Source organism: Poecilia mexicana, unplaced genomic scaffold (assembly GCF_051168715.1).
Source record: "Poecilia mexicana isolate PSO_F unplaced genomic scaffold, ASM5116871v1 scaffold_22, whole genome shotgun sequence".
In the NCBI taxonomy this organism is placed as follows: domain Eukaryota; kingdom Metazoa; phylum Chordata; class Actinopteri; order Cyprinodontiformes; family Poeciliidae; genus Poecilia; species Poecilia mexicana.
This window is the reverse complement of record NW_028263391.1, coordinates 9469650-9541738: the sequence shown is the minus strand read 5'-3', so window position 1 is coordinate 9541738 and position 72089 is coordinate 9469650. Positions and strand designations below refer to the sequence as shown.

General features: G+C 38.3%; 2 protein-coding genes across 2 annotated transcripts; both read left to right on the top strand.

The window, feature by feature from the left end:
• Positions 1–42733: 42733 nt before the first annotated feature.
• Positions 42734–47943, top strand: LOC106922805 (beta-1,4-galactosyltransferase galt-1-like). The gene is made up of 4 exons (XM_014995509.2): positions 42734–43631; positions 45174–45504; positions 45587–45762; positions 47211–47943. The coding sequence occupies exons 1-4, from the start codon at positions 43042–43044 to the stop codon at positions 47425–47427; spliced, it is 1314 nt and encodes a 437-aa protein (XP_014850995.2). The 5' UTR covers positions 42734–43041; the 3' UTR covers positions 47428–47943.
• Positions 47944–48956: 1013 nt separating this feature from the next.
• Positions 48957–71624, top strand: LOC106922806 (beta-1,4-galactosyltransferase galt-1-like). Its single transcript, XM_014995511.2, has 5 exons — positions 48957–49451; positions 66313–66924; positions 69299–69629; positions 69712–69887; positions 70346–71624. The coding sequence occupies exons 2-5, from the start codon at positions 66344–66346 to the stop codon at positions 70557–70559; spliced, it is 1302 nt and encodes a 433-aa protein (XP_014850997.2). The 5' UTR covers positions 48957–49451; positions 66313–66343; the 3' UTR covers positions 70560–71624.
• The last annotated feature ends 465 nt before the right edge of the window (positions 71625–72089 follow it).

The following is a 72089-nucleotide window of genomic DNA, read 5'->3' as shown; positions in this document are numbered from 1 at the left end:
GCCTCCTAAAAGCCTCTGTCCCATTTCCCATCTCTGTCCATATCTGTGCTTCTCTCTCCTCTTTTTAACGCTGGCAAGGATGCGGACAATGGCTTCAATAAAGATGAATTGAAATTGGCTGTGGCTGGATTTGGCTTCCAGAGATGCACAATGGAAGAAGCCGAGCTGTAATTATTGCTCCGGATTCCAGCACGCTGCATTGCAAACTCATTTACCCTGTGTTCTCTCCCCGTTCCTTCCTCCCTTTCTTCGTCCTCGTCTTCACTCCGTCTGTCCCCGTCTCCTTGTAAAATCCCTCCTTCTTTTCCCTCGCCCTTTCACTCCTTCAAATCTCACCCTGTTCAGCTAAGTACAGTTCATTATTGTTGTTTGCTAAAGTAGAACTATAATTTCACAGCTGAGGAGCCAGATCAGGTCTGGAGTAGTGATTAATAATCTGACGGGGAATAATGATTTCATCCTTCGTTTTCAGCTGTGGGTAATTATTCGCTGTGTAATTGCGGAATAGATTTGCTCATGAAAAACAGACTTATTCAAATGTGAGATGGAAACTGCAGCGCCTTGGGTGTGTCAAAGCATCAGCGGAGCTAAATTTGTACGGTTGTGTTCCAAATATAGGAGCGAGGATGTGACAAGAACAGATGAGTGGGCAAGTCTTTACCTGTTCCGAGTCTGCTAACGTGACGAGTGTCGCCTGCTTCTTCTTCCTGAAACAACTCTTATGGACGCCTCTCAAGAAGGGATGCAACTACTTCTAGTCTGTGTGCCTTGCCAAAGTATTCACACCCATAGCACATGACAGACCAGTTGGTTTTTGACCACGAGAACGGGGAATATTGGACTACAAGTTGTTAGAGACTAAGAAAAACTAGAGCTTCAGCTTTCTGGAGGACAGCAACGCTGAACGTAGAGCCAGAGCCACATGGGAGCAAGCCATTTTAAATGTGTTGGAATGGCCTATTCAAAGTCCCGACCTAGAGAATCAATGGCGAAACTTGAAAATTGCTTCCTATGATGGCATAACTTTGGCTTATTCACCGGGCAAACAGAAGCGGATAACAGACGACTTGTGAGAAGTTTTGTTTCTGAGCTGACTGAACCGCTTCTGTGCAGGGTCACAGCTCGGTGCATGTGAAAAGTGAAAAGTCTGTGTTTTCTCTGCCATAAGCTGATGGGAAGTCCCATGCTGCGTCACTGGTGGATATTAAAGATGATCTGATTCTTCCTTTACTCTTGGATTTTCAGAGTCTCAACGATCCTTCATTTCTTTCACCCTTGAATAAAATAATGACAGAATGCATTCTGGGTGTTATTCTTGATTCGTTGTCAGTTGGAACAGCGTCTCATATCAAAATAAGATTAATTCATTTATCTCCTTATCATTTCCAACAAAGATTCAGTTTGATTTAATTAAAAAAAAACAAATCAATAAAACTTTGTCCATTAAAGAAAAAATGATTTAAAACTGATAATTCCCCTATTTATAGTAAAACACAATTCTACAAAGCACTGATCCCCAAATAAATGTTTTATTTTTTAAATCAAGTTTGTAGTTGAAAAAAACTGAATGAAATTTAATGGGCTTGAATACTTTTTGTAAGGCACTGTAACTTTTTTGACTTTTTTTTTTAAAAGTAGTTATGCAGCACACTGGAGGGATTAATCCACTTACAGTGATTCATGCACACAGGCTGCTGTGTGTGACCACACAGATTTAGCTCCACAAAAAGCCAGTAATTATCCATTCTTCGCATCCTGAATGCTTAATGAAACTATCTCAATTTTCCTTTTCTTTTTTTTTTAGTTTACGAATTCGTGCGCTCGCATTTGCATTTGCACAGCTTTGATTGTTTTGGATTTTGTTGAGAACGCACAAGCACAAACGTACAGATGACCAAACTGGAAGTTGCAGGGCCGATAAATCCCACGGCGCAGCTTTGATCAGCCTCCTGATGCGGGGATGGGGCGTGTTTGCTCAGGTTCTTTCTTTTTTTTTCTCTTTTTTTTTGGATGTCATCAGAGAGAAAAAGAAATCATTTTTACTGTAGGTACAAGTTTCTCAGTGTGGTTGCCAGGCAACCAAAAGCCTTGAGTTTGGTCCACAAAAGGCATCTGTGTGTAGACTTCACGCGCACACACACGCGCACACACACACATATTATGCCTGTTTTTCTTATCTTCACAAGGACTTTGCATCGACTTCCATTCATTTTTCATTCATTAACCTGATCTAAACTCAACAAAACCCCTAACCCTAAAACACAACTTCTCCTTATGGGGCCCAGCCTTAGCCTTCATAGTGTTGTATTTAAAAATGAGGTCTTAAAAAGTGAGAAATGCTAAAGCACAAACACACACACATACACACACACACACACCAATACCTGTGTGAGAAACAACCAGTACTATCAGTTAAACAGGAGCTATCGCCCCATTTCCTGCGTCCACTTTGGGATTTGCCCTTATGGATCTCATGCCAGATTACAAATGATGTTAAGGAGAGGCTCTGTGTGTGTGCGTGTGTGTGTGTGCGTGTGTGTGTGTGCGTGTGTGTGTGTGTGTGTGTTGAGTGTGTGTGTGTGAAAAGGTGTTGTGCGTGCACAACGCAGCAGGGGATTTTTTTAAGTGGCATTGTTCTGCCTGCCTTTGCGAGCTCACGCAAAAACACACTAAGACACGCTCCACATGTGCATACATAAACACATAAACAACCGTGACGTGACGATCCTTTCTGTTCAGCTGTTAAAGACTTGCACCTAGTCATCTTTTCTTTTTCTTCTTCTTCTTTTTCTCTTTTTGTGCTCCGTACTTTCTCATGATGACAGGTGGGGTAATGGGCCATTAGATTAACACCAAGCCGAGAAGGTGGCTTCAAATGAAATGTGATGCTCTGAGATGGCAACAAGATGCTGCTCTCTTTCTGACTTAGGATTTTCTGCAGTATATGCCTGTGAGCGCTTTGCTCAAAATAGGGTCAATGATGATAGAATGAGGCAATCTCTGCTCTTTAGGGGTGTGTGTGTGTGTGTGTGTGTGTGTGTGTGTGTGTGTGTGTGTGTGTGTATGTCAGAGGAGAAAGAAAGGCACAAACATAGGGAAAGGAATCAAGACAGGGAGTGTGTGAAAGTGAGGGTGTGCTCATTAAAAGTGAAAAAATAAATAAATAACAGTGAGAAAGAGGGGGGAAGAGAGTCCTCTGTGCCCGTCAGCGAGGATGAAGAAGTAAAGAGTCTCTTATCTCTCCTTAAGACATCACTCCTTTCTCCTCTTGCCTTTCTTTTTTTTTTAATTGCCATTGTTGAGTTTGCTAAATTCCCCTTGTCAGCACAAATTCTGTGAAGATGGATCAGGTTGAAATTTGGACCAAATTCAAAGAGCAACTTTGTTTGGTTTTTTTTTCCCCCCCAACAGACGTTGGAAACTGCAAAAGAGGAAGAAGAAGCCTTTAACCCAGAGTCTTCTCAAGCTGAGACAGATGGTGAGACAGCAGTGGTCTCTGCAACAGGTCAGGCTGTACGACTACAAAGCTAAGCTAAGTGATAACGACTTAAAACAGCATGACGCAAAAACAACACCTTGGCTGGGAATTGCTTTTTATAAAAAATAAAAAAACAAAACAAAACAAAAAAAAAACCTACAAGCTGTCAGGAGAGGAAAACAGAAAAATTTTATACATTAATTAAGACGATAGTAATGTGTGGGGGGAAAGAAAAAGGCGTGAAAGCTTGTTCTTTTTCCACATTTTGTCACAGATTTCTGTTTATTTCCTGGTCAGGACAGCTGGATGCCTCCTTCAGGGCTTTCTCTTAATTCATGCCTTCGTCTGTTACAATAGTTTGTCCAGATACCGAAAAGACAGAGCAGCTTGTTCTTTTTCCGAAATACCGCGCTAGTTTTAGGATGCACGCCTTCCAGAAAGCTTCACTGTGTTCTTGGGGAGCCATTTTGACTTGGTCTCTTTATTGTTGTGGTCATTAACACTGAAGACAAGAGAGGCATGCGGTGCTTCAGAGGAAGAAGTTTTATTTATATAGCACTTTCTTTTAGCAACATGTCAGTTCAAAAACGACGCAAGCACAGCAAAAGAAAAACTACATTTTAAGATGTTCTTCAGGAGTTTATTTCTGACAACACTGATTAATTTTGGTAGGCTGGCAACTTATGGAAAACTCAACGCAGTTTCATTTGTTTCTAATTTATGGAAAAATCCTTAGGAATTACTAATTTGTGTGCAACTTTTTTTCGTTTAGATATTTTATCCTATTCTACAATGTCAGAAAGTTTCTGTTTATATGATTTTCTTTATCCTAAAGGTGGTTATAGATGGGTGGGTGTGGCAAATGAAATTTAACAAAATACTGTGTTATTACAGTAAATTTAACAAGAGGGTAATCGTATCTTATATTTGTCTTAGTTTAAAATTCAGTTGACAATCTGAAACATGAGTGCGATAAAAAAAAAGAGGCTGCAGGAATCTGTGATGAGCCAAATACTAAATGTATTAAAAACCCAGTCCAATCGATTCCCTTCAGATACAGTGACCGATACAGTGACCATGAAAACCCAGATCTGACCTTTCAAACACTCCAAGAAAATGTCCTTGAAGAAAATGTTTTCAGTTGTCAGTATACCATGCCCAACGTGTCGCTGAAGCTCAAATTTGCATCAATGTTGCATCAATGCTCAAAAAGCTTTTCTGAATGCGTCTGGTTACAAGTGAAGGTATTTAATAAATCAACTTATTATACAGATTTAGGAAGGCTTTTTAAATTACCAGTGACACAATGACAGTGACTAATGTGTTCATCTTTGAATCTGAGCCCGTCTTTTATTCAGTACAGTTATTACATCTTCAGAGACCTTGAATGAGAAGGCAGCTGCAGCAACGTGTGTTTAATCTATAACGATAGCTGCTTACTTTTTTGGTTCTGTTTAAGTAATGTGGTTCAACAGTAATGATGCTGCAATGACTTGATACGGCTCTCAAAAAGTTCTGATTAGTTGGTGAGGTTCTGGCGTCTTCGTACCTGGAATGTGTTGAAACAGACTCAAACTCCAGACGGAGAGGACTGGAGTCAAAACCAAGTCTGATTTTACTGGCAAATGCCTCATTGACTTTCTTAAGTGTGTGTTTTGTTTGTTTTTTCTTCATGTTTAATTTCATTTGGAAGTGACCCACTGAAAGAACCAACAACCTTCAGAGTAGGTCAGATTTGCTACTTTTTTGTCTCGTGTTTCTTCTGCGAAAGTGAATTTCTGGTCTTGGCAGTTCAATAAATTTCTCCTTAGTCTCCGTTTTCTATCGCTTGCTTTCAAAACACGGTTAGATATACATAGGCTCCAAACAATTTCTTTAAACTCTTCAGAGAGACACAGTGAAGCTCTGAGCTTAGATCATACGTCTTATTTATAAAATAAACTCTCAGTTTTTTCAGCGGTAAGTGGAATTATTGTTACATTTCTGTATTATTCTATTGGTGCTTCCTTTTAGTTAAATAAGTAATCAGGAAATAGACCTTGATGTAATTAATGACAAGTATGTAATTAAACTGATTGAAAGTAAAAGAACCTTTGTTTGGATAAATATCTCCAACATCCTTACTGTTGATATTTGTCATAGAGATTACTCAGACGGGAGAAAAAAAAGGTTATTCTTTTAAGATAAGATCTTTTTTTTTTTTTTTGCAGAGAATTGTTGAAACTGATTCCATTCATGCAAATTAAATGGTTTAACATAACGTTTCAAATCCTATTATGTATTTGCTTGAATAGAGCCAACGTGGCATGCAGCATGTGCAATCTAATCTTGGTATAAAATAGTTGTTTGGTGGAGGCGTCAGAGGTTATGTTAGGCAACATCCTGAAGAAACACACAGACCAGGGTTCAGGTCAAACGTGACCAAAGTTTAACTTTGTGTGTGTGTGTGTGTGTGTGTGTGTGTGTGTGCATGCGTATGTATGCTGCAAGTCACCCTGAAGTCGCCACTAAAAGTAAAAGATGGCGGCGGCATCAGCATGTTGTGGGTGTGTTTTTCTTCTGCAGGTACATGAAACCTGCTGTTATGATGTGATGATGGTTTAAACTAAATACGGGAGAATCTTTGGTAAATTAGAGGCTTCAAATATTTGAACCCGGGACAGAGGTTTGCTTAATGAAATTTAAGAAAATGTAGTGTTATTTTGTTTCAGTCGTGGGACCGAAACGTGACGGCAGCGTGGAAACGGACGGGTTTCCATCAGCGATTCCCAGAGTTGACATCTGGACACGACTCGAGGTAACCGGTTTGGGAACTTGAGATCTTATCCAGGAAATCAAAATAAGCATAACCACAAATAGTACAATGAGAGAACATACCCCATTTAAAATCATTAAAGCAGTATATTGTCTGTTGATGGCGCTTGTGTTGCGATACAAACTAAACCGTCTCTCCCAGTGTAAGTAACTGTGTGGTGGATTTTAATCGCAGTAAGCGTCAAAAACTTTTTCCACTTCACAATTTTGCTCTGAATTATTTATTTCTGTCACATAAAAACCTGCTTCAAATCCACTAATGGGTGTGGTTGAAGCTTGACAAAATGTAAAAAAAAAATAAAATAAAAAAAATAAAATAATAATAAAATAATAATAATACAATTAATAATTCAACACACCTTTTAAGGACACATCCCTTTTTCCCCCCCAACTAGTTTTAGTCAACACCAACACAATACAAGCAGCTAATAGGGTTGTTTGTAATCCCGTTACTTCCTTACATTATATGTGTGAACTTGCTTTTATTTCAATAAAAAGTGTCTCTCTACTTTTTGTTTTGCTCTGCCATGTTTCCCGTTTTTTGTTGTTGTTTTTTTTTGTTCAAATAGCTGACTGCACTGTTGGACTGTTGAGCATGTTTTTCCTGCCTTTTGTCTCATGAGGAATCGAACTCTACGTGTTGGCACAGCAGCATGCACCATGTGTGCTTTTCACCACGACCGCAGCTATTACAGGTCCAGGTCCTGCGATGCCGGGTGTGTCGCAGGAAAAAAAAAAAAAAAAAAACACAGCCGAAATAGTTAAGCAGAGCAGAAACACGGCGCAGCAGGTAGAGTCGCCCACACAGTCAGTAGGGAGACGCATATAGAGAGAACAGAAAAAAAAGGGACATACAGCAAAAAAAGATCTGTATACGCCAAGCGTGGAGCGAAGAAAGAGGCAAAACAGAACAACTCGCGGCACGTTCAGACGCTAGCTGAAATTATAAAGTGCATACAAACATTTGAGCTGCACAAAGCGACAAGGTAGAGCTAGGATGAGAGAAAGAGAGAGAGAGATATAAAGCACTGGAGAAAGGGGGGAAGGGGCACTTATTTATTTATTCACAAATACTAAATGAGGCAAAGGATTTGCATCAGTGTTGAGACATGAAGGGATTCTTCTCACGGCATCAAATTAGAAAATAAAAAAAAAGAGCTAAACTTAAAAACTCAAGCTTGTATGATTTCACTTTAATGACTATTGATTTCAGGTTTTTTATTCAAAGCCCTTTGATGGACCTTTAAATATTAAACAGCACCAACTATCAAAAATCTATTTGAACTTGCTGGTTCACCAAGGCTGCCATCCCATCCCAGGCGAATCTTTTCATATTTTCCTCACTCTGTTTTTTATTTTATTAATCTTTCCAATAAAGTATCTTCCACCACAAAATGATTGGTGCGCGCCACTGTCAGTCCTTCCCACGATTTATATCCCTTGCTGGCTACACGGGAAGCCGGTGTTGCTCTCAACAGCATAGTCAGCAGATGAAAGCTAATGAGCACTCACATTAGCTGATTATAATTTAGAATAACCTCATCAGTCTGGTGTCTTTAGAGACAGACACTAAACTCTGCAATGAATAAGAATACTGGCCAGATGCTTGGCTGCAGAGCGTTGCTCCTGGTTGGTGGGCCTTGCAGAGATGGGTGGCCTCTGCTCGTCACTCTGCCGCCGTTAATCTGCTACTAGTTTTCAGGGAAAACTTTATGGTGAAAGGCTATTCTGAATAGCAAAAAGATGAAGCAGTATTGTCGTTTTAAATAAGAACAGTTGGAGTAAAGTTCTGATAAAAGGTTGTGAGGAGTTAATATCTTATGCGCTGTGCTTTCTGTGTGTATTTATTTGGCATAAACCCAGATTACTTGGGACTGGAGGGTAGGCCTGTCACGATAACAACGTGTGCTGGACGATAAATCGCCCCAGAACTTATTGCAATAAACGATGACATTGTTGTTTTGAGAACATTTTCAAGTAATATAAGAGCTACAATGTGGTAAAAATGCAAGAGCACATTCTCAAAGATCGATAAACTTTAAATTCTAATGAACATTTAAACACTGGAACTACAAGACATTTGGAATATCCAAAATAGATAAAGAAAACAACAGAAGCAATGAATCGGGCTGCCCGATACATCGGGTTTGTATCGGGCAGGTACACTTCTTCAGTATTCTGTACTTGATTCATACAGGAAGCTCGTTAGTGCAAGGTTGCTAACTTCTCAGTAAAACTCAGAGTGAAATGGAGAAAGAATTCATTTATGAGCTGCATAGCGGTTAGTTTTAGTAAAAAAAAAAAAAAAAAGTCTAACAGTAAATGAATCGGCTCAATTCACGCAACAAAATGAGAGTCCATAAGTTTCATGCTTTTAATCCACAGTGGTCCTCAAACAGAACGTCTAAAATGGAGTCAGTGTGCAACAAAATCTTCTTTAGTGGACTATTCGGCCCATTTTTTCCACCTGTACACGCTCCATACATGGTTAAGTTTATAACTTAAAGACTTTTGTTGACAAAAGATCCAAAACGTTGTGTGTGAATATATTTTTAGCCGTTCTCTGTTTTCATTTCCCCGTTAAAAGAGCCGTCGTTCGGTTGCCATTTTTCAGGGTTCCTGATGATCCAACTTTTAAAACTTAATTGTGAACAGATGGATGTCGTCGTCTTGCAGAACACAAAATCCTATTGTCTCGAAAAGCTTTTCATCTTCTGCTAAACGACATTAGCTGCTGTTGAAACTAGAAAAAAGAAATCAAGTTAAAGCTTCGAGGAAATGCTAACAACTTTTCAATCATATGGCAACCTTTTATTTCCTGAATATGATTCATCATCTGTTGTTTTTCTGTTGTATATTTGATTGAACCAGATATATATTACCAAGCATTTGGTTAGCAGTCAAGCGAAGTCATTGGCCCAAATGATAAAAGTATATACATTTGTACTGATCAGTAAAAAAAAATATATCAATTGATACAGGTATTTAAAAGGATGCATCTCACAACATTTCAGTAGGATCACACTAAAACTAGTAAATAACTAGAATCTCTAATAAAAGACAAACCTTCTAAATCCTGCTAAAAATCAATGTGCTGCAATATTTCTACCACAGCTGCACAATAACAAGCCATTAATGTAAATTTTTTTTAAAGGTGAATCAAACCTTTGCATAACCGACCGATGGAGGAGCAAGCTGGGGGCCGACTATTTGTGTTTGCCACTCGCTCGGCATCGGCAGCAGATCAAAATGACTGAGTGTAAGCGAGAGGTAGTCAAGGCCGACAGAAAGAATCCATACCAGGAGAGAATCGGAGTAGTGAAAGGCAGATCAATGTGCAAACAGCCAAGCCTCGCAAAATGAAAAGAAAGTCAGCTCCGTCTGAAAGAATTCTTTGTGCACTCTTAACTCGGCGCCAAAAAAAAAAGAAGAAAAAAACGCTTCCAAAACGTGTCGTCTCTGCACCTTGAGAGATTAAAGCGGTAGTATGTAAAAACGTATATTTCCGTCCACTACTGTAGCTGCGCCTGATTGAGTCTTTTTAGACTTTATGCTGACGTTTCTGGGATGCCACAAATGAAGCATTTCGAGCTGGCATTCACAGTCAAAAAGCTCCGAAATATCAATAGCGTGATCGATACGTCACGTGGGTATTGTCTTAAAAATAAACACACAATCATTAAAAAAAATAAAAATAAAAAGATCCCGCTAACGCATCAAGCCCCTATCAATTTCACAGTTTAATCTGGGGATGTAAACAAAGTGGAGGAGCCCAGTTAAGGAAATTGCAACTCTTGTAGACAACTGTGAAGTTCAAAAGGGAAAGGAACTCAATATTCATGTAATTGCTTTGTTGCTTTCATTTATCTTCCTTCTAGTCATTTATTCCTGCTTTTTGTACTATCAGCTTCCGAGGCATTTCTTTTCCATCCATCTCTCGTGGCAACAATGGGGAACGATGCACTGTACGGCAGGCGGACGGAAAGCGAGATACTTAGACGGCTTATCAGACAGACAGATCAGGATGTGCTTGAATTATCTATGCAGCGAATCACAGCAGTTACAACTTGTGATCACAGGGGGAATGAGAGGCAGGGAGACCGGCGGGAAATGACAGACGTAGGGAGCAAAGGAAGAGGCAGAAGGAAAAAGAAGACTCACACAAAAAAAAGAAAACAGGTGAGGAAATGGGAAAAGAGGGAGGTGTAGCTGAAGGTATAGGGGAAAGCGCGGTGGAGGGAATTGATGTTCCCCACGCGATCTATACAACTCTCAATTATCCTACTGCAGTCTGACGACAGCAGCTCTTCAAGAGATGAAGAGGGGAGGAAGAGGCAGTGCAGGAAACGTCAGAGAGGAGGCTGAGGGGGGGTAATGGCTGGGAAGGCGCCTCCTGTTTCAACAGTATCTACTTGCAACTGCAGACTGCGATGCGATGCAAATGCACTGTCCTGTTTGGCTCCAGAGGACAAAAAGGAAAAAAACAAAAAGAACAAGACTCTTAGGGAAGCAGAGGTAAGAAGGGGAGAGACGTGAAAAAAGAGAGAACAAAACAACAAAGGACAGCAGTGAAGGAGGAGATGAAGAAAGAGTGAAAAAGAAAACACCTGCTTTAATAAAAAACGAAATAAAAACCCAAGAGATGTGAGGGGGGGAAAAAGAAAAGCAAAATATGAAAAAAAAAAAAAAAATCCAATAGAAACCTTTCTATTTACAGAAGCTGACTTCCTCTAAGAAAATCAATGTAGACTGTAGCCAAAATCCCCGCCGGCCTTTAAATAAAGATCCACTCTACATGAGTATGTTCACACTTACAGCACCCCACATGTTGGTTAATCTACCTGCGAGGATACGGGAGTGACTCACAGCTCATTTACTGGAAGATTACCAAACCTTTAAACCTCAGAGCCTCATTGTTTAAACCTAACCTTTATTCCAACTTTGTTTCACATCTTGCAGCCACACTAAAATAGAGGCCCGGTTGCTGAGGGGAATGAAAAGAAAGGGCAGGGAAATGTATCCATTTCTACTCACTTGAAACAGAAAAAAAAAATGCAAAATGCAAAGTGTTTCTCTCATATTCTGTCACGTTAGAATCACAACTTGTGATGCATTTTTACCGAGATTTTATGTAATAGACCATCGCAAAGCAGCATGGCGTCCAGGGAAAAGGTTCGTGTTTGTTTCTAAAGGCCTTTTGAGGTTTCTTAGGCATCATTAGTGAGCAGCATCATGAAGAACAAGGAACAAAGCAGACAGGTCAGGGAAAAAGTTAATGAGAAATTTTACATACAAAGCCCTAGCAGCCCACCTAAACCGACTGACCAGGCAAGGACAGCATTAATCAAAGGAGCAGCCAAGAGGCTCGTGGTTCCACCGGAGCAGCTGTGGAGGGTGGGAGGGTCTGTTGACTACAAGTCTGGCCTTTAAGAGAAAGTGGCGAGAAGAAAGCCGTAACGAAAAGAAAGACCTAAGAAGTCCCGTTTGTAGTGTGCTGAAGGCCATGTGGGAGACACGGCAAAACCCGTGGAGAAAGGGGCTTTGGTCAGACGAGAACGCCGCTGAACCTTTTGTGTATTTATACCTGCTTTGATTCAGTTGTGCAAAAGCTGCAGGGCTCTGGCTCTCAAGTACTGGAGTTTGAGACCCGCGGTTTAGATCAAAGCAAGTTCGCGTGTTAACAAGGCCGGGTGGATATCCACAATCTGTGGCGACGAACGACGATTTTAACAAAGGCTCTCCATCTAATCTACCTGTACATGAGATATTTTGCAAAGAAAAACGTGTTGAATGCTACGATATTCCTTCTTTTGTGTTGGTTTCACATGCAAGTCCAAATGCAACACGCTGAAGTAAAAAGTTTCAGTGGTGTGAATTAAATAATTGATGTGGGGGGGGGATTACCTTTGTTTAAATCAAAGCACATGGAGTGAGGCTACTTTTGTTCAAAGTTCAGGTCAAAAATGTTACATTTAAGTTCGCTCCAACACATGAACTGAATGCACAGTTCTGGTAAAGAAACTCGAAATGCCCCATGTGTGGAAACCTGTGTTTAATTTGTCTTTCTTTCAGGTAAAGCATGGGTCATATTTTAATTGAGAATGACTTTAATTTATTTAAGAGAATTCAGATGCATCATTCATTAGAAATTATGAGCATTAGGCCAGCTGTCAGGACGAGAATAAAAAAAATGATGGCTAGACTAGACACTGAAATGAGTACTACTAATTAAATTGAACTTAACATGAGACGTTTTGGAAAGTGTCTTCTGATCCATAAATCCCAAAGCATGAATATTGGGATAAAATGCATTTAAATAAATAAGAATTAGACTTGAACCCAGGACCTTATGGCGCCACTGTGCAACCCCATACCTAGACATCTTGGATAATTTCATACTTCCAAATTTTTGGGATGTTTCCCTTCGTGTTCCAACATGTTGGAGCAGCAGAAAACCAGGTGCATAAAAACATGGATGAGTTTTTTGCAGAATTACATGACTGGCCTGCAAAGACTCCCATCCTCAACCCAACTCAACACTTTTAGGATGAATTAGAGTCAAATCCGTGGTTGAGAACCTCTCCACTGTCTTTTTGATTTATTTTGAACATGATAGAAGTACAAAAATCACACACATGAACAAGGAACGCAAAAGACACATATTTCTGCACCACAATAATCTTAATATGCTCGAAAAGGAGTAGGAAGAAGTAAGAAACTTATGAACTCCCACCCCATAAACGCCTACAATATTTTCAGATATACCCTCATTATTAAATAAAGAAATAAATGAAATATATTAAAAATGTCCATTTTACACTGATTTACATATGTCTAAATATATGCATCCATACATCTATGCGTTAGCCTTAATTTACATACGTATGTAAACTTTCTTTGCGGTTAGAAAGTCACCGTTTGTACAATTGAACTCAGCTAAAATGGGCAACATTAACGACATTTAAAACTTTACACAAAACATAGCAAATTTACCCATGAAACACTGAACACTATCAAATTTGTCCAAAACATATTTCAAAATGTAATATTTGTAAAGAAGGCGAAATCTTATTTAAAGTGGATTAACAACACTTGAGTTCATATAGGCGTACAGGAAGGCATTGTGTCTGTCAACCCAAGAGAGCCGCAGGTGGGAAGAGCCGAGCTTTTTCCATGAGTGTTAAACAGCCCACATGATCCTGGTTTTATATGCTTATTTTTATCTTGCTCTCCAAAGTCGGTATTGGAACTACCTTTCTTTGGTCTTCTGAAAGGCTTTTGTAGACACATTCTCTTGGACACGGGTCAGATTGCTGGTTTCATAACCCTGCTTTTATAAAGCAAAGCAGGGCGTGATTTTGTATTGTTTTACTGAAAAATGCATGAACATCCTTCAAATGGATGTGATTTTTGAGGCAGTATATCTAGTTTTAAAATTTTAATGTGCCTTGAATTAAAGCTGTCATCACAGGGGAGTGAGTTATGTACATGAGACGCACCAGTAATACCCCACACCATTACAGAACCAGGCTTTTGGGCTTGTAGATAACAGTCTGAATGGTAAATGGCCTGCACTTAAAGTGCCAGCCACATTTATAGGCACCCCTGGTAAAGACATGGAAAGCCTTAAAATAATTTTTTTTTTTTTTTAATGCAGCAGCATGTACCGAAAATGTTAATCAAAATTTGGAGAGAAAAAAAGAAATCTTTTGTTACAAAATAAAGTAGTTGTGCGTAACTAAATTAATGGTGGCACAGTTGCTGGCAGAACTTTAGTCTGTCACGATAAGTTTTGCTGCACAAAAAATTGCAATAAATGACACCATTGTTGTTTTGTGAACATTTTCAAGTAATATAATAGTAATAATGGTATAATAATGCAAGAAGACATTCTCAATGATCAATAAAACTTTAGATTCTGATGAACATTCAAACACTGGAACTGGAAGACATTTGGAGCCATTATCTCCTCCCCAAATAAAAACGGTCCTTCTCCATCATTACTGAACTAAATGGACTTTATTGCTAAGAAACCAAAACACACTATGTATTTCTCTTGCATCTCCAAATACCAGGAGAAGCTGATGCAACCTGTTTACAGGAGGCTACTGTGTTATACATAAATGTTTTTGGAGTTTTTTTTATATATTATAAAATAATCTTTGCTTGACGAGTGTTTACTCGCCCGGGTGACTAATTCCTCGACTGGTGAATGCATGTCAAGGTTACAGCTGAAATCTTACACTTTGCACCTGAACTTGAACCAGTGAGGGACTGAAGACAGACATTTGCATATCTTATTTTTTAGAAACATTTTATACAGTTTAAGGATTTTTTTTTTCTAGCACATGTTGACAAAATGGAGACATTTTTCATTTCTTCGGTCCTTGAAGACAGCCTTTTGAGGGAACATCATTGCATTTTGCCTCATTACAGATATTCTGCTGAATGCACTGTTTTACTAAGTATACAAGCATTAACTGTCACACTTAGTGCTGTACTCTCCCAGAAAGCATCATGTATTATTGAGTGTACTTTTGCTGTATAGAGTGCAACTATCTTGTTGGACACGAAGCTTTATGGGGAAGAAATGAGTTGCATCAGATATCTCAGTACATCCTCTAAAATCTGCAACCAAGAAGACGACTCTGAAGACAGCAGCAGGCATACATTAGAAAACAGTTTTAAATAAGGTGGAGGAATTGCAAAAGAAAAAAGACTATTGCATTTTCTGATTGTTCCAGTTTTCATGTATCGTGTGGAAGTGTGAAGTAGCACCTGTAAAAACATATGAATGTAATTTTTCTTTTATAGAAAAGAACAATAAAAACAATAAAATATGAAAAGCACAAAAAAGTTCCACCAAACAAATAATATTAAAAAAGAAGTCTGCACAAAGAGAAAGCAATTACAAGTCAAAGGGAACTGAGATTTAAAAACAAACAACAACAACAAAAAAGATTCAGAACAGAACTTATTCTGGCATTTAGCAAGTAGAAATAATTTTAGAAATCCTTATTGATCTAAGATAATGAAGATCTGGTCTGATTTAATGTGCTGTAGTCAAAAACTGTCAAGGATTTTACAAATTTACTTAAAAGTTTTAATAAAAAATGCAAAAAGAAAAAAAAGAGAGACTCGATCATGCTCTAACTTTATCTTTTACATGTGTGTATCGCCATGTGTGTGTTTATGGGCGATAATCAAACGGGGACAGCAGTGAGACGGTAATTAGAATTATGCCATTTCCCATCTCCTCAAAGCGGCATTGTCTTTAAAGGTGCCCGTGATTATGATTGATGTGCCTTTTTGTAGCGCGTGCGCTCCTATGTGTGTGTGTCAGATTGAGATAAAGGGTTATTGTGCTTGGACTCTAGCTGTGCTGCTTTGAAAGGAGGCTGTACTGAGTCATTATGGTCAGTAAGACGTCCATTGATCAAGCTGTCAAGTATCTCTGCCTGTGGATGTTTGTGTGGGTGCCACGTCTCCACAGTGCGCGTGTGCTCGCCCGATAAGCTAATTGCCCCTCGGCCAATGGATACATATGGACTAATGGCTTAGAAACATTAAGTCAATTAGTGCATATAACAAGAGGAAACGATATTGTCATTCACTCTCTCATTTCCCCTCATAAAGCACTTTATTCAGCCTCCCTCTGTTTGTTGTGTTTCGAAGTGCGGCTGGAAGGAGCATATTTTGCATCTCAACACTTTTGCATGTACACTGAGGCGTCGACACACGCGTACCGCGCGCACTTGTCGATGCACATCAGCTAAAAATGAGGCCTAACCACCTGTGAAATGACAGTAGACAAAAAGATATCTCTCAATGGACACAGAGAGGAGAGGCGAAAAAGACGCAGATGTTTGCAGCCCGGTTTTCATAAACCGTATAACAAGTCTTGGGGACGTAAGCACATTTGCTCATTATTCATAAGCAAACACAAAGGTATTTGCGGCAGAAACGGATCAACTGTACTTGTCAGATTTTTTTTATTTCCCTCCCTCTCCCCTCCCAGCATTCTCATTAGGGTTCTGCTGTTGAAACCTAAATCTGTCAGAGCACCACTGTACCTCAGCATTATCGTACGGAGAGCCTCGTGAGGCGCTGTGTCAGTGTCACTGTCTGATCTCAGCATCCCCCTCCAGAGGAGCCTGCTCTCTTACATTCCCCCTGCCCCCACACCCCTCCACCTCCAAAACTGTAACAAATTCCCAAAACATTTTCACCACTTGAGTAGCCTCAAGGTAAAACGCAGGAAGCTAAACTGTTCTGGTTCAGCTCCCAAGGTCAGCTTGTGAAGGGTGTGCAGTGGAAAATAAAAAACGAGGGCCGCTGTTGGAACTCGCAGAGCGGCAGCCGAGCTGTTGAGCAGCGTTCAGTAACAAACCAGGGGGTTGTTTATGAAGGAAATTAGCCACTATGAAGCTGCACTGCAATGAAAACAGCAGTTCATCACAGTTTGGCCAGTGCCAGCTTTAAATGTTGGACCTCCAGTAAATGTAATATTAATTGGCACCCCTATAGTAACTATGGGAAACTCGGCGTGAATGGTATCAAAGTCAACCAGTTATATCGGTCCTCTAAGTGGGTGGGCTTTGCAGTCATAATGTTTGTAGCAATATGTGCACTTGCCGGAGGAAGCTTGTGTGTTTTTCATCATCGCTGGAGAGCCGAGAGGCTGCTAGCTGCCTCGTTTCAGGATGCTAGCTAGTTTAAGAAGGATGTTGGATGGCGTCATTGGTAACTTTAACAAAAATTGGATTGTATGGCTTAAAGAAAACTTCTCTACTAGAAGTCAGAGTTGTTTGTTCAGAGGATATATTTTCAAGTTTATTCATACCAATCCTATAGAAATTCTTAGGGCTATCTGTCACAGAGGACATCCCGTTTACCAAGGAAATGACTGTGTCCTCACTGAACTACCAAAAGCTCCTACAACAATTAAGTGAAAAGACACAAACAACACTAAGGTTGCTCCAAGCCATCGTGATCAGTTTTAAGTGCCAACTTCTATCCGAGTCAAGGTTTACTACTCAATTTAGCTAGCTCAAGTCGTTTACATTTGTGATGGTAGAACAGAAAGTACCTCATTATGGGATTATTTCTCAACAACTACTTGGCATGTAGACAGTATTTAATGGTTAGACTTGCTGCATTTCACATAGGCAGCTTTGGAGTCGTTATCATGCTCACTGTTGAACTTGCATGGTGGCTAAATAAATATGGGTTCTCTTTCCTCCAAGCAGCCAGTAACTAAGATATAACACCATAAGGCTGACCGTCACACCTCACAAAAGCCCCAAACCGAGTTTGAAGTCAAATTGTCCACAAACACCTTCTAGGCCTGTTGGTGAACAAAGGATTTATAGTTTAAGCCCTCATCAGTGCAGATTTTGTTTTGCTTAAGTGTGGGGAAGCGGTTTGGCATCAAGACTCATGAAAGTCTCAGTCAAAACTTTTCTGGTATTAGCCTGGCCCAATCAGATCTATTGCAAGAGAACCATGGCGATCGTCCTTTTGCCATTTACACCTGGTTAACACTCGCTGTTTCCGTCCTTGCACATAATAACTCATACGAGAAGTGCACTCATACAGGAGTGGAGAGTGGGAGGGGAAGTGCATCTCCATTTTTGTAAGTCTGCGCTCAGTGCAAGCAGGAAAAGCAGCAAGGTAGAGTCTGAAAACATGTCCATTTTAACAAGCAAATACATGATTTATTTTTACAAACCCAGTGGGAATGATTATTCCTAAATGTTTGATAGACTTGTAAAAACAGCAACTTTGTAGTTTGTAGTTGAAGATTTATTAGGAACGTACATCCTCTTTAGACTCTTCTTCAGCTACAACTTGTTGAATACGGGCAGGTTTTATCTGCACCGCCATCTACTGATTAAAAGAAGAACTACAGCACTTCTACTGTGTCTTTAACGAAAGGAAAAATGCAAAGAGGATGTTTTGTCGCAGTCAAAGTTAGCAGCACAAACACATGTAGACAGAGGACACACAACGGAAAGTCAAAAGAGAAAGAGTGTTGCAGAAAAGCTGTGAGGAAATCAGAAAAAAAAAACGCTGGCGTATGCTGCCAAACGTGCAAAAATTACACTTTTTTTTGCTGTAGCTTTGACTTCAGCAACAACAAATGTAACCAGCAAAATGAAGTAGAGTAATAAGAGAGACAGACTGAAGGCACACAGAGTGGAGGAGAGTGATATTTGATGACCTGGTGAGTAATCACATTAGTAAAACAGTGAGGGAGGCAGTGACAGTGTGACAACTGCAAGGTCCTAATGTCTTGGTCAGCATCATTACTAATCCAGAATTTGTGTTTTCAAACTTTCCTGTGATTTTTAGCAGAGGAATGCAAATTCACTTCAACAACATCATTGTGCTAAAATTTATGCATGCATGTAGTTTATCCTGCTGAGCGAAAATGGATTGATATGGACCTGATGCTAATTCATCAAGCAGCATGATGTCACAGTGACATGAACTGTCGCTTAAACAAAGTACGTTATGTACTAACAATACTTTATTATTAACACGAATGGAAAACTTTTTAGCTTCAGGTTTATTAGTAATGCAGCCAGCTTTAAATCCATTTCGTTGCACTAAGAAATATAAAGTTTAAAACTAAAGCAAACGGTTCACTTCAACATACAATGCATTTATGATTTAGTTTTCAAATATGCCACTATTTTTTTAACTGTCCGGAGAGTGTGAATATAGTCATATAAGTTGTTGTTTTTTTTAATTGCTTACCACCTTAATACCAGTTCATTTATTACCAGATTTTTGACACCTAGAGTCAGATACTTCTTAATAGAAATGCACCTCACATAGTTTATATCCCAGGAAAACAAAACGTAATGGATTGCTAGATAGCAGATCCTGGAAAATCTGATCACACTGAAAAGGTGAAACATAATTTCAACCTAAATACTAAATTTTTTTAGGGGGCAAAAGTAATTGCACCATTAGTAGTTTAGCTAAAAACAAGTATTTCTTAACATTGTTATTCATCATTAAATAAAATGCATCAAGTTAAAAGCTGCTTTTAAAAAAAAAACATTTCAGTGTAACAAAAATGTGTTAATTTTAAACATATTGCCCAAACTTTGCTTTTTAGTCATGTAAAACATAGTTCAGTCAGTTTTAAACCAAATGCCACAGTCAATCTTTCATATAGAAGATAATTGCAGATTGTCATTTAACTGGAGAAAATATAAACTCATTCAGAGAGATCAGAGTGTTACAAACAAAGTATGTTTTTAATTACACTAAAAAGCAAGATGTGCCATAATAAGTGTGTTATGAATTTGCTGTTGTCTGTAAAAAGGTAGAAAGTGTTTTGAAATAAACAGAATTTGTTTTTCTTATTTCAGTAAGGAGGATTGAATTTATTGAGCTATTTCCTGGTCATTATGTTATTGTACGAGAACAAAAAACTTTGTAACTCATGTAAGTCGAATGAGAATTGTTCTCTTCCTGCATTTTAGCTTATTCCTCAAGAGACCTCGTCATCAAAAAGCCTTTCACTACATTCTTTGTTTACATTTCTGAGCAAACAAAACTATATTTTATGTGACTAAAGAATGGTTTTAGAAATGTAATTATGAAGAGAGGGCTGATCGAATCTCCAATGTATAAATATGAGACTTAAAAAGTGACAATTTAAAGGAGCCAAGTGCACAAAACCTACAAAACTATATTTTATTTCCAAGAAAACAGTCATAGTCATGGATTATGCCATCATTCTTTGCTAGTTATGTTGATAGGGTAATAACCGACAATACTGACAAGATGTTATTCTTTTACTGATTCATAGCTGTTATGAAGTTAATATTAAATTAATGGTAATGGTATGTATGTCATTGGTGCTACTTTTTGTTAAATCCTGCATTGCATTTTCATCGTTTTATTTTCGAAGCCGTCAGGCCTTGTGCCACGGTTGGAGGTAAATGTGGCCGTTGTTGTGCCTGCATCTGTTAGACATGAGATCGGTGTAGTTCTTAGGGAGAAACTCCTTCAGGTTCAAACTGAATCTCTCTGTAAATAAAAGCACCTCTTGCAGCTACTGTCCCCTGCTCTGTTTGACCTGATTTATCTTTCCAACTTTTGGCTGCCTGAGCCTCGCAGCCTCCTCTATGATCTTGTCTAAATTTACATCTCTCTACATGGCCCTCTAATCGTGCCTGAGAAGTTCTCATTGCTGCTGATGAAAGCGTAAGAGGTTGATCAAATGCAAAGCAGCCTCTCTGAAACCTCCTTTGCATCATGCGCTGCTACGTCTCTGTGGCTGGCCTCCAGCCTCAAACACCACTAGGATATGCCTCCCGACTGCGGCGCTGCCGTGAAAATCAATGACCGCCATTTGGCGCACCGCCACGAACACGGGTTCTAATATTTATAAGGCCGATCAGTGATTGTTTGTTTTCAGCTGGAATAAAGATAGTGAGAAAAATGTACGCGGGTTTTGACTGAGGGGGATGTCGGAGAAAACAATTTCTCAGGGTAGTGTCTAATGGATTGGAGAGACCAGAGAGACGTTTGTCTTTTAACGCCCCAGATACATTAAGGAGGTATAAAATATGCTTGTCAGCCTGAATCAGTGTTATGCCACAACACAATTCAGACGCAACCGAGCGAGTTTCGGCTGTAGAAAGAGATTATAGGAGTTATCAGAGCCGACAGCACAGAGGAAACAAAACCACAGGCTTCAGTTCGGGTTGCTAAGCACAAACCTCCAACAGACTTGCATCAAAGCATCCTATAATCAATTGAAACTATCAGTTTTAAGGATACTCTGTTCCACTTTCAAACACAAGTGGCGTAATATTGCAGTGTCTCTATGAAAGGGGTGGCTGTTTTTATATATCCATCTATCTATCTATATATATATATATATATATATATATATATCTATATATATATATATATATATATATATATATATATATATATATATATATATATATATATATATATATATATATATATATATATATAGACAAGTGATCAGAAAAGCAAACTCAGTTCTTCGTGCAGCATATTTTTCCCCATCAGTCATTGGCTCGGGTCATAGGCAGGAGATATAAACTCGATGTGAGATTTTGCTCCAACGTGCGTCTTTCATCAATTGTTCGAAACTTATTTCAATGCCACGCAAAGTGAAAGGCTGCGAGAAAGTTACATAAACGCACAAAGAGAGACCGCATGTATTTTCTGCCTTATTAAAGCAAGGGGGAGCATTAAAGCAATTGATCAAATTCTTCCGCTGTGAACCGAGTCGCCTGCGGTGATGACTCCACAGCGGTTGCTTTCAGCATCTCTCAGATCATTGTTTTCATTTTAAAAAGTGTGCTGGGGTTTTTTTGTTTGTTTTTTTTCCACTTCAAATGCTTCTTATTGCTGGCTTTCAACAGCGATGGACAGTTTTTTTTAAACCCCACCGCTATGATCTAGCCAACACGGATGCAAGTGGCTAAAATCTCTTCAAAAAAATTGCGTTACGTCTTGACCCGTTTGGTGGATCATGGGATTCTTTGAACGATCCAACAAATGAGAAAGAAAAATAATGTAAACGTGTTCTGCAAATCTCCAGATTAGCGAAAAAATTAAGTCTGATTTGACAAAGCAATGTTGTATATGAAGTACATACCACTGAATCTAAAAAATCCAAAGTATGTTTTTGCTTTAAAAACAAGGAGGATTGAAAACAAAGGTTGAGTCAGTCTTCTAATGTTATTATTAGCCATCTACTCTTAGCCAATAATATTATCCATTAGTTATTATTAGTTACCCACAGTGAGATCAGAAAAAGCCTTCCTGAGGAATCTTGGCACACATTATTTTAAGTTGGCCTTGGAATAGCCTCAAATGGCCAACAGCGATTAATTTCTTTTTCAGCACAGACATTATGGAGCCTCGCAGATCACACAGATTTTAGTGCAACAAAGGTTATCTCCTGTAAAAATGATTCAGGAATTGTTCTCTTCCCAGAGATTTGCATGAACACAGAAAGACAAAATGCTGACTCGGAGAAAACAACTGATTTTTTTTTTATCCTGTAAAGACATCTCCCTGAGCCCAGGCTCTGTCTTTTAGACAGACTCAGGCCAACCTTTGGAGGAAGTTCATTTTACCTGTTTGTTTCCTCTTTGAATCTCAAGGAATAAGCAGATTGACTACTCAGGGTCCCCTGCTCGCCTTGGGGTGCCTGGGAGGAAATTGAATTCACACAGGATAATGACGGGATAATGCCAAATGCTCCAGCTGTGCACATGCTAAGGAAAACCCTCGTAGTTTGAGGGTTATGTTAATAGTAATCATTTAGAGCTCTTTTAATAATTTCTGCTGGTTGTGTCTGAGCTGCAAAAACCTATTTACTCAAGATGTGCATCAATCACGTCCTCCAGAAAGTTGCGATCGCAAATCGAGTCGTCATTTTGCTAATTTTGGGCGGACTTGCAATGTTCATCATCAGTCATCGCGGCTTTTCAATCAAATCTGACCAATGTAATTCTTTCTCGTCTGACGAATCATAACCACTGCAACTCGACTTAATTTTGGCCGACCCCTTTAGCCTCTTTCTAATTTAACTTCCTCTTTCACGGCGTCTCTTTAAAGCCAAACCTGCAAGTCTCTGTGACGCTAAGCGATAACATTTCTGTTTTTTTAGGTTTGGGCCACAGCGATCATAAAAAAATTTTAAAAAAACATTGGAACATCCTGGAAGGACTGGTCAATACACTTGAACTCCCACACTTGAGGCGAAAACTCAGAGAAGCACTTCACCTTCTTTAAAAACCACAGCATCAGACGCCGAGTAGCTGACTTCTATCGCAGCCGTCTCTCACAAGCACGCTGAATGTCATAATGAAACTACATTAGCCGCAATAAAGGTTCACAAACCCAACTTTTTCTTGAGATCCTCTCCACGAGCGGCACATACTGGATCAGAGCTGGGGGACAGACGAAGCAAAATACAATCTGCACCGGGAACAAGCACCATTACCTCAAGGGACAATGTCATAAGTCTTCTTAAGAGCCACAAAACACATGCAGACCAGAAAACCAAAACACAATGACACCCTTGGTAATTGTGTGTGTGTGTGTGGGGGGGGGGGATTTTCATTCCCCAAAAAGAATCCTGGCTCACAAATATAGATCTCTTCTTTTAATTTTCTATCATTTACAGTTAAGCTAGCAACAAGAATGTTTCCTGTTAGGTGACAGTTTTGAAAATATACGCTCTTCAAAATCTGATCATGTTCTCTCTCTCTTTTTTTTTTTTGAAAAACACTGTGTGCACGTATGAAACAATCTCTGACCTGATTTGCAAAATCAAAAGGAGGTGCTCCAGCTTGTAAGGTGGTTGGTGAAAACTGGAGGCGATTGTGAATATACACAATAGGACAGATGCAGATGAAAGCTTGATGCATTCTTTTTTTTCTGGTTGGGAGAGGGGAGGACAAATTCCCTCCTGGATCTACACGCTAATTAGCGTTTCTTTCAATTTCCAGTCCACAATATACGTCTTGCAAGCTGATCTGACGTTTTTCTATCATTCATATCAAAGATGGCTGTTTTTAAGTGCCATCTGTTATGAGGAAAGCACACAACAACTACATCCCAGCCCATCCCTGAGCTAAAGAGACTCATTGTGGATGTTTGCTCTTCGCTGACATCTGCTGCCTGAAAAGAGCATTGTTTTTTTACAAGTAAAAAAAAAAAAAAGATGTTTGCAACCACAGAAAACACAATTAGTTTCCGTTTTAAAACAAAATAAAATGAGGATATAAGGGATTGCGACACTATGAAACATATAGGTTTAATGTAAATTCACAAGAAAAAAAGTTTCCTCATGTTTCATATTATCAAATACTGATGCTACTACTACCAGCCCATATGCTATATTGTCCGACTTTTATGCATAAAATGGATGCATGGACACTTTTTTTTCTTTCTTTTCTCAAGCAGGTATGTGATGTGACGTAACTAGTTACCCAATGCTGCAAAAGCTGAAATAATTATGGTAATGTGTAATTAAAATTTTGCTTTGAAAACCAGACACTTACATAAGCAACAAGGGCAGGCACAAAGATCACCATTTTCACACCCCTCAGGCAGAAATTTAAAGCTCCGGCTGGATAATAAACGTGACAGACACAAGAAAAGACTTCAGCAGGTTCAAGGCTTCAGTAAACCTCCCCCTAAGACTGCAAATAATTAAAAAAGAAAAAAAAAAACTTCAGAAAATTGTTAAAAGGGAGATTACATTGAAAATAGCATTGTTTGATCTGTGCTCCTCAGAGGGGACATGTCACACTTCACTCTGTCTTTTTCAGTAAAAAAGGTCCAACATAGAAGATAAAACTTTTTTCACAGAAAATGAAAAATGTTGCATAATGTTCAGCTGCACACGAGGACTAACTTTACTGTTAACCTCCAACACTTGAGCCCTTCCGACTTCCCAGCATGCCGTTGTGCTAATGATCATAGCGGTTCTCCAGCTGCGAAGACGGTGAAGCAGACAGCTGCAGTTTACACTTCACCACAACCCAAACAGCGCCGCAACCGAGAAATACAACAATTCAAGTCATCAAATGCCTTTTCTTCACCACGCTTCAAATACACGCATCCTATTGTTTTATAATGGGTCGTTATGTGGTTCTCACAATAATAGCTTGTTGTTTTTTTTGTGAAGTTAAACATGAGTGATAGCTCTCTGGTGTAAAAGAAAGACGTGTGCCAGTCTCAGGATGGAGGAACGCCAACAGCTCGTCACACTGACCGTTTGCTTTAGGTGATTTTTGCAACATAAAAAACTCAAACTGAGTATGTTTATATTAGTGAGAGCATGTCAGTATATTAAGTCATTTAATTATCGCTCTCTTTTTAAGTTTGCTGCCGTTTCAGCTGTGACTTGTCCGTCCAATGTAAGTTCAGAAAGAGTGGAGCAAGTCTTTGGATTTGGCAACAGGCTTTATGCGTGTAAAACACCAATGATTTTCTTTGTTTTTCTCTTACTTGTTACACAAATTATTAATATTTATCAATGAATGATTGGGATAACATGAAAATGGAAAGAAAATAACACCAGTAGTGGTACGTGTCTGTCCAGGTACTACAGCTGTTAGGACGTCATCCCATTAATCCCAGCATTAGCTGATCGGGTTTACACATGAAGCCTGCAACGTTAAGTAATAACACAGATGCTGTTTCACACAAAAAGAGCAGAAAACTTGCGAAAGTGTGACTAACATAGCTTTGCGGCACAACAATGTGAACATATTCAGTGCGAGCTGTTTTAAATGGCTAAAATCTGCGATTAGCATTTATTTCTGTAAGTGGCTAGATATTCCATCAAGCTTATATCAGGGCAATACATTAGGTCTGGCAATTATTCCTACTGCTGCCAAAAGTTCAAAGTAGTCCAAACATCAATTTAAACCACAAAAAAAATCCGTTGTACCCAGATTTACTCATGCTCCTAACAGGAACGTTAATCTAAGCAAAGGAAATTTCTCCAGCGCCTCCTTAGAAGGTGTCTAAGATGTGGAGAATAAAAACAATATTGTACAGAAACGCAAACTGGAAGTAGAAAACGACTATCATGAGAGTTTATTAAAGCAAAAACAAACAAAAATAAATGCATGAAAACAGGAGCAGAAGGGGAACAGCAGGGTACAACATCGACCAAGGAGATGATGTGGATGGAACCAGTGGAGAACAAAAAGGAAACAGGTTAGCCTACATATGTACATACAGGAAAAGAAGGCAGGAGAACTAATTACCAATTAACAGATGCAGGTCTGGAAAGAGCAGGTAGGGAGAACTGAGGAAATGATTAGCAGCTGGAAAAGAAAATAAACGAATCAAACCTAGTCCTAAAAAGGCCCTAACAAAAAGATACACGAGTCTAAATACGCACTAACAAGTAAACTGAACCAAGGCGAGGAATAAAGTAAAAAGGCAAGAGATCAGGACAAATACAAATATAATCAAAACTGAAACTAAGACTCCAAACAACAAAGAATCATGACAAACATTTTAATCAGTTTGAAACTACAACCTTTTAAAATGAAGACAAACAACAGAAAAAAGACATTTCAATCTCCTCTTTCAACCTCTGCAGACAGGATGTGAAATGATCCCTTTGACTGAACACTTTCCAGTGCGATTATTGGCTACGGGGGAAATTTTCACCCCCAACAATCTGGCTAAAACAGCCCCGGCCTGGCAGTCAGAGGAGCAGCTTGTTCCTGTGCAGACCGATGGGTTCAGATGAATGCTAATGAAGAGGAATGAGAGGGCCACTTGGAATAAACATTTGCTATCAAATAAAAGTAATTGATGATTTGGCTCCGAGTCTGCGGCTTCATGGTCTCCGCTGAACCCTTTTTAATCATAATTTAAACACTTTAATCATATTCTCTAAATGCCGAAAACACACCCCAGTCTGACTTTATCAGGGCTTGGAGTAACTTGCAAGGAGGTCAGCTAATTAACAGAAAAACACCAATTAAACACCACTGTAATCGCTTTGCATTTTATGTTCGACAGTTAATGTAGGTTCTCTTACGTGTATTTTGCAGACTTAGTTATTAGCTTAATACCACAGTTCAGTTAACTTTCCCTTCCTTACACTTTTATTGCTCTGGAGGACTCACTTCATCCAAGTAAGCCGTTTCTACACTCTGCGAAACTTAGTAACAATAGTGACTGAAAGACGTTTTAATCAGCGTGTTTACAGCTCTATAAACCATTCTTTCAACATGGCCTCGCTTTGTCTTGAACGCAAAGCCACACGCGTCCTAAAGTGCTTTACACTCTTTCAGGTTTAAGATAAAGCACGTTACACGGCGCTGCAGTGCAACGGTTTAATTTTCTGTTGCACATTTCCTAAGTGGTTTCCTCGCAGAGCAGGAGAGTGTCACCTCAACAGGACTTAAAGTACAGTAAAGTCTGCATCAGCAGGAGAATCGTGTGCAGCAGTCTGTGAATTATAGTATTTGTTAATGTTTGCGGCGCCTCTCAGGATGATGTATCAGGCCTCACTACATGAAGCGCTCGAGAAATCTGGAGAGCAGCTGAAGAGCCAGTTCAGGTTGTGTCATAATTAACTCGGCACCAAGCAGCCTCTCTGTTCAGCCACTGGAGAAAATCCATGTGGACACCCAACTGTGGCACTTCAGCGACTGCCTGATCCGAAATGTGAACATATTGCCGTGGAGAGTTCGGGGGGGTTTTGCGGCTAAGAGCGGCAGAGCCGATCGATGGGATTGACAAACACGGAAAGAGATGGAACAAAATTTTAAATTGCACAAATCAGTCACAATGGAGTAATTTTTAGCCCTTTCAAACATGGAGAACATTGATTGTCTTTTCTCTTATCAGCTTTGTTTAAATAACCAGTGATTTTTCTCCAACATAAAAAACATACACATATTTGGCCCCAATTATTGTTTCTTTGTAACATGTAAATGCTTAATTGACAAAAATGTGCCAGAAAAATACATATTTCTTATTATTACATTATTGCTTTTTAAATAAGAATGTAACTCATTAAGAAAAATAATCTGTCCAAACCAATTTGGACCAATGTGGAAAACGTAACTGCCCCCTTGTTAAATGAAATACTAAATATCATTAGCCAGTAAATTTATGAAGTCACAAATAGATCTTGTCTGACAAGATGAAGTATCAGGATCTGGCATGGTTTGAGTTTGGTTTTTGTCATTTTTTGTGTTCCTTAGGTTAGTTCTGCCTAGTTCCCATTTCCACTTCAGTTCTTCTTAGTGTTTCTAGCTTTTTTCTTGTTTATGGTTAGTTACTCCAGTCTAGTTATGTTTCCTTAGTGCAGTTATTCTTGTTGGATTTATTTCCTGATGCCTGCAACCTGTTAGCTCATCAGCCTAGCCTTTTTGTTTAGGATTCAACATCTCTGGTATTTAGGCTTCTCATTCCCAGTCACTCCTTGCTGGTTTCTCTCGTCTAACTCCCATCACTTCCCCATGTTCTCTTCACGTCTCCCTGTTGGTTTCTTCCTATGGATTTTTGGTTTTTGTTTGTTTGTTTTTGCCAAGGCTCCAGTGGTTTGTATACGGGTTTGTTTTTTTCAGACTTTCATTAAAACTTTCCAGCTCCTGTCTGCATTTTTGTTCCGCCCTCAAACACACAAACCTCATGACAAAAAGATGTCAAACCGTAACTCATAATGCGCCCATCTAAAGACATTTAAGAACAGATTAAAAATAACGTCACTGACATCTGTCAGTGTGGAAAAGGACTTCAAAGACATTTCTCAGGCTTTGGGAATCCACTGAACCAAAGTGACAACCATTAATCACAAAAGGAGAAAATATGCAGCAGTGGTGAACTTTCTAAGAAGCCTACAAAAATACCTCATGGAAAAGTGAATCGACTATTCAACCAGGATATTACAAAATAACCAAGAACAACATCTAAAACACGGGTGTAACCTTAGTTACGCTCTGTGATATTCAGCTATATCAGAGACACTGGGAAAAAATGGCATCCACAAGGTGAAAACCATAGTTGATCAAAAAGAAAGAGCACAAATACAAAACCAAAGACGAAGATTTCAAAAGGCGTACATCCTGTTACACTTATTGTAAAACTATCACAGGATTACAGGGAAATTGCATAGTGTGATGGTGTGGACTGATTTGCTGCTTCAAGGCCTGGACTTCTCTAGAGGAAAATGATGAAGCATAAAATCCAGCCATCAGTTTGTGTTTTGCAGCCGGAAAATGATTTGGAGCAGACCAGGCAGTTCAGCACAGAACGACTGAAATTAACAAATAAAATCAAACCGTTAAAAACTGGACCCACAGTTATTTGAGATGCTTTGATGTGATCTTAAACAGGACATTCCAGCTTGAAAGCCCTCAAATACAGCTTAGATTAAATATTTCCAAAGAGAAGCCTCACCAGCACTTAATGTAAACTCTGAGCGGATTACAAGGGCATTAATCAATGAAATCATAATTTGACTTTGCTTTGATTTGGTTTCTGCTTTTTGCATTTACTCAGGTCATCCATGTCCAACGTTAAAATTGGCTTGAGAATCTGAGACACTGAAGGGAGACAAAACAGCAAAAGCATTGGAGATCTGTAAGGGTGTGCACACTTTTCTCACAGCACTGTGTGAGCAAGCGGAGAGGCGTTTGATCACCTCACAGACTGATAAGAAAAAAAAAGAAAGCTTAAAATCAATTCTTAAGAACATTTGTAAAAATCACTGTCAGTGAACAAAACTGCAGCGTCCATCATGAAAAGAGCAAAGGAAAATGGTAAACACAATCTAGAAATGCTTTTGCTTCTGTTTTTTTTTTTTTTTTATTTTGGCCCTGGGCCTTCACTTTGCTGGAAAACAGACAAGCTGACAAACTAACAAGAGAAGGGCTGGACTACGCGTTCACACAGAGGCAGTGATACACAGACTGAAGACGAATACTGGCAGAAACAAGGATTTAGCATTAACAGGAAGAAAAGCTCTGTGAAAATAATATGGTAAAACACAACAAGCAAGCAGGCGTTCACAGAAAGAAATGGGAGAACGGATGACACAAAGGTAGTCATAAACTAATACAGTCCCTTTCAAAAGTAGTCATACTATTTTTCACATTTTGTTACATTATGGCAACAAACTTCCATGGCTGAGATTTTACGTGACAGATCAAGTAGTGCAAAGCGAACACTGGGGAACAAGCAGGGATATAAAACCAAAACATTCACCTGAAATGTCAGCGTGTCTCTGGAGGAGCTGCAAGCATCCACAACTCAGGTGGGAGAAGAAGAAGAAGAAGAAGAAACAACAAGAAAAAAAACATAAATCCCGCTTTCTACGATGTTCTTGGATGCTGCAAAAGATTCAAGAATAGGGTTTAGGTTCACAACCCAGCAGGACAATGACTGTAAACATACAACCATAGCCACAATGGATGAGATCAAAGTGTCTAGTCAAAGTCCAGACCTTAATCCAATCGAGCATCTGTGGCTAGACTTGGAAATAAATTATCCAGATTCTCCCCGTCCTATCTGGCTGCGATTGAAGTATTTTCCAAAGAACAAAAGGGAATAAAATCAATCTACATGTGTAAACTGGTGGAAAACATGCTGAATACAAACGCACAGCCGACATATTCCTTCTACTTCACAGGCATGTGCTACTTTGTGTTGGTTTAGCTCCTCAAATCCCTGCAATAAATGTGAGAAAATGTGGAAAAAGCTCTAGGGGCATGAATACTTTTGTAAGACAGCATAATGCTCTGTTCCGACACAATAATACCATTGTACCAGTAAAAATAAAAAAACAGACCGCCCACCCATTTCAACATGAGCATTCACGCACCACAGAACCATAAACAACTTGAAGTCTTCTCGACGTTGTGTCAAAATAACCCTCAAGGAAGACCTCCTGCCGTTTGATGGCGTGTCGTTTTGTTGAGCTTTCATAAAGCCCGCAGACGGCGCTTTCAGTACGCATGCACGCTTACTTATGTGGTGATGAATTAACCGGGGTGCTCTGAGTGGTCTGTGACAGCACCAGGGCTCCGACATCATGACTGCATATGTCAGACATCTGGTGCAATATTAGGGCCAAGGCACCCGGTTCCTCTCAGAGGCAGATTCAATATCTGACACGTCAGCAAAGCTTGTAGCAGATTGTGTCTTTCCGAGACATTACTTTTACATATTCACTTTTTTTTTTCTTCTTTTTTTTTTTAGTTTATTGGTCAGTATTTTAAAAAAAAAAATAGTAAGATCTTGAGAGGGAAGTAAAGATAAAGAGCATAATTTAGCAGCAAAAAAAAAAAATCTCAGTATATGTAAGAAAGGAAACTTAAAGATAAAAAGCATGCACGATGAAAACTTTACATAAAAAAGTGCATTTTACTGTCTTGTTTATTTGATGAATAGAGGCAATTTTGGTCAGAGGTTCACTTCTGGGCCACATTAAGCGTCAGCTCCAGGAGAAGCTGCAGTTAAAAGCTTCTTATTTAGAGAATTATATTATGATGTATGTTGCAGAGGTTGGAGTTATTTTTGGAGTGTAGGCTGAGCAATAAAGCAAGATGATGAATTGTCACTGCATTTATATTTATCAAGCTGTTGGGCCCCTCTCGAGCTTTCTGTGTGTTTGCATGTGTGCAGCGAATATAAATTTGCAGGAAAAAGGGAGGAAATATAATTTTGTTTGTTTTGTACATACTGGAAAAAGGTTTTTTTTTTTTTCATAAACAACTCTTATTTTACACTGCAATTTGCATAGCTTCTGGAGATGAGTCATCCTTATGTTTAGATGCTTCTTCGAACCGCTGACTGAACCGAAGTAACCTCTCTGATAACTGAGTACTCTTTTGTTTTGACTCGGATCAAGTTGCTCATCATTGCTGTATTTTTAATAGAAACGGTATTGATTGATTGCCTAATAGTTGCATTTGTTTGGTGTAAAGAACTAGTGTGTTGAACAAAAACTCCTCCAAACAAGTCGTTTACAAATATCGCATCTATTCAGTCCATTTTTGACTGGACCAGAAATGGTAACCAGCACTTTAACTTAGTGTTGCTCAATAATAAAAAAAAGACAAAATTGTGTAAACAACAGCAAATAAGGAGACTGAAGCTGAGTGAAGCTTTCCCCCAATACCTGGACCGGCTGCTGCTCCAACAACAGCTGCAACTCGAAGCAGCTGAGGCAGGGTTGACCTGTGTCATCACACCGTTTCCAATCAGCGCCAATTAGTGTGAAGGTGAGTCGGTGTCAAGGTGATGATGCCGCTCCAACCTGCAACACAGACTCTTGTTAGAATTTCTGTCATTCACCTCGATGCAGCGAGTAGCTGGAGTTTACTTTCCATGCTCAGGGTACCTGGGAGATGGTTGCTAATTGGCAGTGCATGAAGCTAATGTTAAAGAGACAAGCGCATCGCCTGGACTTGCATGGGGAATTTTTCTGCCATAATCCAAGAGCACACATTTTCGGTCTGAAAGCAGAATTTCATGTCTTTTGTCCTCAAAACTGTTAATACTTTTGCTTACATTTTCATTTTTGAAAGCAGGACTTCATGTCTTCCTTCTCAAAGCTTCTCCTCGCGCTCAGACATCAGGCTGCGTTCACACTGCAGCCTGAAGTGACTCAATTCCGATTTTTTGAAGTTATCAGACTTGTATCGGATCTTTTCATGACAGTCTGAACAACACTGGTCGGATTCTTTTCGACTGCGAGCCAGGCCGCTTGGGTATCCGATATGTATCCCATTCAAATGTGACCTACCGTCCAGGTCGCATTCATCCGAACCGAACGTCATTCATACGTCACTATTCTGCGTCCTGATACACGCACGCGGGAAGAAAAACAACAACCCGTGATGGACTATAATGAGGATTCAGTTGTTAATATGCTGCTCCGGTTGGACAACAACTTAAAATGCGTAAGCTAAGCTCCACTGGGAGCCTCCATATTTACTTCCGCAAACACTGAGCACTTCTTTTTATGTCGGTTGGAAAAACACTGAGAACGCTGACGCTATTGCGCCCTCTACTGCTCATGTCGGACACTTTCAGGTTGTTTGCCCGGAAATCACATACACGTCGCATATATTTGGAAGTGTGAATGGCCACGGCAAAAAAATAAATAAATTTTAAAAAATCCGATTTGACAAAAAAAAATCGGAATTGGGTCACATCAGGCTGCAATGTGAACTCAGCCTTAGTCTTTGCTCGTACTCGCTGCTCGCTTATGGACATTTGCTTCTCCCTACATCCAGTAGGTGGTGCAGGTTGCTACAATATCAGCCTGTGTGGTTACTATCGATTAACCTGTGTGGCTAATCAATGATCGATCATCACTTTAATCAAATGCATTAAAATGATGGAAGATTTGTTTGTAACCAAGCTGTATAAATACTGGGTGGTAATATAATAAAAATTTTGAAAATCAAAAGAGAAAATGACCACAATGAGGATGTGAAGAACATATTAAGCAAATAAAATAGTAAAAACAAGGTCACAACTGTTGCATGGGTTCCATTAATAGTTCGAGTTAAACATAACTAAATCAAGTTTTAATACCTGATGCTGCTTTAGGAAATTTGTCACAAATTCAGAGTGACATGCGCCCAATATGAATGGGGTGTTATAATGAAGTGGAATAAAAAATAACATGTAGTTTTGAATTCCTTTTATAAATCAAATCTGAAAAATATAGGAAGCACATTCAATCGACCATCTTTACACTCTAAATAAAATCCTGTGCAGCTGTCAGGAGTCGTCTAATTAGTAAATGAAAACAAATATTATCATGAATACCAAGGCCTACAGCAAATAAGTCAGGGTTTACAGTATAAAACCATACCCTGATCTTTAAACTTTCATACACAGCACTGTGCTCTCCATCACAAAAGAAAAGAGTTTAGCAAAACTACAAACCTACCAATTAAGTCGACAGGTTGGCGAACAGAGCATTTGTTGTAACTCTAGAGGAGCTCCAGAAATCTGGTGGGAAAATCTGTCAACAGCACAGTTTAATTAGGGAAAACTTAGAAAGACACTTCCTCAGAAATAATCTAGTTTTTCTCTGATTTCTATGAAAAACTCTTTTCTTTTCTTTCTGGCGTAAGACATGAACCCCCGCAGAATTTGTTGATCCTATCTTCATTTTCTATACATCCATACGCTGTATTCCTGTTGCTTCATATGTCAGGATGAGCAGTGTAGGAAGACTGACGGTAAATCTTTCCAAAACCAAATTAATGCATCGTGCGTTGAAGCGCAGATGGCACTTGAACGTATTTCTTTAGACACATGCAAATACAATGTTGCACGATGTTTTTTCTATGTAAGTAAGAATCTTGGGGAAATGCGATTAAACTCGTATGACGACTGTAATTGGTGTTTTGTGTATTGTAGAATAACCTCCGTTTTATGAATATTGCTGTTCAGTGATGATGCTCCAGCAGCAGTAGGAGAGATTATTTCTCCTGCTGGGCTCAGCATGCTGCTGCTTAGAATGCTGCTTTGCTTGTGTTTTTTTTTTAAGAGTGAATGATTCTTTAATAATAAAACTCTGTCTCTCTCGCCTGAATTGTACTCCAGAACAACAAACTGGGAGGTAATAGGTTCACTTCTCCAGAGGCAGATTCTTCTGTGAACATATGGGTTTTTGGGGGTTTTTGGGGGTTTTTTTGGTTTTTAGCTAAAAAAAAATTTTCTGTCTGGATTCTTATTGACTTTATCACCAATTGCCTGTATTACCAATGTTTCCTTTATTGATTTAGATCAAGACATGTATTAACACTGAAAGGACATCCATAAAAATGTGGATGTTGGAAAGAAAACAGTTAATGTTTACCTGGTACCACCAGGGGGCAGATATGCCTGCAAGACATGAGAGACTACAAATATGGCACCTGACTTGGACAAACTTTCCCCCGTCAACAGCCAGGCTATTTATATTTTTTTGACATCTGGAGAATAAATGCTAAGGTTCTGGAAAGAAACGATGCCCGAAATGACAGCGATGTGCTAAGTAACAGTGTGTGACTGTAAATGTCAAACAGAGTTTGTTTTTCTTAAACTGTCTTAGCGCAAGTCATTTTGTTGGTGCCATGGAAACAGACACCCATGTAAATTAGGTCTTTGTTTTATTTTCTTATAGAAAGTACTCCTAGAAGACGGCTGCTGTGTCTCTGTCCATTTGACCTCCAGATGGTCTCAGCAGCATTCTGAGTTTGTTTGCTTCATTCTGTTCAATGGGTTTAGGGTGTAAGATTGCTGCAAAGTCAACGGTTCGACTGGTTGTTCTTGGATTTTAACACCGGGTTATAATTTTTGTTTGAACTGGAATGTACTCATCCAAACCTGAGAGTGTATTGGAATGAACTGGATTGAACTCAATCACAGGTAGACGTCAATTTGATCGGTTTGTGTTATAAATTGTCTTGAGGCGACAGCTGCAATGAATTAGCACTACACTGTAGAAACATATGAAACTGAACTGATTCTATTAAGAATTGAATTAAATTGAACAGGAATGAAATGAACTGAAATTAATTGTGAGAAGCGACAAGCATAACAATGTCATACTACATACATGAAGGTTCTTTGAAAAATTACATCCTGAAATATTAGAGGTTTATGGATGGCATAATATGTTGCTGTTGATATGAAATTATACAAGTGTTTAAAATGATTACTTTAGATTTCTTCTTGTTAGAGGTAAGTTTTTCCTCTCCACTATCACTACGTTCATGCTGAGTACGAGAGATTGCTGCAAAGTCAAGAACATAAACGCATTGCTGAAAGTCAATGACTCAATTCAATCTGGTGGGGTTCCTTAAAGAAACATGGTAAACTAATGTTACTAAAGATCTGAGTTTAATGCGTTGTTTGAAAATGAGGATTCATTGAAGTGCATGTATGATTGAACTGAAATTAATTCACATTTTTTGTGAATTGGCTCCATATAAATAAGCCTTTGTAAATAAACTGAATTCAAATGAAAGATTAGGAAAATGGGAGCACAAAGCAAAAGGAATATTTATACCTAGCTGCAATATGCTGGTATTTAAGAAAGGCTGTTTTTACAGCAGGAGTTAAGGTCAGACAGGAGAGTATAATGCCAGTAAAAGTAGATTTTCTCTCTTTGCTTCGTTACCGAAGAAAAATGGGAGGGTGGGCATCGGTAATGCCCATGCAATGTGCAGCAGATGGAGCCTTAGAAGCATTAAAAACACCTCTATTGGCCAAAATAAATCAGAGTTGTTCCACATGGAAAACACAAAAAGGAACAGATGTAGAAGAATTTGCACAGAAACAAACTGCTGCATGCTGGGAAATTATTAAAGATCATCTGCTCTGTGTTTAACCAAAAAAAAATAAAATAAAATCACACATTAAGGCGCAACGCTTCTAACAACGCCGTTTTAGTTAAAACATTTCTGTTGTGACTGAATCAAGGCCATGAAAGCTTGACATGCTGGGCCTGTTCAAGTCCCTCAGTCTGCTATTATGTACACGCCAAGCTAGGTTTCTGTGTTTCATGCTCAGTGGGTGGAGGTTGCCAAATGACTGGTTTTTACATGAATTAAAATGCTGGTTTAATACATCAAAGCGCCCAACAGCCTCATGTCGTTTTTTACATTTGACAACTTATATTTCTGCTTTTCAAGCCCCCTGACAAGAACAATGCTGGCTTACTTTAAAGCCTCGGCTTTGAAACAGTCTGACAGAGAATGACACGCTGGGAATAAAGCACCGAGCTGACAAATATAATACATCACAACTATATGTCCACTTTGGAGATATATAATATCGTTGGGCTCGTAACTTTGCTAAAAGAAAATATTAAAAACATCTGTCAAATAAACACGAGATACTTTAGGTTTTGTTCCCTGTGGTTTGTTGCAGTCTGACCTGTGAGCCTGACAAAACAGAAAATATGACAAAGATGTCATATTCCCATCTTTTTATGTGTTTCTGTTTTTATTTTTGATTTAAAGGAGAACAATGTGCAATTCAGTGCATTGCGTCTCTGTTGGCAGTCGTACTGGAAGTGCAACATGAATCTGTGGGGACATCTGCTGGTAGGCGACAAAACGAGGTAAAAGTCCAAAATCTCTTAAAGGAGACAGGAAACTAAATGATCAGGTTATGTGACTGCTTTAATTAAAAGTGTCTTTTTAAACAAATGCATGTCTGAGGTTGTGTTATTCTTCATTATTACACATCCAGAAATGTGGTGGAAGCTGAAAAAACAGGTAATCAGAGGATGTAGACATTTTTTTCCTTGCTTCAGTTTTAAAAACTCCAATTAAAATTAATCAACTTCTGTGTAGGTTTTCTGGTATTCTTTTTTTTTTTTTTTTGAGTTCAACTGCATAATTTTGTGAAACAATGACACTTCTTTTTACAGCTCAACTCGAATCGCACAGACATTCAAAATGGATACCGCTGTAGCAGCTATAGGGATGTTATTAGAAATTATGTTTCCTCCTTGTGTAAGCCTTTTTCCATTTATATTGTTTTCAGGTGGGATTCAGAATGATTGGATATGCTCCCTCAGAGCCTGCAGGTGGATAAAAATTTCATGCAGGAAGAAGCAAGGAACAGATGATTCCCACTATACATCTTTTTTTGTGTGTCCGGATGAGTGCGACCTTTCAATTGAAAACAAGTTAGCAGCTATATTTCAAAGCTTTGTGCTCATTAGGAAATAAGATGTGGTTATAAATGCTTTCCTGGCCTTTCAGCACATCTATTTATTAAATTACACTTTCACCGCCCAATTATTTTAAATTTAAAACTTGACAATATTGTGTATGTATAAAAATGAAGGTTGTTGGTGTTTTGTATACACATTAAAACATAACTTGCTCATTTTTAAGGCAAATGTGTGCTTTTAGTTTCAGTACATTAAAATAAAATCAAATTTATAGTGCAGTCGACTCAACGTCCTACAGCCTTTAAAATCTAATATCTTTTCTGAAAGAAGAAAAAAACATTTCCAGGAAGACATGTCAGTGTCTAGATGCCAAGTGAAACAATCATATTTATAGCTTTTTCAGAGCTTTGATGTGGTGTAATGTAATAAGGCAATCTTTAAAATATGAATTATAAGAACTAAAGTAATTTCAGACCCATTCCAGGCCATTCCTTTGGTAAAAATGAACATTAAAGCTTGAAGTTAAACATCTTTGCACAACCAGCAGCCATTTAAAGTTTCACTGTCAATGAAAGAGCACAAATCACTTCATGGAAAGTAGCAAAGCACATTTTTGTCCATGTAAAGGTTTTGTATGGCACCTTCCTGAAAGGCTGAGATTCTATTTCATTGTGAAGGAAAACATTTCAGGGCCGTTGCCGTCCACCAAGAAGGTCCCAAGCCGGGGTTCCTTTGCATGTAGTTTGTATGTTCTCCTTCATGCATGTGTTGTTTCTCCAGCTTCCTCCCATGTGACTGCTTTTCTAGTAGGTCTCTCTAAATTGCACCTTGGGTTGTGAATGCAGGGCTGTTAATAACTTGCATTGCAAAAAATCTTAGAAATCCTCAGTATTTTCCCCCAAAATGCCGTCACTAAGAGTTACGTGTTAGTCTTAGGGTTCTTTGTGAATGCCTTGGTGTTTTGGGTAAAAGATTTATACCAGCAAAATCTTCCATTTCTTTCCTGGAAACATTGTTTTGTCTCAATAGTCCTGTTTGTATAGGATTCCAGTTTTGGAAGCATCCATTCTCTAAATAAAAATAAAACATCCCATGTTTTCTGAGAAGTAGATGCAGTTTACTGTGTTGCTCTGGGGAAAGAAAAAGTCTGATCTGGTTGTTTTTTCACCATTGTGACTGGAAACTAAAGCTTCAGCTAAAGTTGCAAAATATCTGTTTTTGTGCATTCTGGCCCTGGCTACTCATGGGCTGACTAATGGCTTGTGGTCTCTGAGGTTGCATTTAGGCCAGAGAATTTCATGCCTCAATAGTTTCAGGATTTTTGCCAGCGCCCGCCACAACCTGCTCAGTGTAATTTAAGACAAAAAAAGACATTATTTATAATTTGTCACAAAAGAGGCATACTCAGGCTTAAAGTTCACTTCTGGGATCATCTTTAAGCCTTCACAGTTCACATTTATTACCCAAAGAACACATGGAAACCTGACTGATACACAAGAGATGCTACGTTCACACGGCTTCCTGAAGTAATTCTGTTTAACTTGATCTGGATACTACAGAGAGAAGGAGAAAATAAGGATGTCTTCACAGTGTATTTGGTCAACAAAGGTATGTTTTCTGTTTGTGGCATTTCATTGAAAAAAAAAATCTAATTCTGAGACTGCACACGTTTGAGTGCAGGTTTATGCATGCATTTAGACGGAACGTTTGCCCATGTTTGTGTTTATTTATGAATGTTTTAGTCAGAGCAAATTGAGTTGCATTTTAAATGACCAGAGCTGATTGCGTCATGCAAGTCTACTTTTTTTTTTTTTTTACAATAACCCCCGAGGCATTGCATTCATTTTCAACCCTTTTTAGTCATTAAAAATAAAGAATTTCCATGTCCAAAAGAATGCCACAAAATATTGCTTATATAAAGCTAGTGCTGCTATTTGGGGTACATTTTCACATGAATGTGTTATTTTACAATTAAAAGAAACATTGCTTGGCTGGGGCACTTAGAAATTTTTAACAATGATTCTTGGTAATGTCAAAGTTAACTACGATTTTGTCAGCGAACAATAAAAAGGACAAAAGTCATGAAAGCATCTTGTTCTGCATATTTTGTGATACCCAAGACATTAAAAGACAGGTGTTAAAGAGTCAATTGAACATTTTGTGCTCAAATGTCTTAGCAACGTAGTACATTTTAAATCACAGGCTAAAGGAAGCCAACATCTGTTCAAACAATGAATGGCCAGTCCTTCACATATTCAAAACTAAAAGTATGTTGCCCCGCTCACAAACAATTTGCAAAATAGCTTATTTTTTTGTGTCCCTTTACTGAAAAAATATCAACATGAAACTAAACACACAGTTGAATATACCTAAAGTCCTAATAAATATTCACAATTTGATCCAGAATGAAGTAAATCAAAGTATTTAGGACACAAAAACAAACAAACAAACAAAAAAATAAATATATATATATATAATTGTTAAATGAAGTAGACATTTATTTTAGTTATAAATCAAGCAGTAAAATTTAAATCAATGGCTTCACAAAAGTGAACAATATAACACCTGGTCATTGCTCACGTTAGCATGACTGGATTCTTTAAAACATGACTCAGCAACCCAATGTTTGTTACATTAACGGAGAAGGCGGTGGGATCATAAATGACAGCAAGGCATTTAAATTTTATAAGTATTCTGAATTAGTAAATGTCTGGTTGATCTGAGCACGCCAGAAGTTGGTTTTGTTTAAAAGAATAAGACAAAACAGTATTCTGTTAGCTTAAAAAAAAAACCCACACACATGGTACTTGAAATCCAGACTTTGGTAAAAAAAAAAAAAAAAAACTGAATAATTTTCACTTGTAAACTTACGCTTTGATGAGTATTTTGTTTTTCAAATAGACAAAAATGTCCTAGTTGATACATCTGGTGAAAACATATCACTAGTTTTCAGTGTGACTCACAGATCCTAGGCAGCCATAAAAAGCCTTGACATGCAGGGTCTGTTAAAGTCCCTCAGTCTGCTATTCTATACACTAAACACAAAGGGTTTAATGTGTCGCGCCTAGTGGGTGGAGGTTGCCAGCTGACAGATTTTCACAGGAGTTAAAATAGTGGTTTAACACATCAAAACCCACAATAGTCTCATGCTGTTTTCTTACATTTGACAATTTATATTTCTACTTTTCCAGTCCCCTGGCATGAATGATGCTGGCTTACTTTGAAGCTTCAACTTTGAAGCGGTGTGACTGGCTGAGAACGCAGCAGCAAGCTGACTAATATCTCTGAAAATTTATATGCCAGTGCCGTTGGGCCGCTTGAGAGAGTGTAACTTCATAACAATGCTAAGATATCAAACAAATAATTCGTTAAAGCTTCAGCTAAACATACCTGTGATAATATAATGATAAAGAGATAATGTCAGCATCATCTGTTTTATTTTCAATTAGACTTAGATTGAAATAGTGTACAAGTCACTGCATTGTGCCTCTACTGATAGTAATAATGGCTGAGAGGAAGTTTCCATAGCAGAGACTGTAAAATAGACCTCTGGGGACATCTGCTGGTGGAGAGCAGAACTTCCACAAGCGTTAAAAACTGGAGTTTTTAAAACTGTTTTTTATTATTATAAAACACAGCAAACTAATGGTGGCAGAGGGCCGCACTGGGTTAACTCGGTGAATCTCATCTGTCCGTGTATCAATCAACTCCAAACCTCTTCTTTGTTCTGTCACAGTTATCGATTTATTTAATTTTGATTATCATGCTCCAAACTTTGCGACGACTGACCACCCAGCTTCCTCATACACACAAAGCCAGCAGCAGCCAGTAACCTTCCAATTCGTACTTGACGCCCACATCGACACGCCCACCACCAGGTGTCAAAGCCGCTGCTCATGTCATATCAATAATTACTTATTTCATTCATATGGCTCTTACAGAGCCTCAGTGAAAACTTGTTTTTTATTATTATTAACGCTTTGGTGCAAAAAAACTGATTGAAAATATTTTTATTTACTGCATGTTTGCAGAAAGCAGCCCTTTAACCCATTCAGACACGAATACAATAGAGACACACGCAGATGACTTATTACAGCGCGATAATAACACAATAGTCCATGGAAAAACCTTATAAGCTTGCATTAAAGCAGAAAGTACGGCGGCCACCGTAAAAAAGGCTTACAGTATTCAATTATGCCGCATGAACTGATCAGTGGATTATTGCGAGGGAACGCAAAACCTTTTGCGAGGGAACGCAAAAGTTTTGCGGAGGGACGCAAAAGTTTTGCGAGGGAACGCAAAAGAAAAAAAAATCCCCATGTCCCCTGGAGGGCTCCGTAGATAGTTAAGTTCATAGTTAGCATGGCTAAATTCATGCTAAGTATGGGTAAAATTTTAAGGGTTTGAAATTTAATCAGAGTGTGACATCTGTATTCCAAACGATCTTTATCATTTTGTATTTAAAGAAATATGGCAGCCTGAGCGCTCTTAGCAGCAAACTATCTTTGACGTATATTTCTCTGGTAACCTTGCCAACCAGAATTTGGCAGTTACGAGATCATAAATGACTCGTGATCCCTGAATGTACTTTAAAAGTTTTGAACATTGAAAAACGTTCGTTTTTGTAAGTATTTATGTATTTGGAAGACACTTTTGGCATGTGTTGTTTCTTTTTTCCTTGATAAAATGTAGAGTAGTGTACATATTGCAGTGTTACCCAGAAAAACGTGCTGAGCGCGGCAGTTGGAGTATATGTCTCGTGAACACTGAATGTACTTTAACAGCTTTGTACGTTGAAAAAAACTCTCTTTCGTCATTGTAAGTATTTATGTAGTTGGAAGAGAGTTGGGCATGTGCTGTTGTTTTCTTTGGTTGATAAATTTAGAGCAGTGTACATATATGTAAACAAGCCATATACAATCCAGTGCTAATTATCCAGAGATGGAAGACTTAAGCTTAATCATTTCTTTGGAATAGTTTTTGGGACAGTGAACTAAAAATACCATACAGGCATCTAACATGAATATTAATACATTGAACAGGTGTCATGAAGTATTTACCCAGCTCGTTCCAGCCAAAACATCGCCATATATTAGACCTAGAGATTTTCTACTGAAATGCATACTGCTGAAACTGAGTATCATTAGAGATTGCCTCATTTGTTTCCCACTCCAATTTTTAGTTAGTAGAAATGTTAAACTTTTAACCTCCTAAATTTTGTTGTAGAGCCTTGAGATTAGTTGGAAACCAAAATAATTTTCAGCAAAGGCATTTCCATAGCATCTTTTCACTTAGGTAAAGAGTTTGTAAAGAAATGGGGGAAAATCTTTATTAACCAATTCTTACTTTTTATTTTTTGGAATTCTCTCAAAGTCTCCACAACGGCAATTATTGTTTTTTTTTTTTTTGCTGCTATTGTTAGAACAAACCTTATAGAACAGATTTATAATATTGTATGGCTCAGACAAAGTGATGTGTTATTCCCTGATGTGTTTCTCCTTCCTTGACTCCAGATTCTGCCTGAGGTCAGGAAACCCATCCCCACTGTGTCTCAATGGTAATTACAAATCTCATCAAAAAGAAGTTCGTCTTTCTCCTCTTCTTCACTTTATTGGCCACAGTAATTTTTATCAGGAGATATGGCAGCACTTATCCAAAATCACTGCTTTATCCAAAATCAATGGAGTCTTGTCCGCGATCAGTCTCCAAACAGAGCATAACTCCCCTGAAAAACACCAAGCACCTCTTGGTCTCAGCCTTCATGGATCAGAGAGTACAGGGCTTTGACATTCGCCTCATCGGGATATTTCGGAGAGACTCCATCCAGGAACTCCACTGCTTTTTCTGCTGTGCCAACTACACAAGTGAAACCACTCCGACGAAAGTTTTACAACACTCGGACAACTTCGGGTTTCCGTTCGTCACCACAGACATCATGTGCCGGATTCCTAAAAAATGCAGTGCCACACATGTCACTCTTTTGACGAAGCCCAAGCCTGAGAAAAGAGCTGACTGGCTTCCTATAAGGAACAAAAAAACTAACGGAGGAGCGGAGGAAAGGATGGATTTCACTGTGTGCATCTCCAGTCTGTTTGGGGACTACAACAATGTGCTGCAATTTGCACAGACACTAGAGATGTACAGGTCAGTAATCCTAATCTTTTACTCAAAGGTTTAACATGGTGCAAGAATCAACCTAATTAAGTAAAATCAGCCTTGTTCAGCACTCTTTAAAGCTGCAGTAGGTAATTTATAAAAATATATTTTTTACAATTTCGTTAAAACCGCTGCTCCTTTACCACTGGGACTACTCAGCCTAGCTCTACTCTACTTAGTCTACATTACTGATTTTTCTGGCCTGGTACTTTCTTTGGGGACCATTGGATCTGAGCTGACCAAAATGTGACGTGAATAGACTGCTGTTCACTGACTGGCCAATAGGAAAGGTGAAATCAGGAGATTTTTACTGAGGTAGTGCAGGAAAAAGTTAACAAAACTCATGAGCAACTGTAATAATATTTAGAACCACAGTGGAAGAATAATTTTACTATTTACAACTCAGCTTTTTGAATTACATACAGGCAGGCACACTGTAATTAATAATTCAGCTGTTCAAAAGCATATACATTTTCTCCAAAACATACCAGACACCATTCACCATGAAACAGCTTATGCTGTAGTCTTTATAGAAAACAAACACAACTTTGGCTTATTTACTGGGAAGAATGAACTAAAAGCGAAGGTTTCTGACCAGGTGTTTTTCTTATAGAACTGATAACGGAGGTTTCAATGAAGATGTTTTTCTTCTTTTCCACCGAAACTCCTTTGAACCAGGTTGATTTAGGACAGAGGCACCAATTAACCAGAAATGGGAGAAGCTGAGAGAAACTCCCTATAGGGTCAGAGATGGGTGGAAGGTGCTGTGTACATGACTGGAAAGATATATAAAAAGAATTGGATGTTTTAAGTTTCACTTCTTCTTTCTTCTCTCACACACTGATCTCTGAGACTTACTCTGATTTTCTAAAGACAAAAAAATGCGCATTTCTCTGATTGATTCAGTGTATCTCCCTTTATCAAAATGAAAAACAATTTTCCTAACCAGCCACCATCAGAATCACCTAATCTCACTACAAACACATCATACAGTCAATATTCTCACTTGAGTAATTTCTTTGGATACTTCACTGAATGAAGAACAAGCTTGCTTAACCAAAAATTCACCAGACACAGACACACAGCTGTAGTTTTAGTTAGAGTTTTATACGTTTGGTAAAAAAAAAAAAAAAAAATATCTTTTGCCTGATTTTATTTTGCAATTATGTTATTTATATGAATTCATTATGGTCTGTAAAATACCAAAATCTCCACATGAGTATATTTTGGTCTAATTTTTAAGTATTAAATAATTGATGTTTTGATCAGTTACTAAGTACTTGAGCCGTTTTTTTTTTTTGCTCTTATTTGAGTAACTTCTTGGACAGCTGCTTTTTAAACTTGAGTAAAAATATGTTAAAGTAGTGCTACTCTTACTTGAGTTCAATTTTTGGTTATTCTCCCCAACTTTGATAACAACATAACCATCAGATTAAAGTTATATGTTATGATAAATGTTTCCACCATAATACTTTATGTTCTAAAATGTTTGGGAAATATTGTGAGTTATTTTGTCTTTTTTTGTCCAAGGTTGCTCGGTGTGAACAGAGTAGTGATCTACAACACCAGCTGTGGCCCGGACCTTGACCGTCTTCTGCGGAGTTACAGCCAGGAGGGCTTTGTGGAAATAGTTTCCTGGCCGATCGACAAATACATGAATCCATCGCAAGGCTGGCACTTTTTGGAATATGGTGGTGATATTCACTACTTTGGCCAGCTCACCACTCTCAACGAGTGCATCTACAGATCCATGGAGCGTTCCCGCTACGTCCTGCTAAACAACATAGATGAGATCATCATGCCGTATCAGCATGACAACCTGAAGTCTCTGATGGACGAGCTGCAGAAGCAGCATCCAAAAGTAGGTTGTTTATCAGTGCATTTTGCTTGTATTTCCAAATACGTTTCCCATCCTTTTATTAAAGCATATTCGCATTTTTTAGGTGGGAGTGTTCCTCATTGAGAACCACATCTTTCCCAAGCATCACTTTGAACCAAGTGGCAGGTTTCACCTTCCTAAGTGGAGCGGGGTGCCTGGAATTAATATTCTGGAACATGTTTACAAAGAAGACCCTGACCGAAAGATTTACCATCCATACAAGATGATCGTTCAGCCAAGGTATGCCGAGAAATGCATTCAGTCTTAATCTCAGAAAACTTGCTAAGCCCGGTGGCAGAGGCGCTAGGTTAATCAGCTTGCAGCGTTTTTGAGTTAAAAAATGTTAAAAGTTGGTTTCCACTTTTCAAAGGGAGATGGTTAATATTCTCACTTTTTATACAGCTTTGCTCAAAAACTGCATTTCTGTGATGTTGTCTTTGAGTATACAGTGAAACTGATGAGTGTAAATATATTTTGTAAGCGAACAATAATTTGTGGTGTTGAGCATTTGTATGTCTCACATTCAATCCCCAAATTCATTCAAAAAGAATCAGTCACAACCAACAAGTCAAATATTCAAGGAAGTGACAGAAATTGCGAAACACAAAGTAAGGAGTCAAGAAAAACACAATAAAACATAATGCACTTGAATTTTGAAGCCTTATGTGCCGTTAAGCAAACAGATATGCTTACTTTGTGCATTTCGGTCAACTCATCCCCTGCACTTTTGAAAAGCTAACTTATCGCCTGTCTTGTGGTTGCACAAACACGGCTGGGCAAACAGTTAAACAGGAAGTTGTCCCTTCAACAAAGCAATTAAAGGTGATTTGCGCCAACAGCAACACCCTGTGGCAGCACCTGTTACATTATTATGTGCATTAAATCATCTTAATTTAATGCACATTAAATTAAGACACTTCATTTAATCTGAAGCACCTTGTTGCGTCAGATGATCTGTGATGCATCTTCAACAACATCGAGTGACCTGGCTTGGTTAAGACACCTCAGCTAAAATAAGTACGTGAATGAAACTCATTTGTACGTTATAGTCAACATTTTATCCCATCTTATTATTCCCAGATACAGCAAAATGTTCTTATATTTGGTCTGGACCTCTTAGCAGATCCTCATTGGTCCAGTCATGCTTGTTCTGTATAAATATTGATGAGATGTGTAACAAAAAAAGAATAACATGAATTAATGTGCCATCAGATTCACACCTTACATTATTGTCTTCCACTGTTCATAAATGTTTATATTTGCAAATGGTAGGTAAGTCCTTAAATTGTTTCATTATGACATTTTTTAAATTAGGAGTAGTGGTTAGAAAATTTGTAATTTAGGCTATTTATGCATGCAATTGAATTGATCCGCTGTTTGTTATTGCAGCAAAAAGTTTATTTTCTTTAGTATAAAGTGCTTCAATTCCTCATAGTCGTTTGGTGTGAGGTATGGTGCACATATTTTATTCATTGTAGCACCAGTGAATATCTGATTGGTCTCCTGATCTCTTAAAGAAATCTGGGGACAGTTACCTGAATTACCTAAGCCTGGATGCGCTGATTACTTTATGTCAGATTAGAGGTCTGTGTATGTCCATTCCTATTTGTAGAGTCACTTTATTTAAGGTGTGTTTTACAGTGCTGTATACATGACCAACATCTCACTCTTGTGTATCGATGTCACAGGATGGTGAAGCAGACATCAGTGCACAATGTGCTCCAATTATTTGGTCAGATGTACAAAGTTCCACTGGACATTTGTCGGACCATTCACGTCCGCAACGCCATGAAGAACATATCCAAACTGCAGGAGCTCAGTGTAGACAAGAGGCTATGGGATTTTCAGGAAAAATTGATTCCCAACGTGGACAAGGTGTTGCATAATTCGGGATTGCTAAAATAAAAGTTTATGGATGGACCTGACATGTATGTATGGTCCATCCATGGTCCTCTATACCCTCAGAGGGAGCTTGTTTGGTATTTCTTTATTCTATTGTTTTCTCATTTAAAACCAGTCAACTGTAATGTGAATAAATGAAAGCATTTGATGATTGAAAGGAATGGTCAAGTGAAGTTTGTTTGTATAAGACTCAACAGGACAGGTTTCTCAGGAAGCAAATTTAAACGACCAGTTTGTGTATCAGTATGAAGCAGCACAGCATATTTTGATGTACCTGTAAAAGCCAATAGGACCAAAGATTTTCTACAGCTGTGAAGCTCAAAATCTTTTTGTTTTGTTTTGTTGCCTCTAGCAGATGAGTTATTGTTGAATGAATAAACTGACTTGTAGTTTTGATGGGTTTTACTGCATCTTTGTACTGTAAAGTGATGTCCTTTCTGGAAACTTCCTGGAATTTTCACGTTTACCTGTTAACAGCAAGGGGGCGGGGGGAAATTAAACTATTCTTATTGTTGTCTACCTATTTTCTTTTTTCTTTTATCTACAAATCTCTGATCTATTGACTTTGTGTCCAACTGAATTGAACTTGGCCACTTTATGTGTACAGGTGCTAAAATCAAATTATGTGTTTCATAAGCTATCAAAATAGTTCTGAAAGGTGAATTATTTTACTTAACATGGAAACATGTTTTAAATCAACAAGGCAACTAAATAAAGCTGATTATTTAAAAAAAAACTGATCAAAAATTATATTGAGTTTATAGACTTCCTAGAGGCTGAAACATATTAATTACAAATTCTGAAATAACTTTAAGAGCAGAAAGCGGGAAAAAGAGTGTAAGTTTTGATAAATATAAATAAACAGAGGTGACAAATAGGTCAGAAATTATTCTGAAAAATTATAACATTAGAAAGAATTTAATTTAAATACATATTTTTAAGCTTTGGTTTCTGTTAACTGGGAATTTCCCACTTACAGCTAATGAAAATACACTATTTAAGATTGCAACATTTACATCCTACCAATAAAAAAAATATTTGATTATATAAGCGTGTGACAAATAAAAAGTATGTTTAGCATCTGCCAAAAGATGAATAGTTTACTGTGATTATTTGGCAAAGTCAGGTTTGTCTCCAAAATGCAGCCATCTGATTAAATGAAGAAAACAAAAAAGGAGAATTAGCGCTGGGGCTAATTCACTCTTTGAAAACATTTAATATGTTTAATATATTTGGACTCTGTTACCAGAGAGTACCTCTAGATGTCACCAGTATCTTTATTCTCTGGACCACCAGTCATTCATCAGTCACTGAAGCCACTTTCCTAACATTCATTAATTATTACATTTCCTAGTTTACTGGTCATAAATTATTCTGAGAACTTTTTCGCTTAGTTGGCTTATATTTCTTTTTGTGTGCTATTTTTTGAGTAGAACATTTAGGAAGACATAACTAAAAATAATCTAATCCATTGAAAACAGAGTTTATTCAAACGGGATTCAGCTTCAAACATTTAAAGCACGTCGTTCGAGTATTTTTTTAATGTGTTATATAGAGAGTGTGTTTCATAATGTAGGTTGCTTATTGGCCATCCTCCTCCCAGAGTATTAGGAGAGGAAGAGACGTGGAGTGTCTCTCTTACTGGCTCAGCCGTGGCTGGTTTCTCCATGCAGCTTTAAATGCTCTAAAATAAAAGAAATTGAATTCAGTTTTGTTTTTTTCTACTTTATTCCTTCCCCCCTTATTTATTTGTCGCGCAGGAAGATCTGGACAATAGGTCAGGTTGAGCAGGCGCATCGGGATGAACCAGTTTATTTTCTCAGCAGGACTAAAGTCCGTGATGCATGCTGTCTCTATATATCACTCGAGGCTGGCTGGTGGCAGTGGACGACCGCTAAACGACATAGGAGGTTCTTGTGTGCACTCATAGGAAATCGATTAATTATTAGTCCACCGCCGCCTTCTCGGCGACTTGTCTGCTAGTCCAAGAGGAGGAAGACGAGCAGTGGCTGCAGCCTCAGCTTCGGGTAAGTTTGATAAAGCCTTTTTTTTTTTTAATGTGTGCGAATTCATTTTTGAATTGATTTGGTTGTGTAGTTAAATGCGTGATTAATGTAAATATTTTTTTGCCCTTGTCGGTTTTAACTAGTACGATCTGGTTTTCGTCCTGTATTTACTAAAGATTGTTAAAACTTTGGGGAATCCTGACATCTTATTGGTTAGCTTCGTTACAGTAAAATAAATGCGCATCCTTTATAAAACGGTGATGAAAAAACTATTAAATGGCCATTGTATTACCACCAGTTTAGCTCGATGTGCTAAACTGGTTTTAATTGATTGTTCACACGTGTTTAATCAAACCCTTGAAACTAAGTTGTTGTATCATGCACTTCTGTGTTGTACCTTTGACATAGAGGAAGCAATGGCTCGTTTTCAAATTCTCACTGGAGTATTTTAAAAAGCCTTTTTAAGAAATGATCTGAGAGGAAGCATTCGGAGAAGACAAATGCACTAGAGCAGTTAAATGCATCAAAAAATAAATTGCACGTCCTTAAGCTAATACTTTATCTCTGGATTTGAGTCTAAAGTACAGCATATCTTAATATTTTTCCTCTTTTAATTTTTGTCTGATTGGATGAAAATAGTTTTATTCATGTCAACAGTTGATGTCTTTGGGCATCTCTCAGGTAATGAGCAAGTTCCAGAACCAATTTGATGGAAAACTTATCAGCTGTCACTCTAATCTGTGGCTGCCTCCAAAGACTTTCTACCAGAGAGTCTGAAATGTGAAGTTATTAAAAAGTTATTTTTTCTCTCTTCAGCCAAAACTCGAAAAAACCTTAACCTTAACCTGCCAGAATGCATGAAGAAATGATTTGTCTTTTCATCTTATTGAAGAATTTGGGTTGAAAACCTTCAAATAAGAAGGAATACTTGCATTTGCTATCAACAAGTTGACATACTAATGCTGCGTTCCAGTTTTACTCTGAACTAGGGAATTTCAACTTCCCAGTCTAAAAAAAATCAGCTGGAATGCCCTCCAAAGTTGCATTTCACCTTGGAAAGTGGGAGCAACTCCAACTACCTGTTACAAGCTGTGAGACTAACTTTGCATTTCAAAATGGCCGCTCCTCGCATCAACTTTAGTAAAATGTGGTGGAGAAACATACTTATTTTACAAGACAGACCTGCAAGAGTTAATCTAAAATCAATGCTAAACGTAGAGCCTGCAATTCTACACTGAACAAACTGAAAGTGGTGTCCAAATTAATGGACAAATATATTAAAATTTAAAGCAGGGTTGTCTGAAATTATCCATTTCAGACATTTAAAATGCAATATTTTTGCTACGATTATCAATCATTCTCACAATAGCATCCAATAATCAAAGAAGTGACAAAGTTCTTCTACCAGTGGCATCTTCCAAGTTTGATCATGAGAGTAATTCTGTGTATCTTGAGTTTGTGACTTAGGCAATCAACCACAACCTCTAAATATACGTTACATCTGTGTTGTATCTGTTGCTGTCTTTTTTGTAATCTCAATGCATGATCGCCCTTCGCATTGCTATCATGCAGTAAAAAATTTTTTTCGATCGCTATCTCGTTATAACGAGTTACGTATCTCGTTTTAACGACTTACGTATCTCGTTATAACGAGTTACGTATCTCGTTTTAACGACTTACGTATCTCGTTTTAACGAGTTACGTATCTCGTTATAACGAGTTACGTATCTCGTTTTAACGACTTACGTATCTCGTTATAACGACTTACGTATCTCGTTTTAACGACTTACGTATCTCGTTATAACGACTTACGTATCTCGTTTTAACGACTTACGTATCTCGTTTTAACGAGTTACGTATCTCGTTATAACGAGATACGTAACTCGTTAAAACGAGATAATTTTAGGTCCAGGAAGTGGCGGTATTATGCTAGGCTAGTACAGTGACTAACATGAATTGGTCAGGTTTCCCTTCATGTTTGGTCTACAACATGTAGAGATACGGATGCTGCTTTGCACTGTGGTTAAAACCATTAACAGCATGCCTACTCTGACAAGATCCTAAACAGAACGGGACTGCACAGAAGGAGACGTTAGTCCGGTCCTCTAGCTGTGGCGGCGCTCCTGACTGGATCGAAGCTGAAGTTGGCTTTCGATTGTAGCTTCTGATTCGGGAAATGGCTAAAGGGAGATTATAACGGAGGCTCAGATGTATTTGATGAACATTTTCTGGTCAGATTTTTTATTAGAACAGTACACTTGCTGAACAACGGCAACGGCTGTTCGTAACCAAGCAACCGAAATCAACAGAAGGCTAGGTAGTGGCAAAAGACAAAACTAGATCCTGTTAAGCATTCTTCAAAATAAAAGACTTCCTCTCTCCAAAATAAATCATAAATCAGCAAAAGCTGAATGGCCTCCTTTAAGCGTCTTGAGAAACAATCACCTAACGATCCTGATTCATAAATCTCTACTCGGCTTGGCTCCAGCATACTTAAACTTTCTTTAACATAGATCTGTTAATTCCCATTCTTTACGTTTTTACAATATTTTTCTTTTGCATGTTCCACGTTTCCAAACTGAAAAAGGGAAGCAAGCTTTAGTGTGATGGCTCCTACAGCCTGGAATCAGCTCCAGTCTGAAATAAAGATGTCAAAACTGGTTCCACTGGACTTATTTCGAGCGATTCTTAAAAACAGACGAGAGTCTATTAAACAGTGTCACTGTTTTTAAATTCTTTTCTACTGTTTTACACTTCTGCATATGCATTAATTTTATTTTGTAACCAGGTTGCTGTGTGTTGCAGACTTCTACCCTGGTCCCTCTTGAAAATAAGATAAGATGTGTATCTCAACGGGGTTTACCTGATAAAATAAAAAAATAAAATAAAATAAATAAATTATAATATTTGTCAAATATTGGTCAAAGATTTTTAATATTTGTCGACAAACAAGGAGCAAAGAAGAGACACCTCTCCTTTACCATATAGGTGACTTACAATAATGTCTTCTAATGAAGACAAAGAGGGTAGATAAAGATTATTGTGTTGCTTTGATAAAATAAAACTCTGAACTTGAAGATAGTTATAGAAATATTTTGTAGGAATATCATGTTTGTTTTTAATTTCTTCAAGTTACATAAATACCTTCCCAGGAAAAAGATCAGACACTTTAGCTATATCCTTAGCAGTTTAAATCCTGCTCTACATGGATGAACATTATATCGGATAGTTGTTGCATTTCTCCCAAATAATCAAGTGTTTTTAGCCAGATCATCATTGTATTTTTCAGAAATGGGTATTTTGTTTGCTTAATTAACCTTTTCCTGCCTGATGAGTACATGTACAAGTCTATAGCAATAGAGATCAAGTGGGATACAATAGTAACCCATGCTGGGGGCTGTCTGGCAGTAAAGTAAAACATTGCTGCCCTGATCTGGGTTGAAATAACATAATAGGTTTGATAATTGTTAACACCCTCTGTCATATGGCAGATATAAGAGAAACAGTTTCATTATTGGGCGTTTACCATTTAAGTGAAGTTGGAAAAAGTTATATTTAGCTCCTTAAAAAGAAGGGGAGTGAGGAAATTGAAACTGATTGGAAAACATATAAGAATTTTGGCAATATTGTAATTTTTATAATATTGATGTGACCAATTAAGGAGATGGGTAGCATCTTTAACTATTAAACTTTTAAAGCTAACATACTTAGACACTTCCGACCTGGAATAGATTATTCATCTCTGATGCTACGTTGCATCACTATAAATCGGAATCTGAAAAGTTGTTGGCATTATTATCCCAGCTGATGGATCCTTGTAAGCCACACAAAAAGGCAGGTGCTCTAGGACAAAAAAGTGAAAGAAAACAGAAGGTTAAAATAATAACAAATATTGTAAATGTGATAGGAGTTTATTTCTAATGCACTCCAGATGCAAAAATATTTTTAAATCTCTCATTACTGAGGTTTCAATTCAGATAAAGATTTCACAAATCACAAACTAGGTTTGAAATATTCTGCCATTAGCGTAGATTAGAATAATCTACTCCAGATTTGAAGTGTCGATGTATGTTCATTTTTAAAGCATAACAAATGATTTCTTAACATTTATATGTTAAATATAATTTCCAGTTACTTATTTACAGTCATATGTCAAGTCATATGTTAAGTATAATTTACATGATAATTATTATTCACCGAATTTAACTTGATTGTACACAATTCCAAAAGGTGACGTGAAAAATAATTAAATTCAAAGCTTTGTGTATGATTTATTTTGGAGAGAGGAAGTCTTTTATTTTGAAGAATGCTTAACAGGATCTAGTTTTGTCTTTTGCCACTACCTAGCCTTCTGTTGATTTCGGTTGCTTGGTTACGAACAGCCGTTGCCGTTGTTCAGCAAGTGTACTGTTCTAATAAAAAATCTGACCAGAAAATGTTCATCAAATACATCTGAGCCTCCGTTATAATCTCCCTTTAGCCATTTCCCGAATCAGAAGCTACAATCGAAAGCCAACTTCAGCTTCGATCCAGTCAGGAACGCCGCCACAGCTAGAGGACCGGACTAACGTCTCCTTCTGTGCAGTCCCGTTCTGTTTAGGATCTCGTTAAAACGAGATACGTAACTCGTTATAACGAGATAGCGATCGAAAATTTTTTTTTACTGCATGATAGCAATGCGCTTCCGTACTTTCTTCCTGTTTTCTTTAGCAATGTTTATTTTTTACAATGTTTTTCTTTGTACTGGTCTTAATTTTGGAGCAGATGTGAGGACTTGATGTGACCATTGTTTGATGTACTGAGTTTTTTTACCTTTTGCTATGAATGTGTTTTCATATACAAACAAGGCCATCAGGATGTGGCCAGTCCAGGTTGCTAAAGTCTCCATGTGTTTCACCTGATCTGCCCTCAAAAAGCTCTCATTTTTTTCATTGTTCAGTGCAGGTGTTGAGAAGCAGTAAGATTTTCTGTAATGTTTGAAGTCGTGTGTGTTTATGATCCTTTGCCTGTGGGATTCTCTGTTTTCCTACCCTGATCCACATCTAGTTCTTTACTCCGTTCTTTGTTTCGTTTTTCCTGTTCTTTGAGTATTGTGCCACAACACTACGAAATACAAACACAACATTAACTAATCATTATCTCAAATGGCCCATAAAAGTTGCACTTTATACTACCAGTGGATCACAGAGGGAGCAAGTCGTAACAATGTATCTTTGTCAAGAGCTCGTTTATTCTGAGCAGCGCATGCCCAGAGCCAGGAAACTCGTTCTCCCTGTTAGACCCACAGTGGCACGAGAGCGCCCCCACTGGGAAGACGATACATGCACATGACAAATACGTCTATGTACAATAAAAATAATAATAATAATAAAAAAAGAAGACAAAAGAGAAGACCAATTCTGATTGAAAAATAGGGATGTATTCATCTTTTTTTTTTTTTTTTGCCACTCTTGTGGGAAGTTGCTGTAGGGGAGTAAAATGCCGACTAACCTAACACTGGAAAAGTCCAGGTAAACGCCATGCTGGAAATTTGTCCCGGTACGCTGAACAGTAGAATTAGAGGTGCTGTATGTGATTTCATGTGGGCCTAGTTAACCCACATGGGTTGAGGCGAGAACCGAGGCAAACATGGAGGACTGTGGCAAATAATTCAAGTTTCACGTGTGTGGGGTCGGTTGGACCCCATTTGTAAACACAAGGGTTAAAGCATTGGTTAAAATGTTTGTTTAGTCTTGTGTCATGACTGGACCTTTTCAGCTTGATACAGTAGTAAACTTTATTTAGATGCTTAATGTCTGCCTGAATTAGAAACCAAAGGAAACGGTCGTGGTTCAAAGATCTTGACACGTTGTGTTTCTCAAGCGTTTTGTCTGAATCTGTGGCTGCTCAACGAGCAGCCACAGATTTGTCCGCTGCAATCTTTACTTTTACTGACGCCACTTCAGCCAAGACTAACAACTTAAACTAAGTTTCCATGTAGCTGTTGTGTCTGTTAGCACCTCAATAGTGTCAGGTGGCAACTCCTCTCATTAAACCTTTTATAGCTTCTAGCATTTTTGACAAAGCAAACGCATCACTTTCTTTGCCTTGTGTGCTATAGTGAAGTGAAAACCAGCTAGCTCTGTGATACATCTAGATATGGTTGCATTCAGTTTGGTTGTTACAAAATGTACATAAGCAGGTTGTTATTGTCATAAACAGAAATCGTTGGAGCTTAGTCTAACTAGTCTCTGAATTCGTCTGATGGCTCATTTCAAAACTGTAAATTCTAGCTTTTCCAGCTGCTCTTTGTGTATGGTAGCCGTAAGAAATAACTCGGATTACCATTTGGACCTAGGCACAAGGAAACGGTTATGTGAAATTTGGAAACCTAAGCACTGCTGAGTTGATAAAACTTGTTCCTCAAGTGTGCTTGGATACTTGTCAGGCCATGCAATTTGTTTTGAGAATGGCAAAACTTGACTATTTCTCTGGTCGTCGTTTTGTCACTTTTATGGAGTCAGAGTCGTGTGATTTGTCAGCTTTTAACAGACAGTTTGCTTTTCCGGAAAAGTCTTGTCTGTAGCAGGAAAGATCTAACATTTTTCTGAGCTGACCGACATATCTCTGGATTTATAACCGAGTTATTTGCTTCAAAGTCTGCAAAATCAATGCTAGTGTGCCTAAACAGCACACTTTCTGCTTTAACGAGTTTTACACCAAAGTATCTTAATCTCTGGAGCTGTTGTGTCTCAACTCCAAGTGATCTCTGAACATTTTGCTGTAAACTGAGAGTCACCCAAATAAGGAATGCAGTCCCATCATACAGGGCTGAAATGCTGCAGGAGCATTCCTGAGTTCATGTCAAGGGGTCACTGACATGAACTCGTGGTGATATGATTGTGTCTATTATTATGTTATTTTGCCCAGAGTTTAAAAACACAGAAACAGAATGATGAGGACAGTGATACACGACTGAGTTTATTTACTGCTGCTCAGCGATGTTCGTAAGGTTCTGTGGATGAGGAGATAATGATGCGGGTTCCAGTGATTAGGTCTGGTCTGGCTCAGCCTGATATACCCCAAGTGGCAATCAGGTGGACTGGAGGTCAGCTGGGGGCTGCTGGGTTCCCGCCTGCCCCCTCAGGAATCCTCACAGCGCCTGCTGGTCCAAGAGCGACAACCACGATTCTCCATCCAAATGATTCAAAAAGTCCTTGATATGTGGGAAGTCCTGGGTGTCAGGATGGGCTTTTCTATTCAGATGTCTGTAATCTACGCAAGGTTTTAGGGTGCATTCACACCAATCCTGTTTAGTCTGCTTTACTTGAAAACTAGTTCGTTTGCCTTGAAAGTCTGGCACATTTGGGGAGGTGTGAATATTACCCAATCGAACTCTGATGAGAACCAAAAAAAGCCAACTCTGGTCCATCTTGTCGCAGTTTGGGTGCATATGTGAATGCCAAGCGGACCGGAGAATGCTCCAAAAGCAAGAAATGAACAATATCGTAAAGCATTCTAGATAACTGCCACCAAAGCAAACCAACAAGTCCATCGCCACGGTGAGAAATGACTGGTCTTTTCCCGAAGAACAAAGAAAAATCAAATAACTACTAAAATTTGGTGCCGCTGCATTTTTGTTTACATTTGGTGAAAAATAAAGATGCTGCGTTTTCTTTTGAAGCTTTCCTGTTTCCTTCAGTGGTTCTTGGTGCAGCGCCATCACAGCGAAGGGGGGGACAGGTTTTTCAACTGGTTTGGTACAGTGTCAAAGGAGCTTCTTAAAGAGACAGCGGCCAATTTCAAAGTGTCAAATTGCAAAGCCTAATTTCTTTAAAGTTATGTATCATTGTTATAACAACTGAAGTTGTGATATAAAATGCCACTATTTTTAACTTTCTTCTGTCACAGACCTCTCTGTTGACTTGAATGGGTTTGTCAATGTTTGTGTTTAGTTCCTGCAGACATTTTTTTTTCTTTTTTTTTGTTTGTTTTGGAGTGTGTATTTCTGAGAGATTTTTTTTGTTTTGTTTTTTTTACTACTATGACTGGCGGATTTATTCTGCCTGTGTCACAGAAAGAACCCACCTGACCCGAGTCAGCTCTTTATCGGGTGACAACAGGCGTGAGAGCTGCAGCACCAAAAAATATTACCCAAACTAGTATGTAGCTTTTTTCTGCTCAGCAACACCTGCGAAATCTGCGCTTTATTGTGGATTACATTTTGATACTTAAATTCTGTCATCCTTTTCCACACCACGGAAATCATAAGGCTCTAAATGTGTGCAGCGCTTGTTATCTCCAGTTTGCATGGAGGCTACACCTGTCTTCAGCTTTGCTATTTCAGGTGAAAGTTCAGGTGGCATCTTAATCTCTTCCAGGTAATTCTTTACAGGTAGCCTTTTGTTTGACTTAATTGCACACACTTATAGACTGTCATGCTTGGCATCTTTACTTGTTCTTTCTGTTTGCCATATTTAACCGCATAACAGGAAAGCTTTTAACTATGTTTTGTAGATTCCCTGACGTTAAACACTTGCAGTCATCCAGCCTTGAATTAAGAAATGCAGGCAGCATGGTGGGAGCTGCTGCTTTGTTACGATGGGTATTATCCGGTTCAAAACCAGGACAGTCTGTGTTTCTGTGTCCCAGTATATCCTTCAGACTCCCCGCTCCTTCCATTGTAGCCCTTTGTTCATCTCCACCTCCATCAGGAACACAATCAGCTTGCAGAATCACGACCTTGAAATAGTATACCACTCCAGTCCATATGGAACCCAATCATGTTCCAGCAGGTAACTTATCTGTATATGTTTACATGCATGGTATAATAAAAGGGCTTAAAAAAAAATCTCAATGTCGAATATTAAATTATTTTTACAGCTTTAGGTCATTTTGCAAAATCCCAGAATTAGTTTTTCCTTAAACAGGCAGTACATAAAATTGACTTTTTTGAGCTTTACCTCATATCATGAAGCTACTGCCTCATCAAAAACACACCTCGGGTGTCGTTTTGATTCTTTCATGCGCGTTTAAGAAATCCTTTAATCTCCCGTGGAAACCATTCAGTTGTGCGATACGCCTGGGTGAACCGAGCTCCACGTTCAGTTTCCGAGCTACATAGCTTCGATCTCAGAGCAGCCCTCACCCACTCGGCAATTAGCAAAAACCTTTAACAAATACCTGGTGCTGAGCTCATTTTACAAGCTACTTCACAGTCCAACTTGTTTTTATCACAACTGAAGGTAGCGGTTAGTTAATTGTGCTATGAAATGGCCTAGAAAATACACAAAACTGCCTCTTTAACAATTGTTTTGATGTTAATATATGGTAGACTTGCATACAAACCGTATGATTTGGGTCAGATATACAAGATACTGTTTTACAAGCTTCTCTCTCACATTTGCATTAGAGGCTGAACATTAGTAAGTAGATTTTTTTTTATTTCCTTAGTATGCTGTTAGTAAGTGTGGTTGCTGGTCCATTTGTTATATCTACTTTGTAACACACACACACACACACATACAAAATCTGCTCTGACTCCCAGCAGACTGACCCTTCAGTGTTTTCAAGGTGGAAATATAAATAACCAGTTGTACAGTGTGAGAGCTTTACCTCCATAAAAGAATATAATAGAAATATTGTGGCGTTAATTTCCTGACAAAACTTGCGAGCAACATGCTTTACTTGTCCGAAACGTTTTCATTGGAAACTAACTCCATGACATTGTTTGTTGTTCCATACTAAGGAAATGTTATATATATATATATATATATATATATATATATATAAAACAAGATTTATGGTAAACTGTGCAATTAGGCGACATAGGCGACATTTGCCGCATGTCTTCCTTCTTTCTCATTGCCCTCTTTCCTGTAAAACTACTTTCAAATAAAGGGCACTAGAGCCAACAAAACCTTTTTTTTTTAAAGAGACTATTTACAATATATGAAAACAGTGCAACACAATTTTTTTTTTTAAAAATGAGTAAAACCGTGCGAATACCAGCATTCACGTAAACACTTAAGTTTGTTGAGAGCCGTGGTGGTTTAGAGTCTAACATCTACCGAGAGGATAATCTTGAAAAACAGGGTTTCACAATTCCCTGAAAAGGTGACTAGTTTGCTAATAAACTGCCACTCTGTCAGTCTCAGAGCCTGATTTCCTTGAAGCCTGGCATGACTTTCTTTTCAGCAGTGGGTGAAATAAATTCAGTTTTCTGAAGGCGTTGTCCCCACCTTTCTTTTGTCGTGGTTCATACATTGCCCATGTGCTAAATCTAAATGGGAGTTTGCAACCCATGTTTCTTGTGTTAACAATAGGCTGCAAATGCCGTTTCCATCTTCAAGGAGCAAAAGCTCTCTGAAGCTGTAGTATACATGCGAGAGCTGCATGACTTGCATTTTATTTTCCTTCATGCCAAGTATTGTGCATTACTATGCTGTTAGTAAGTATGGTTGCTGGTCCATTGCCAGTTTAAGAAGGTTTATTGCTCCAAAAGGTGGTGGTTGTTGGTTTCTGGTGTGAGAGGAACATGGCAGAGATATGAAAGTTGGAAGTTTTGTTTTGAATTTTTGTTTGAGGAAGATTTTCTCACATTACACTAGTTGTGGTGATTGTCATGAAGTAATCCACCACAGGGCTTGCCTGTGCCAAAATCAACACTTTATGTTAGTTCATGTCAGACTTGCAGCACCTGTACAGTTTGAGACAACTCTGGTGTTGAGCAGGCCATTTGCCTTCATTAGTGAACGGGTGCTTCACGTGCAGCTTTCCTGAGTAACAGATTTTTATTTTATTTTATTTCTTTCAAATTAACATAAAAATAAAGTTAATGGACATGAAAAAATCACACATGCGTTGGGTCGCATTTGCCTGTTGTGTGAACGTAGCTCCAGCTAAGTTTCATCCACAGGAAGCGATTTTAATGCCACTGAAAGAGGTGATGGTTGGCTAGCTGGTTGTAGAGAGCAATTATCATGCAGACTAAAGGTTTGGAGGAATGCTCATCTGAAACACAAACAGGATGCCAGAGACATAAGCACACAGTCATGCTAAGAGTTGTTGCATTGAAAAGCATCTTAGAGAAAAATGTAAAAACCGTGGCCAGCATGCATTTATTTTTATGTCCAAAAGTAAGTGCAAAAAGTGTAGCGAGTTATTCACGTTGCTAAAATATGTAATAATGGAATAAAGTTGTGTTAATTGGTTTTTCATATGCAAAAACACTCATCTTTAATTATTCGCAGGCTAATGAAGCCTCTCATTTGCTCCCCACTTTCCTCCGTTTCTCTCTGCACGCCTCATAAAAGTCCTGCTGCAGTATAAATTCAAAACTATACATTCATAGTCACTTGGCGCTCTTCTCTCTATATTTGTGTACAGCACAGTTAGTTGTGCTGCACACATGGTCACTCGATGCATTGGTAACACTTTATTTGAAGGGGGTTGAATAAGAATAAGTTGGCTAATGAAGACATGCTACGAGTGTGGAGGATGATAATAAGGACCAGCCACCAGAGAAAGAAGTTCCTATTTGACCAAAGAGAAAGAAGCAGATGAAATATTCCCCAAGAAAATTAGGTAAGTCGTTTTTGTGTTAATATTTTCACCATGTGAAGTGGGGTGGGACAGCCAGGTAAGTGGGGAATGGGGAGCAGGAATCAACATTCACCAGCTGAGTTAAGTTACGTTTTAGACAACTAAAATTGATGTTAAATCTATTTATTTATTAATAAGCTTCTTGCAAACAACCCTAAGTTAGAGTATCTGGTTAGAAATAATTTAGAATGCTCATTAAGTAAAAAGATGCATTCATGTGCCTAAAACTATATGTTAAATGATGCATTCGAATAACAGTGGCAGTCTGTCTGAACTTCTGCCAGACAAATATTTGATCAGAATAATTTTGTTCAGCTCCAGTTATTATTCCACTTGTATTAAGAAATAATTGTATTGCACTTTATAACAACCAGTCATGTTAACTAGGCATTTGTCTGCCAGTCTACCATTCTGACAGTGTGCAGCAAGGGACTTTTTTGAAATGGTATTTAAATAAATGCTGGAATATGATGACATTGTTTTTTGCTTTTGTTCTTTTTTTAAGTGATCACAATGAATTGAGTCATCACCGACTATGAGAATGACCAGAAGAGATTCACCAAGTTTGAATTCATGAAAAGGCTTTCGCCATGATTAACTATTGCAAGAACAGCTGTAATTTCTGAGCATTTCTGGACACCTTCAAAGAGCTGCTTCCAGGAAATGAAGACAAGAAGAAGATCTCCTGTTTTCAGAGCATTACAGGAAGACTATTACGAAGGAGATGGCTGACATAATCCAAGCAAAAAATGTTACTGTTGAAAGAACCTATTTTCTTAAGTTAAAGAATAAGTAATTCTGTTTTAGTTTTTCAATCAGCATTTCAGAGTAACAATATACTGACCAGACGTTAAACCTTCTGTTATCTTAGAACAAGTTATCTTTTGTTTTATTCCAATGTACAATGGGTTTGTTCTACAGTTATGATGGTAGTTATAAGTAGTCCAGTGTGTTTCACTTCATTTGAGGTAAGACATAATATCAATAACTTTGTTAGCATTGCATTTGACACTGTAATACTAAATTACATCTTTATAATTGTTGCTACTAGTTTCAATTTACTTGAGATAAAAGTTAATATTAATGACACTTAATGACTTTGTCATAACTGTTGTAACTTGTTTCACTTTACTTGAGGTAATAGTTAATATTAATGACATTGTACTGACACTTAATGACGTCTTCATAACTGTTGTAACTTGTTTCACTTTACTTGAGGTAATAGTTAATATTAATGACATTGTACTGACACTTAATGACGTCTTCATAACTGTTGTAACTTGTTTCACTTTACTTGAGGTAATAGTTAATATTAATGACATTGTACTGACACTTAATGACGTCTTCATAACTGTTGTAACTTGTTTCACTTTACTTGAGGTAATAGTTAATATTAATGACATTGTACTGACACTTAATGACGTCTTCATAACTGTTGTAACTTGTTTCACTTTACTTGAGGTAATAGTTAATATTAATGACATTGTACTGACACTTAATGACGTCTTCATAACTGTTGTAACTTGCTTCACTTTACTTGAGGTAACAGTTAATATTAATGACACTGTAATAACACTTAATGACATATTCATAACTGGTGCGACTTGTTCCACTTTAGTTGATGTAAAAGAAATTGTTAATGAGTCTGTTATTAAATCATTTGACCGTGTAATAAAGCTTAGTGAAATCTTTATTGCTTGTCCTACTTGTTTTGCTTTATTTCAGGGAGTGGAAATATTAATCATTGTTTTGCTAAAGCTTTTGCTAGTGTAATAATGAAATCATTATTACTACTATTATGACAAATTTATGTTAGATCATGAGTTCTTGGTTAATGACAAGTTGTCATAACAGAGACAATTTTGTCTAGGTTAATGACAAGTTGTCATAACGAAGACATTTTGACTAATGTCAACTTTGTATTAAAAGTGTCATTATTTACCGAATGACGCTTTATGACAACAGTCATAAATATTCATGAAGACTTATTGATGTTCATGACAGGTGTTATGTCATGTTTATGACAGTGTCATGACAGTCTTATTCAACCCCCTTCAAATAAAGTGTTACCGATGCATTTAACCAGCGGGTCTGAATGACGCATTTAGAGCAGGACGCTTGAAATCCGATCCCTCAAAAGGATTTCGTTGAGTGATCCGACTGAGTGTTCGGACATCGGGGCTGAACAGGATCCCAGGCCCTGCGATGCATCCTGCCTGACTTTTTAATGTTATACTAATTATGTGTATGCAGAAATAACCTCGGGAATAAACACCGTAATGCTAGTATTGATATGCTGGTATCAGGTGTCACCCTGGGTGTTTTGTACCTCCTTTGGTAAGTTTTTTTTAGTTTTATTATTTCATTGTTCCAAATTATGCTGGTCTGATAAGTTTCAAAGGGTTGCAGAATTCATGTGAAATTATGTTTTATACATTTGATCTCATGGCTGAACGTGGAACATTGGAATCCTAATCCTAAAAACCAAATTAAAATATTATTTAACTCATGGTTGAGTTATTATGGATAGATATATGCTCTGGTAGACACTATAGAGAATATATGGTGACTATATATATATATATATATATATATATATATATATATATATATATATATATATATATATATATATCTCAACTCCTTCTCTTGATATTTATTTTCTTATAAACCTGACATTTGAGAGATTAAATCTGACCCAGTTACAAACACTTTTAACGTAAACTTTAAATAAAATGCTTGGAACTGGATCCAAGGTGCTTGAACTCAGAAACAATTCGCCTCTCCAGTGAACGAAACAAAAACACGTGGCTCCAAAGGAGACCGGTGTAAACTTGAGACGCATATTAAGTTACAAACTGGAACGTTACCTTTGTAATTTGATTCACGTGAAACCTGGGTCATAACTGGTACCATACATTTACAATACAGCATCATCTGCACATGTTTAGATGTTGAGTTTAGAACATATAAAAGTTTTTCTTTAAAGTGTAAACATCAAGGATCCAGGAATATATCCTTGTGGAACAACTCTAGACGACCTCATGGACGATGTTTTGTGGTGTCGCGTGTGGACAATCATTCGACGGGTCAATCACTTATGTGATTGCATGAGGGGTAAGATGCTCCAACAACATCTCCATTTAGCAGATCTTAACATTTCTCTAAAAAAGGATGTCTTGATTGAGCAATCGGCTCTGATGCGACTGTGTTAAATTTGATCTCTATCATCACGATGGATGATTGAACAGATGATAGTTGCCTTTCTATGGTTGCACCACTTCCACATATACCAAAGCGTTAGAGAAGTTGATGGTGGCCTTATGCTCTGAATCAAAATGAATCTTTGTAAAGTGTGGCAGAGCTGATTAGAAAAGGAAGATATTTTGTTTTTTAATCCATCGTTTTAGTTTTTTTAATCATTATACATGGACTGCTCTAGTATTTCTAACATTTTGTGGTTGTACTGACACCAGGGATGTCATTTGATGTGACAGTACTGATTAGATTTACCAACATTTTCTTCACTTTCCTCTTTTGTGTCATGACGGCCGAACCACTGTGTTTCATAATTGGCATTTTGGTCACACGTCTAAAAGCAGAAAATGGAGTCCAAGTCATTGAAACCATTCCGCATATGTTATTTGCAAGCAGTTTGAATATTTTAAATATTTATATCTACCAAATACTGCAGCCAAGCAGTTTTTTTGTGATTGTATGTGTTAAAGTTGTATCTACAATTGTTGTCCAACTTTGTGCTTCTATAGCTAAGTTTTCCTCTTGCTTTCGGTGAAGGCGGACGGTTTTTTCCTCTGCTCCCTCCCTGCCCTGCTTGCTCTGTTTTTGTCCTGTCTTTTTCTCTATTTTTGGAGCCTTTCTTTGTACATCCTCCAAATCTACAAATCTGGTCAACCGATCTCTCAATGTAATTGATCAAATTTTCTCAACGAGAAGTCTGTGTCCCGACGGGATTAACCCTGGATTTATTCATCATAACAGGATTTCTGCTGTTTGGAGTTTGTGGATTCCTGGCTTATCGATAAATCTGTGGCGGACTTGGCCAAACTAGCGAACACTCAGACTGTTGGTGTGGACAGAGACATAAAGTTGGATGTGAGTCTAGCTGAGACTCGCAGCCCATCTGAGGACTCTAAAACTCACTCACGAGTTGGAATCAATCTCGGAGGAGCTGCTAGTTTCGGTTCAGTGGAACGACCAAACTAATTTGGATAATTGGGAACTGAGATGAGAGACTTTAGGGAAGATTGAAATTCATGATCTACCAGACCTAAGACATTCTGCATCTGAATTGGCTTTCCTGTGTGGCCTTGGAAGGGCTGCATATTTCCAATCTCCTTGAAGATATGTACACATAACGCTCCTTCCCTCCTCTCCCCCTCCTGTTATCCATGCGGATGTGGAGCTGAGCGCCCCAAGGACATTCCTTGATAACATCTCTATCGGACTTCTGCTGGGAGGCTGAGCAAAGTGGTTTCATGGCCCTGTGACGTCACCGCCTTCACTCATATCTTTGTTTAGACCTTTGTGTTGTCTGAATGCTGCCATTTGCCCTAATGTGACCTTTCCTCTTATTTCATTCCCCTTTATTATTTAGAAACTGTGGACTACTCACTTTTAACCCAGAAAAGAAATTTGATTAGTCACTCTTTAGCTTATTTTTTATTTTTCAATTTTTTTTTAGAAAATGTACAGTACTCAGACCAATGTTATACTTCTTAGATTAATTGTATATTAGTATGCAGAGAGACTCCTATTAGTGCAACCCAGAAAAGGAATTACATACACTTATTTAGGAAACCAGGACAGGGATTAGAACAAACTTGGAATCTAGAAAAAACGACCTTAGCAATTACGTTTTAGAGTCCTGTTCTTCCAACCCAGAAGAGGAATTAGACCAGAAGATACTTACTTATACTTATCTACCAGCCCTGAATAGGAGTATCTAGTTTATCTACTTTAGATCAACATTATTAGATTCATTTTAGGCTCCTGTTCTTCCAACCCAGAAAAGTATTCGGACCAGAGGAGTCTTATCTATCAACCCTGAACAGAAGCACCTAGTTTGCATACTTTAGCTCAACATTAGATTATTTTTCTTCTTTTGCTCTTTCCTGTGGTTTATTCTGTCTGCATTTCCTTTTAAATTCCTGTAAAGCACTTTGTATTGCCTTGTTGCTGAAAATGTGCTGTCTAAATAAAATTACCTTTACCTTTAATACCTGATTTGTATAACAGATTCAGAATGGCCATGATGTTTTTTCTCTTCCTTTGATTCCAGGTTCTGCCTGAGGTCAGTAACCCAACCCACCATGTTAAAACCCATCAGAATAAAGTTCCTTTGCCTCCTCTTCATCACCATATGCGTAGTCGCGGTCTTTGTTAGCAACAGATCACCCAGCTTCAACCCGAGACCAGTTGTTCCAGAGGTTTGTCCGCGATCAGTCTCCAAACAGAGCATAACTCCCCTGAAAAACACCAAGCACCTCTTGGTCTCAGCCTTCATGGATCAGAGAGTACAGGGCTTTGACATTCGCCTCATCGGGATGTTTCGGAGAGACTCCATCCAGGAACTCCACTGCTTTTTCTGCTGTGCCAACTACACAAGTGAAACCACTCCGACGAAAGTTTTACAACACTCGGACAACTTCGGGTTTCCGTTCGTCACCACAGACATCATGTGCCGGATTCCTAAAAAATGCAATCCCACACATGTCACTCTTTTGACTCAAATGAGGCCCATGAATGGATCCGAAAACGTCTGGCTTCCCATAAGGAACAAGAAAACTAACGGAGGAGCGGAGGAAAGGATGGATTTCACTGTGTGCATCTCCAATCTGTTTGGGGACTACAACAATGTGCTGCAGTTTGCACAGACACTAGAGATGTACAGGTCAGTAATCCTAATCCTTACTAGTGAGAAACTTCAGTTTTATGATTTAAAATTGAGGTTCACAGTTCTCTTTCTACCCACAAATCAAACTCACCTAAAACAATTCTGGATTGAAACTTCTAGTTAACATCAAAAACCAATTCATAATGTCAGAAAATCTTTCATTTTTAAACCTAATTTCTACTAGCGCTCTACGAACCATTTAGATGTTGAACAGATTTATTTTCAACTCCGTTGTGCTGCATGAGTCTAATTTTAGCTGTGAATAAGTAATTACTTAAGGCAAATATTAATAAAAGTAGTAATTTAGATAAAATTATCAAGTTGGAGCACCACCAGAAAGTAATAATAATATACAAATAGTCCTGCCTCAGTTATCACCTATAAATAGCTGCTTGATGAGGCTTAGGTATTAAAAGAACAGATGAAGTCCAATATTCTGGCATTATTTTTAACAACAAGGTACTATGTGTTTGTGGAATAAATGCAAACCTCACTCCAATGTAAAAGACTTTTAAAAATAAGATTTTAATTTTGGAGTTGAAGACTTAAATCAACAAACTCACTAAGATACTAAAACTCAACTAACTACTGAGGAAAATATAAAAGATCAATTAAAGTAAAACTACAAAAAGTAGCAGCTTAGCGGACTATCAGTGATTAAAACCAATCACTGAGATGAAGTTTGAACGGTATGAGCCATAGGTGGCTTTAGCTGCGGCAGGCACTGAGGCCCGTTGCGTTTGGAAAAGTTTAGCATCAATAATGCAGAAGCACCATAAAAATACAAAAGAAAAGCAATGAAGTTTAACATTCAAAGCCACCACTGTTTGGCTAGCACAGGTTAGCTTGTAACATGGCGGATCCTCTTAGCTCTGGTTAGCACAGCATCAGCTGGCAGGTGGCCAGACTCGGTGAAGCTGCGTTTCACAAATCTCAAACAGGCAGCCGGTGTCGGGCTGTCGATGGCAATCTTGGGGAGTGTTGGGAAAATAAATTTAAAATATGCTAGTTTTTAAACTTAACTATATGTAGTTGGGGACACAAGTTTAATTATATTAATTTTAGCAACAGTTAACCTTGGTCCATGTGAAATATATTAGATAGAGCATGAATATTTTGAGTAGATTTTAATTTAGGTAGATTTGAAATTGAATCATTATCCAGGGCTTTGACATTCGATGAAGCGACTGTCAAAGCCCTGTACTCTCTGATCCATGAATGTTCATTGTGACGCCAGTCATTGTCCTGCACGAATCCTGAAATTAATGCGTAATAATCACAGTCTGTTCTGTTTATCCTAGAAACTGAAACATTTCTAGGATTTTCCTAACTTACATAAAAATCACAAACGGTTTTGAAAAAGGGCCTTCACTATAGAATGTCTTCTCCTATCAGAGGAAACGGTTGTGCTGTACTAGGCAGTTCACAAAAAACAACAGTAATGGAGAAAAACAGGATGGGAGAGGTAACTTCTGTCTGTTTACATACTAGGTCAAATTCTTTGGTGTTTTCTAGGAGGGAAGAAAAAAAACCACTAAAATCTTGAGAAAACAAAACTATGTGGGATATTATGGAATCGCTCAGGCAGGAGAACGAGCAAGGTCTAGGTGGAAAATAAATCTCTTTCTGGCAACTAGGCTCTTTGTTTAAATGTACAGAAAAGGAGGAACTGGGAGGGGACTCCAGATGTGCAACTGGCATGAGAACATCCTGTTTTGAGAATGACCTTTGCTCTCTCCTTCTCTTTGGTTTTGAATAGGTCTCCCATCCTACCCAAGTAATTTGAAACTGCTTAGAGGTTTAGAAGGAGAGGGCACACCTTCAATGCATATATTAAAATTAGGAATACTCCTATTAATAAAAGTCTCCACTTCACAGCAGCAAGCTGGATCGCTTCATTTTGCAGCCGCACGAGCAGTTCCCAAAGGCGCCTTTGCTTTTCTCTTATTTTTGTGTTTAGTTCATTTTTCTACTTTTCTGAGGTAATTAATGTCTGTTTTATGGTTTGGACTTCTTGATGGTTTGGGTGTGATGCTGATCTGTTTTTCTGTGCATTTAATTGTCTGAATAAAACTCTAGATATGTCTGAAGCTGAATGGCGACTGGTTGTTCTCTGTGTGGTTTCCACTGTGCACATGTGGAACTCTGGATTTGTGAGATTAGAGGAAAGCAACTAGCAAAGAAGCTAAACATTTTATTTCTCTAGTATTAACAGGAGCCAGTAATTGAAAGCTTCCTTCTGCAGATTTGAGTAAAACCTAGATCAAAGAAGCACCTAGTCGCTGCAAAAACATTTAGCACTTCAGACTGCTTTACCTGCAGTGTCAATATGTTTAGTAGGTGATTTTATTTTTGTCTTTTTTTCTCCAAGGTTGCTCGGTGTGAACAGAGTAGTGATCTACAACACCAGCTGTGGCCCGGACCTTGACCGTCTTCTGCGGAGTTACAGCCAGGAGGGCTTTGTGGAAATAGTTTCCTGGCCAATTGACAAATACATGAATCCATCGCGAGGCTGGCGATTTTCGGACTTTGGAGGTGATATTCACTACTTTGGCCAGCTCACCACACTCAACGAGTGCATCTACAGATCCATGGAGCGTTCCCGCTATGTCCTGCTAAACGACATAGATGAGATCATCATGCCGTATCAGCATGACAACCTGAAGTCTCTGATGGACGAGCTGCAGAAGCAGCATCCAAAAGTAGGTTGTTTATCAGTGCATTATGCTTGTATTTCCAAATACGCTTCCCATCTTTTTATTAAAGCATATTCGCATTTTTTAGGTGGGAGTGTTCCTCATTGAGAACCACATCTTTCCCAAGCATCACTTTGAACCAAGTGGCAAGTTTCACCTTCATAAGTGGAGCGGGGTGCCTGGAATTAATATTCTGGAACATGTTTACAGAGAAGACCCTGACCGAAAGATTTACCATCCATACAAGATGATCGTTCAGCCAAGGTAGGCTGAGAAATGCATTCAGTCTTAATTCATGTTTGAATTTAATTGATAAAGTCCAAATTTAAATATATGGGTTTTCTAAAATGACAATAAAACGGATACTCAACCACTTCGGACCATAGCAGGATGTTGTACGATGATTCTCAAATGTTTCTGTAACCTGTACCACCTCAGTAAATGAACCCTGATCATCATTTCTTTTTACTTTGTTCCATTAATAGTGTAACCCTGTTCTGGTAGTATTACTCTGTTCTCATAGGCTACTTCTTCTACTGGCTTGAACAGCCAGCCTTAATTTGAACTTTGCTGTCACCTAGTGACCGGAGGCTTGTTTAGCAGTCAAACATGAATAAAGACAATAGTAAAGTCTGGTTTCTCGTGAAAAGTACTGATTTAAAGTGTGTTTCATTGTTCTGTATTCCTAACCAACATCTCACTCTTGTGTACCGGTGCCGCAGGATGGTGGAGCAGACATCAGTGCATGAGGTGCTCCAATTTTTTGGGCAGAAGTACAAAGTCCCGCTGGACGTTTGCCGGATCATTCACGTCCGTGTCGCCCTACGGAAATTACTAAAACTGGAGGAGCTCAATGTGGACAAGCGGCTGTGGGATTTTCAGGAAAAGTTGATTCCCCACGTGGACAAAGTGTTGGAAAATCTGGGGTTCCTGTAATAGAAGTTGAAGGATGGGGTCGGAAGGAAAGACCAGCCAACGAGGATCCTGTTTCACAGCTTAAAGCTGACGGTGAATGTATGCCCTCGGAGGGAGCTTGTTTTGTTCTTTTACAGACTTTTTTCCCCCAATATATAGCCAGTACACACAAGCCAGTTTAGCAATGTAATTATGTGGTACATGTGCACTGGTAATTAAGCTATTCATGTGCATGTAACATGCCTGTTTGTTTTCATAAATGACTCAGGGATTTTTAAGTTATTTGTTTTACCAACTGGAATTAAGTTTGCATGTAAAGATATTTTATCAATGCTAGATGCACAAGTAACTGCATTTAATTCCTAGAAACTTGAAAAATGTATCGTCGATACCAAACCTTTTAATGCTGCCATTTGCTGTTGAACACTTTGGATTTGACTGTTTGTCTCTTACTTTGCATGTGATTTCTGAGTTTGTATGTCAGGAAGTAAATATCACCACAGCTTGTGTATGAATATGAGCAAGCACAAGATGATCTGTGGTAACTGCACTGCAACTGTGTACTTGGATTTTTTTTGGGGGGGGGTTATTGAGGGGGAGGAGGGTTGTATATGGCATGTCTCAATTCATGTACTTTTAACAAATATGCACAAAAAAAACATCTCTTTAAATTACATACTTCTGCTTTAATATTTACTACAACTACAAAGTTTAGAGAAGTTTTTTCATCCATTTGAGCATCAGCTTCTACTTTGGCAGATGAAAACTTGTAAAATGTTGTCAATTGACCTTATGTTTCGATGGCATTTGTCGCTCTTAATTTTGTGGATTTTCTAACTACATATAGAAAGTAACATATCCTGTTATCCTGGGTCATTGGTTCTGTATAGCAGAGCAAATTATCTGCATTCTGGATCACTTGCAGATCCTTAACTCGACTTGCTGAAGTTTCCAGGAAGTTCTGAAAACCATGAAGATGTATATTTGTATCCTCATCTGATGTTTGTTCAGTCTTCATACTGTACTTCTAGTAGGACATGTAAGTTGAATATATTCATGTAAAATTAAAGCTGCAGCAGGAATCCATCTAATTGTACCATTAGTCCACTGTCTAAAGCTCTGTTCAGAGGTTACAAAGTAACTGTTTGATTTCCTGCTGGCGTCTCTGTTGCATTCACAGAAACATTTTCAGCTCCTCAGCCTTTGCTTGGATATTCCACATTACAGTTTATGCTAACCTCAGGGTTCCCCCAGTGTATTATAAGCCTGGCGGGCCACCAGACTTTACTTGTGCCCCCACCAGGCTAAGCATTGCTTATTTAAGTTTTTTGTTAAATGTTTGCATTTTTTCAATAACACGTAATTATCAAGTGATGTTTTCAAATTTCCTGTCAACTTTAAACATTTTTTAACTCAAAAATACTATGGGTCACTGGATGAATGACTGTCTAGCCCCTCAACCGCCAGGCTTAGCAAGTTTTCTGGGGGAAACCTTGAATCTTATTCGGGAAAATGATTTGATGAAAGAGAAAAACTTAATACTCTTCATTT

Excerpts from the sequence above, each read along its gene's own strand:
- LOC106922806 (XM_014995511.2), top strand. The coding sequence starts at position 66,344 with ATGTTAAAACCCATCAGAATAAAGTTCCTTTGCCTCCTCTTCATCACC. Across the intron at positions 69,630-69,711 it reads TGCAGAAGCAGCATCCAAAA|GTGGGAGTGTTCCTCATTGA; the intron begins GTAGGTTGTTTA and ends CGCATTTTTTAG. Across the intron at positions 69,888-70,345 it reads AAGATGATCGTTCAGCCAAG|GATGGTGGAGCAGACATCAG; the intron begins GTAGGCTGAGAA and ends CCGGTGCCGCAG.
- LOC106922805 (XM_014995509.2), top strand. The coding sequence starts at position 43,042 with ATGGTAATTACAAATCTCATCAAAAAGAAGTTCGTCTTTCTCCTCTTC. Across the intron at positions 43,632-45,173 it reads CAGACACTAGAGATGTACAG|GTTGCTCGGTGTGAACAGAG; the intron begins GTCAGTAATCCT and ends TTTTTGTCCAAG. Across the intron at positions 45,763-47,210 it reads AAGATGATCGTTCAGCCAAG|GATGGTGAAGCAGACATCAG; the intron begins GTATGCCGAGAA and ends TCGATGTCACAG.